The 72,089-nt window shown below is 34.4% G+C and overlaps 1 protein-coding gene and 2 pseudogenes across 1 annotated transcript; 2 read left to right on the top strand and 1 right to left on the bottom strand.

Moving 5' to 3' along the window:
• The first annotated feature begins 16,295 nt into the window (after window positions 1-16,295).
• Window positions 16,296-19,063, top strand: LOC145097546 (receptor-like protein kinase FERONIA pseudogene; annotated as a pseudogene).
• A 17,271-nt stretch (window positions 19,064-36,334) lies between these two features.
• Window positions 36,335-38,344, bottom strand: LOC145099653 (uncharacterized). The gene is made up of 4 exons (XM_079037187.1): window positions 38,121-38,344; window positions 37,294-38,020; window positions 37,125-37,176; window positions 36,335-36,975 (listed from the first exon to the last, which is right to left on the bottom strand). Exons 1-4 carry the CDS (start codon window positions 38,342-38,344, stop codon window positions 36,335-36,337), a joined length of 1,644 nt encoding a protein of 547 aa, XP_078893313.1.
• A 1,873-nt stretch (window positions 38,345-40,217) lies between these two features.
• Window positions 40,218-43,065, top strand: LOC145097545 (receptor-like protein kinase FERONIA pseudogene; annotated as a pseudogene).
• Window positions 43,066-72,089: the final 29,024 nt, after the last annotated feature.

Genomic DNA, 72,089 nt, shown 5'->3' with positions numbered 1-72,089 from the left:
ACAACTTTCCTCTATGAGGACGGATTTGCCTGAGATTGTTTCCTTGTGTCTGAATGCTGCTTGCTTTGTACTTCGTGGGGACTCTGAGTGGTGGGAGTTAGACATTAGATGAAAACGTCATGTCACGTGTGATCAGGGTTTAATAATCTTAGAGTGCTGGATTGGCCTTACTGCGCGACTTTTGTCTAAGTCTAACCGTGTAGAGCCGAGTCTGTTACTTGAAGGATTATCCGAGCCTCACCACATGTGATGGTATTCAGGTAATGACTAATTGGCATTACAAAGAGGCCTTCAATAGCTGAGGACCGGGTAGGGTGGAGTTAGAGATTTCCTGGGGCAAGCCTAGGATGAGTATGGCAGTGATCAGTGGTAGTGAAAGGGACCTGGTGGAGTCAAGGCAGTCCTTGGAAAGGGTACGGATAGATGTGGAAGGTAGTATGGGCTCGTACTACTGAAATCAGAGGATCCGTATCCGAACTAAGGAAGGCCAAGATAAGACCACGGAACTTGTAGTAAGTGTGATCCCTCCAAAGGTGTCAGTATCGCTAACAATTATTATTTTTTGTATTTGAGAATGGTGGTACTACGCTCGAGACCAGCAGTTGGCAGTTCAGGTTGGGATCAGGTTCCGAGCTAGTAGATGAGGGGCTACGCGAGTTCATCGCGTCAGAGACCACCAGAGGCATCCTTGAGTCGACCCACATTATCTTCGGGTCGATCAAGGAAGGGATAATGGAGTTGATGGAGGATCGCCTCAGGGCATTCAGGAGCGACATGGCATCTGGCCAGTCAGGATCTCGCACACTGTCCTTCAAGGACTTCCGGGGTAGTGGTGCGCCAGGTTTTCACGGGGCAAAGGACCCCATAGCTGCCAGGTGATGGATTGCAGACATTGAGTTTGCACAGATGATTAGTTTCTGCCCTGAGGGGTCGAAGGTGAGGTTTGCAGCAGGGTGTTTACGAGATCGAGCTAGGGATTGGTGGGAGTCCGTGGATGACTCGTTGGGAGCCTTGGTTGTCGAGGCTATGACTTGGTCGGACTTCGCGACCAGGTTCAGGGCGGAGTTTGCGCCAGCTGTCGAGCTTCAGCTGTTGGCCAGGGAGTTCTTGGATATGAGATAGATGACGGAGACTGTGGCGGAGATCACCGCCATGTTCCGGGAGAGGGTGTTGCTGGTGCCCCAGTACACGGGTGATGAGGATATGAGGAGGACTCGCTATCATGACATGCTATGAGCTGATATTCGGGAGCATGTCAGTTTTTCAGCTTGCCCTACCCTGGACTCTATGATTGCCAGGGCAAGGGAGAGGGAGATAGATTTGCAGCACATCCGGAAGAGGAAGACAGAGGAGGGTCAGGCAGGAGGGGCTTTGGGGAAGAAGCCCAAGGGACCAGATGGTAGACCGAAAGGCCAGATAGGACCGAGCCGCTGCAAGAAATGCGGTAGGCCTCATGAGGGGGCATGTAGGTTGGGATCGTCGGGCTGCTATAAATGCGTCAAGGCGGGGCATTTCAGCAGGGATTGTACCGCCCCTACACCTGTGATTCAGACATCGGAGTTGTTGTGTTTCCACTGCAACCAGAGGGGCAACAAGAAGGCCAATTGCCCCCAGTTGACAGCATCAGCGCCGACTAAGGCGCCAGCTCCAGCTACCCTTCGGGTTATAGATGGCCGACAGGTCAAGGCAGAGGCTCCAGTGGTGAGGAGCCGGGCATTTCAGATGACTACTGAGGAGGCTCACGCCACACCCAATGTGGCGATGGGTTTGATTCTTTCCCTCTATCTTATTTTTATGATGTTATGATATTGATCTGTGCTATGTGTATATGCGTTAGGATCGTTCCATGTGAACGACATTCTTGTTTAGGTGTTGTTTGACTCGGGTGCCACTCGATCATTTGTTTCCCTTGCTCTTAGCAAGAGGTTTACTGAGTCTTCGGGCATGTTGGATTGCCCTTTAGAGGTAGAGATCGCTGATGATCGATCGGTGCGAGCATCAGCAGTATTCAGGGATTGTGTCCTAAGGTTATTTGAGGAGCGCTATTTGGTGGATTTGGTTCCCATCCCTTTGCGGGGGAACAAGGTGATTATAGGCATGGATTGGTTGAGCCTTAATGGGGCGGTGATAGATTGCGTGCAGCAGTTAGTGCGGATCAGGACCCCAAGTGGGGGAGAGTTGGTGATCCACGGTGAGAGGCCACAACCTGGACCCACAGTATGTTCAGCAGCGAGAGCTAGGCGCTACCTTCAGCAGGGAAATCACTCCTTTTCCCTCCCCTCTCTTCCTTATGATCGGCCGCAAGTATGATCACACACCCACCAAACTTTCCTCAAAAATCTCTCACTCACCACCCTCTCAAGTCCCTCTCATTATCTCAAGATTTTCGTGTGTGTGTGTGTGTGCCATTGGTAAGGGTTTCTTCAAGAAACACTCCAAAAACATGGTAAGTAATCTTGTAACTTCAAGTATTTTTGCATCACTTCAAACTAAAGCTCATGTTTACACATCGTTTTTGTGTGTAGTCTCTTTGAACATCATCATTTTCGAGTAAGCACCAAGCTCAAGGCTAGGCTCGACATTTCTTCCTTCTTCTTCTTCCTACCACATGAAATCCTCAAGGTGAGCTTCATACTCCTATCTTTTTGTGTTTTACATACTTTTCGGGGGGGGGGGGGGGGGATACAAGTCAAATCTCATTTAACCATTGGATATTTGCAAGTACCTATGTATTATGTGTTTAACCTTTGGAAAATTGCATGCATCTTAGTTATGTGTTGAAAACGGAACAAAATCTTGAGTAATAAGGTTTTTATCATGTTTTCTTCAAGTTTTAGGGAGGAAATACAAGTTACAACCCCAAAACATAAGGTAAACTTAACCATCATCTTTCAATAGAAACGTTACCGTCTATTCACAGACTGTTTTGACCATCTTAAACTCTATATTTTTCAAAACGGTTCAATATGAAAATAGACTAGGTTTATACCTTTCTAAATATTACTTGCACGTGTTCATACAATTTTCTACATTTTTTAGCGATTTTTACAAAACTGCCTATCATTTCGGAAATGATTTCGGACGAGTCTGTGAAGATGAACATTTTCACACTAGTTTGAGACCACTAAAACTTTTAATAAAATTTATGAACAAAATAGACTCATTTTCCAAACTCTCAGAGTTTACAGATCCTAACTTTGACTTACGATTATTTTTCTATAATTTTTCTAAAACCAGGGACAGAAAAGTCAAAACTAGAAAATTTTCCTCATCATACTAAATGTTTTATATTTGTGTTTAGATTTAATTTTATGTATTATTGTAAAAATCATGACTTATTAGGATCAAACGAAATAAAATATTACAAAACTTACAAACCGGTTATGATTCCTAAAAAATTATAAAACTTGATTGTTTTGCTAAGAATAATTTTTACTGGTAAAATAGTCGTAACTCTGATGTCACTATTTTGATGGTTTAAAACCTAAAATATTATGCTATTTTCACTACATATATTACAATTAGACATGTCCATGAATGATTATTTATCAAAAGTGTTATAAATAATTTAACTAAAATGGTATACAAACAGAAGTTCGTGATAGAAAAAGTCGTGTGTGATAACCTGTCTATCATGAAGCTGTTAAAGCATGAGCAATAAGTTGTATGTCATAAAGCTGTAAAACGCGTGTCATAAAACTTCAGTCATGAATTTACACTAGTAACATCCTTTTCATTATTCAATAATTGAAGTCAAAGTTCGCGTAAATCTGTTAAGCCTCTTGTGAGACTTTCCTTCCCCGTACGTACCTAGCGTACACTGTAAGTCTTGTAGTTATAACCAGAGTCTTCTAGAGGGAGAGCGAGATAATTATGTATAGATCTATACCGGGTTGACACCCCCACACCTAAGCTCTTCGCTACAGCTAGAAAGTGCCAGTCTAGGGTGACAAGTATCTTACCTAAACCGACGCCTGAAGAACGTTATGACAGGCATATGATTCATATAAAGCATGGTTATAGTGACACGCATACGGAATGACAATATTATTTTTCTTTAAGGGAAGCTTACACTTCATTAGTTTTATTAAACTATAAAACTGCAACTTATCTTTCAAGTATTCAGTCTCTTACACTTCCGGTCTTAGGGTTTAAGACTACAATTTTTTTTACATCAGAAAATATTGGATTTTCTAGGAATGTACACTTTACTTATACAAACAAAAGGAAACAAAGGATATGCATGCATATATTCATGATTTTAGAACGAGACGTACAAACTATTTTCGTAGAAAATATCGGATTTTCTGAAAGTGCTACGAGAACTGTTCTAAATAAATACGTAACCATTTTATACAAAATTGCTTATGAACTCACCAACTTTTTAGTTGACGCTTTTCAAAAAGACTTGTATTCTCAGGGAACCAATAACAGATAATCAACTCTACTATGAGATCAAGTGGGGAAATCTTATGAAGTATTACATTTGTCAATTTTGTGTAACTGATGAAGAAGTACAATATGTAAACTATGTAAGTGTGTATTTTCAATGTACGTCGCTTGGAATGCTATATTTCATTTATATTCAATTGTTATTATACTGTACAATGACGTCATCCGTCTCTAGAAGTTTCCGCCGTCTTGGTTCAGGGGTGTGACACATTTTGTTATTGTTCCACAAACATTTATTTTTTTAGTGTGCTACCCTGAAATTATATGTCTATTACCACCTGGAATTTTGTTATGGTTTTGCAACTATGGCTATAGTTATTAGAGTTTACGATTATAAATACTCATAGCTAAAGATTTCAAATGTGTCACTTTGAAAACAGTCACGCGTAGCATAAGAGTTTTCCAATTAAAACATATGAATATAAGTTACACCAATCAAACCATGTTAATTATATATGCCGTTCCTATTATTTTTCCTTGATTGCTTGTGCAACATATAAACTTAATATTCATGAAAAATATAATACAAGCAAATTTCTATTTTTCTAAATAAAAAGGCATAAAAAACGAAAAAATAAAGAACTAAAAACAAATATAAATTGTTTTGTTTTTCCCTCTTTATAATTCTTTGATTTTTTCATCATATAGTTTCCCTCTCAAATCTCCCACAATTGCTTTAGATATCGATTCATTTCCCCTCAAAACCAAAAAATCATATACAACATTTCCTTTTGATTTCACTGCTTCCCCCATAATATGAGTCGTCGCAGTCTTCAACCCCCCTCCCCAGCATTGTCGGAGCCTGATCATCCCCGTAGTCTCTTAAAACTGTAAGGAACATATTTTTTTTTTCAGTTGAACCACTTTGTCGATTCCATCGTTATTTTCCAATCCCATCGTTATATTATGTCACCATCATCATTTATCGAACCTATCACTGTCGATTTCAGGTACTGAGATATCCTGGTGGGCATTAGCTGTTTCCTTGATATTTAGATTGGAATCTAGGGTTCATAAGGTAAATAATTGTTTTTAATTATTCATAATCTAGGGTTCATGTGCTTTACTTCTGTTATTGTTCGAAATCTAGTTTCCATACGCCTTTTAATGGGTTTCTACATACCAATATCTCATTTTATTCCCCAAAGGTTATACAAAATGCTTTTTATAGCATCGGTTCTGAGGTCTATTTTTCTGTAGTCCAGATCCCTTAATGAAAAGAAACGTGGCTTTAAAAAATGATTTTGGAATCAGATTAAATCACTTAATTATTATATTCTAGACACCATATTCCAACATGTTATCATCTATTTGTTTTTGGTGAAGAGTAAAGAAATGTTCGATGTAGTGTCTCTTTCAAAATAAAATGTATTTATGGATTAGATCTCGTATTCTTTTGTTTGTAAATCTTTTGCATGCAAGATAACACATTCTACTTATAAGTTTCTCTATTTTATACTTGATTAAACTAAATTTTAAATTAGAGTCAATTCTGTTATCCAATTTTACTCAAGTATATGAACTATTTTACTTTCTTTCATATATGATCAAATTAACTAACATTTTTGGTTTAAACCTTGTCTGAAATAACATTTAAACCTCTAAGACATAGGTCTTCATGTGGCTGGCTTGATCCAAACTAGAGATTAGAATGGCCGCTAGAAGCCTACTTCGACTTAGAAATATTGGTAATTTTAGTGTCACCATGTCATTTTATGTAATTAAAACTAACATGTGAGCTAAGGGACTTCATAATTTGTACTCTAATATGTATACCGGTTTGTGCAGAGTGCAGACATGTATAAGATCGAATTAGAATCCGGTTTGATGATAAGTTAAGGGTCCGGGGGCAGCACCCCTAGAGGGGTCTAAGGGGCAGAGCCCTTGCTTGGATTTGTAAGTGCCCTATTGGATTATCTTAGGCTGAATTTCTTACAACCCAGACATAGGATAGAAATATCACTTCAGAAAGTGTCTATACAATCCAAGTGGTACCCAGATCACCAAAATAAACCCTATTTCCTCCAACAAGAAATATTTGTGTTTGGTAATTTGGAACTTTTGATTTTAGTTGATTATCAGATTATATGAACGAACAATTAGCATTGGAACATGGAAACAATTTTGCGGTGTTTGAAACTTTTATTTGTTTAAGATAAATGACATTTGTAACATACATGTTTTGAAATCGTGTTTTGTAATGAATAATATTACGAAAGATTATGTGAATTTGAGTAATTGAGTTCTAACGTATGGTTCTTACTAGAAATGAAGTAAAACTATGTTTAGAAACACTCAAAAAATATTGGAAGTCTTATGAAATTCCAATTAAAAGCTAAATAGTGAAATTTAGCGAAAATATAAAATTTGAAATAAGTAAAATTTTATTATTGAAATTTGTAGATAGTCTCATTAGAAACATGTAGGCCAAAACCTTGTCGAAATCCAAGTTATAACGAAGAAATTATGACCAATTGAAGATCCGCGACAAAACCGGCACGACGCCGAATGACGTAAAAAGTGAGTTTTTGATAAACTACTTTTTATACTTAGTGATCTAAATGAAAGTCGTAGTATTTGTTAAATAGAGAAGTTCAATAAAAAGAACGTCAAAATCTGACTTCGTATGAGGAAGTTATGATTTTTCTAAGTTTCGGAATAGCAGTAGACAGTTAAAAATTCGAAATAAAGATCGAGCGATATTTAGCGGAAACAACTTAAACGAGAATTGAAGATATCGTCAATAGTAGTACAACGGTAAAAAGTCTGACGAAAATGAATATCGGATGAAGAAGTTATGAATTTTTAACGGATTTACCAGTCCCGATCTGTTAAAAATAATAATATTAAAAATAAAGTCAAAATTAGCCAACTTAGTATAAAAAAAAGTTGTAGAGCATAATTTTACCTACGCGTGCTTATAAAGAACGTAAAAAACGGAGCCCGTATGCGAAAGTTATGGGTTTTAGAAGATTTTGCCTCAAAAACCGAGAAATAATGGATAATACCGGGAATTTTCGCGTGAACAGTATCGGCCATGTCACCTGCTCTCGCGAACCGCCCCGTGTCCCAATCTGCTGACGAGTCTGAAGTGGTCCAATAAGAGTTTGACGCGTGTTGCCTTTTGATTGGACCGAAGCCGAAGCCTATCCCCGTGCGACATGCCTCGCCCTGTGTTGCGTCCGAGTCTCGCATTCGCGCCAGCTCCTCTCGCTTCGTGGCCTTCGCACCAGCAGCCGTGTGTCCCCTTCTCAGCCGACCCTCACATCTTCGCACCCTATAAATAGGAGGGCTGCAAACCCTCCCGAGTAAAATGTGAAATTTGCCAATTTTGACCCCTAAACTCATATTTTCACTATTTCCACTTCCCCCGAAGCCCCGAAATCATTTTTAACACCCGGAACATGCCCCAAAGTGCCCGAGAAGCCCGAAAAATTTATCTTTTCGGTTTTGAAGCCCAAACCTCGTAGGGCCCGGTTTTCAATAAAGCTCCCGGTTTTCAACATAGAAAGTCATAGTTAAAGCCGAAGTGCTGGCCAATTTACTATTTTAACCCCCGGTAAATTCAAGGTGAGTTAAATATATATGAACAATTGTATGTTATGTGTTATATATGCTATGTGTTTTTCCGTGTTATCATCTCATGTTATTATTTCCGCTATTTTGATAGCAAAGTTGTACATTTGGCCATGTGATCAGTGAAAGGACTTAAATTCATAGTGGTATTGGTATGTAGCCTCTAGCTATGTAGAGCATGTCACGCAAGAGAATGAATTCTTTTCTATGACATTGGCAGAAGATTAGATAGGGCGTGAAAACCTGAAATCTACCAAAATGTTAAATCTTGATATTCTTTATGTTCTGAAGTTTTATGACCCTGAAGTGTATGACATAAGCGTCACTTGGGTATTGGTATGCACTGTTGACCATGAAGTGTATGACATAGGCATCACTTTGGCATCGGCAGTATGCCTTCAGTGTCATTTGGGCCGAAGCGTTTTTGATGTTTATCAAGTATTGAAATTGTTATTGATTGTATATCTTTGAATCGAGTCATTGATTGATATGAAAAGCTTGTCACATGATTCACATATACCTTTGTTGTTCCTTGTTTCTCTTTGGTTCTGCCATATTGAAGTATATATATGGCATAACGTTATATTGTATATATTAGTGAACTCACGAAGCATCACCGCTTACCCTATCAAAGTTTAACAAATTTGCAGGAGATAAGTAACCAGTATAGTGATATACTGTTGGAAGGTTTAGAATTGTTGTAATATTACTTTTGTATTTAGGGATCATGTATGTATCAAAGTATAGTATCTTGGGTAGTTATGTAATATATAACACTTTTTAATAGTCGCTTTGTATCAAATTTTTGTAATTAAACTATCAATGTAAAATATTATTTTGTGAATATGCATGTAGCATGTTTCGGAGTAACAATATTGTGAAGTATGAAAGTTTGGGTCTTTCAGAAATACGAAAATTAGGGTATTTCAATCATGGTATCAGAGTAGTGGTTTAAGTGAACTAAATACCACGAATTGGTATTTAGATTTAAACCGTTGGATGTGCAATATATGAACAGATTCATTAGGAGTATATGGATACAAACCATAGGAAATACTTAAGTGGGGTATTGGGTAGTGATAAACCGTAGTATTCTAATATATTAAGTTACTTAAAAAATTTTAGAGAATTAGTTTAAGTGAACTAGGAATTTTGAGAATTTCTAAACTTAAACAAGAATTGTTAAGTGAAAAAGATACGATATGTAGCTGGTATATTTTAGGTTGAATACCTAATGGAAACAAGCACTAGAATATTAATAGGAGATATGCCTTATATTCTAATATGTGCAAAATGAATATATCATGCCTTAGAGTGCTTATCTATAATTGATATTATTTGAGAAAGTTTAAGGTCTGACATCGATAAGTTTATAAATAAACGATCGCGGAATATCGTAAAATAATAAATATGAAGTGTTATCGTAAATAGTGTATTAATACCAATAGAGTGGTATTATACATTTAAAGTATGTTTGATGATATAATAACATCTTTGGAAGAAAGATGTGCGTTTGACACACGTTTGGGCGAGATAAATGTGTTGGTGCAAATCCACGAAGTTGTTCCTCCATTGTTCAGATTGAAGCAGTGATTGTTTAGAGAGTCGGAAGAACCGAAGATGGCGATCAATACTTCGCTAGTATCGCAATTGATGTTGTACAAGATTTAGAAGAATTAAAGGAAGGACTAATGAAATTTTCAGACTCAATAGGCCAAGACATTGTAAAAAACATTGTGATGTAGTATGCAGTTTGAGTAGTAACCCTATATAGGATGTTCAGACTTAGTATTTATTAATGCTGAGTGATGACTGAATTCTATCACATCCTTATGGAAGTTCCACTGTGTGTTAATCCAACTTTAACATACATGATTAGGATGGTGAATTAAGTCATTTAGTGGTAAAAGGCTAAGTAACTTACTTGTATAAGTAAGGTAGAATGCTTAGTTGAAGAAGCAATACACTTATAGTATTGTATGAGAAGAGATGTTGTAGATAGGAATGACAGAGAACCAAGTTGAAGCTAGTACACCTTGCTGAGATGCAGCTATAAATCGAACTTCCTAGGATAGACTCCTATGAAGTAGACTTAAAAGATACACCTATGAGAAGAAGACTTACTCATACACAAGAATGACGATGTCATCAAAGGATAATGAAATGAACAAATGTGCATGGTGAATTACATGAGTTAGGAGATGATGCAGGTAGTTGGAAACCGTTTGTCTTCACACTGCAAGAGTAAATTTTGGTATTGCATGTCTAGTAGAGTAGACACTACCCGAGAAAGAAATTATATGAAGATTTGGAAGTAAAATTCATATTGATCTAGAAAAGTATTAGGGTATACTAGATCGAGCATATACGTGAAAACGATTCCAGAAGGCGAGCATAATAAATCCAAGATATGTTTTCGTAAAAACGTGAAAATCCCTAATTAAGTCTAAGAGAAATTATCGTATGTACTTGCTTGAATACATTCATGTGTGATAAATTGCTTTGTGAAAACTTTCTAATAGTAACTTGGGAACCGCAAGACAATACTTGGGACAAGTATGAGTAGGTGTGTGAATAGTAGTAGAGGCCTATACTACTGGAAGCACAGGACTCACACTTAGATTAGGGAAAGTCACAAGGTTACCAAGAAGCTAGAAATCAATTTTGTTTTTGTTTGAGTATGTCATTACCTTCGTTTCGGTGATTACTAAGAAGATGATTTTTGTTCAAACCTTAGTGCTTATAAACAACCGAGTTTGATTAGTATAAATCCGCGAAGTAAGATGATTGGTTCAGAAAACCATGTCTTATGTAGTGACGAAACTTCTGTCAGAAAATTGAAGAAGGAGATGGTCAAGGTGGTCGGTAGAAATATAATGATCTTTATTAAAGGAGTGAGCAACCATTTGCTGGAGATGTTACCTGTTATGAAGACGATGAAGAATTTAATTATTCATGGAAGGATTACAGTATGAAATTCGTGATTACGTAATCAATCAAAATATTCTGTCATTTGACAAAACTGATGTGTATACCCGAAAGCACGAAAATGATTTAGAGATACGTGGTCCTATTCTTTCTATTCCGAAGCATCCACGTGTTGATCAAAATCTATTTGTTTTCTCTATTCCATCAGCTCGATTTATTCAATCTGATTCTAATACAAGAGTTTGGTTTGTTATGTGTCTTGTGCATTATAAAATCAAAGGTCATTAGAATATGACCATTCGAGTTGTTGTTGTAGCAAAAGTAAAGACAATATCTCGGGTTTGGTTTATAAACCAAGAAGGAGCAGGAGTCTGCAATGAGAATTGAGTTTTAACTCAAAGATTAGGATCGAAGGCCCAATAGAGAATGATGAGCGGGTGCAAGTTTGAGCACCGCTAGTAACAAAGAAGTTTGAAGAGTTTGACAATCGTTTGGAAAACCAAAAGTTAAATATCATACATTTTTTATTACCACAAAGGAAGTAAGTTAAGACTCGAATGTTGTGACTAGTAATTTTCTCGTAAACTCGAGATCTGCTCACATCTTATTTGATTTCAATGCCTCAGATTCTTTCGTGCCTTATAATTTCGCACATTCTTTCAAATTGCTTGCTACGCAATTGTCCAATCATTTCATATAGATAACATAGGAAGTGTATCATTACTTGCTGATAATGTCTGTAGAGATAGTGTCATAGGAATTGAAGGTTATAATCTTCTTGCTAACCTAATTCCTATCTCTTTTCCCAACTTTGATATTATTCTCGGCATGGATTGGTTATCAAAGAACCACGCATAACTCTTGTGCTATGAAAAGATTCTCCAATAGAGAAATATGTGCAAGTATACTTGGACGGAATTGTGGCGAGATATGGTGCGCCACTAAAGATTATTTCCGATTGTGATACTCGTTTCACTTCTCACTTTTGGGCGAGAATGAAACGTGAATTAGGATATCGAGTTGCTCTTAGTACAACTTATCATCCTCAGAAAAATGGTCAGAAGAAGAGAGCAATCCAAACAGTACAAAATATACTGAAGGTATATGAAGTACTGTATGAGCGTAAATATCATACTCAAATATGTTGGCGTTACGTAGGAAATAAAATATTTGGAGGCTCTGAAATGATTCAAGACATCACTGACAATATACAAACTGTCTGAGAAAGAATGAAAGCGGCCCAGGACCGACAGAGGTCCTATGCAGAAAAGAGGAGACGACCCGTAGAATTCAGGGTGGATGATTTAGTAATACTTAAGGTATTTCGTGGAAAGTCATTATGCGATTTGGGAAGAAAGGAAAACTAAGCCCTAGATTTGTTGGTCCTTTCAAAATCATTCAGAGAATTGGTAAGCAAGCATACCGCTTGGAATTACAGGAAGATCTGGCAGGTATTCATGATGTGTTTCATGTGATCTATCTATGCAAATGCTTGAGCATATATGATGAGACAGTTCCATTATCCGAGGTGAAATTGGATAATAAGTTAAGATATGTAGATGAGCCTGAAGAGATCGTGAATGAAAGAACAACTAATTTACGTAATAAAGAAGTAGAGTTGGTGCTTGTCAAGTTGAAACACCATCGAGGCCCAAACTATACTTGGAAAAATAAGAATGTGATAAGAGCGAAATATCCCCATTTATTTTAATCGATGTAATTTCGGGGACGAAATCCTCAAAAGGAGGAGGTATTTGTAACATACATGTTTTGAAATCGTGTTTTGTAATGAATAATATTACGAAATATTATGTGCTTTTGAGTAATTAAGTTCTAACAGATGGTTTTTACTAAAAATGAAGTAAAACAATGTTTAGAATCACTTAGAAAATGTTGGAAGTCTTATGAGATTCCAATTAAAAGCCAAATAGTGAAATTTAGCAAAAATATAAAATTTGAAATTAGTAAAATTTTATTATTGAAAGTTGTAGATAATCTCGTTAGAAACATGTAGGCGAAAACCTCGTCGAAATCCGAGTTATAACGAAGAAGTTATGAACAAATCGAAGATCTGCGACAAAACCGGCACGGCGCCGAATGACGTAAAAAGTGTATTTTTGATAAACTACTTTTTAGCCTTAGTGATCTAAATGAAAGTCGTAGTATTCGTTAAACCGAGAAGTTCGATAAAAAGAATGCCAAAATTTGATTTCATATGAGGAAGTTATGATTTTTCTAAGTTTCGGAATAACAGTAGACAGCTAAAAACTCAAAATAAAGATCGAGCGATATTTAGCCGAAACAACTTAAACGAGAATTGAAGATCTCGTCAATAGTAGTACAACGGTAAAAAGTCTGACGAAAATAGATGTCGGGTGAAGAAGTTATGAATTTTTAACGGATTTACCAGTCCCGTTTGTTAAAAATAATAATATTAAAAATAAATTCAAAATTAGCCAGTTAAGTCTAAAAAAAATTGTAAAGGATAATTTTACCTATGCGTGCATATAAAGAACGTCAAAAACGGAGCCCATATGCGAAAGTTATGGATTTTAGAAGATTTTGGCTCAAAAACCGAGAAATAATGGATAATACCGGGAATTTTCACATGAACAGTACCGACCACGTCACCCGCTCTCGCGAACCGCCCCGTGTCCCAATCTGCTGACGAGTCCGAAGTGGTCGAATAAGAGTCTGACGCGTGTTGCCTTCTGATTGGACCGAAGCCGAAGCCTATCCTCGTTCGACGCGCCTTACCTCGTGTTGCGTCCGAGTCTCGCATGCGCGCCAGCTCCTCTCGCTTCGTGGCCTTCACTCCAGCAACCGCATGTCCCCTTCTTGGCCGACCCTCACATCGTCGCACCCTATAAATAGGAGGGCTGCAAACCCTCCCGAGTAAAATGTGAAATTTGCCAATTTTGACCCCCTAAACTCATGTTTTCACTATTTCCGCTTCTCCCGAAGCCCCGAAATCATTTTTAACACCCAGAACACGCCCCGAACTGCCCAAGAAGCCCGAAAAATTTATCTTTTCAGTTTTGAAGCCCAACCCTCGTAGGGCCTGGTTTTTGAATAAAGCTCTCGGTTTTCAACATAGAAAGTCATATTTAAAGTCGAAGTGCTGCCCGGTTTACTATTTTAACCCTCGGTAAATTCAAGGTGAGTTTAGTATATAGAAACAATTGTATGTTATGTGTTATATATGCTATGTGTTTTTCCGTGTTATCATCTTGTGTTATTATTTCTGCTATTTTGATAGCAAAGCTGTACATTTGGCCATGTGATCAGTGAAAGGACTTAGATTCATAGTGGTATTGGTATGTAGCCTCTGGCTATGTAGAGCATGTCTCGCAAGAGAATGACTTCTATTCTATGGCATTGGCAGAAGGTTAGACAGGGCGTGAAAACGTGAAATCTACCAAAATGTTAGATCTTGAGTATTCTTTATGTTCTGAAGTTTTATGACCCTTAAGTGTATGACATAGGCGTCACTTGGGTATTGGTATGTACCGTTTACCATGAAGTGTATGACATAGGCATCACTTTGGCATCGACAGTATGTCTTCAGTGCCATTTGGGCCGAAACGTTTTTGATGTTTATCAAGTATATAAATTGTTATTGACTGTATATTTTTGAATCGAGTCATTGATTGATATGAAAAGCTTGCCACATGATTCACATATACCTTTGTTGCTCCTTGTTTCTCTCTGCTTCTGCCATATTGAAGTATATATGGCATGATGTTATATTGTATATATTATTGAACTCACTAAGCGTCACCGCTTACCCTCTCAATGTTTAACAAATTTGCAGGAGATAGGTAACCAATATATTCATATACTGTTGGAAGGTTTAGAATAGTTGTAATATTTCTTTTGTATTTAGGGATCATGTATGTATCAAAGTATAGTATCCTGGGTAGTTATGTAATATATAACACTTTGTAATAGTCGGTTTGTATCCAATTTTTGTAATCAAACTATCAATGTAAAATATTATTTTATGAATATGAATGTAGCATGTTTTGGAGTAACAATATTGTGAAGTATGAAAGTTTGGGTCTTTCAGAAATACGAAAGTTAGAGTCTTTCAACATTTTACTGTATATGTATGTTTAGACTGTTAGTTGCTTTGTTGTAAATAAAAATTGATGAAATTTCTAGATATCTTAAAATATTAATTGATTAAAACTGATGGTTTATATACCTATATTAATTGAACAAAAGAAGAGTAAGAAATATACCTTGCAAGTAATTAATATTAGAGTGCGTCAAAGAAGACAATAACGAGAGTTATAATGGATAAAGTTCATAGAGTTAATTGAGTATGGGCATGAATCTATGCTTGATTCGAAACTAGCTCCAATTTGGAGGTAACCCAATTGTTAAAAAATCTTGGTGTTATAGCCCTTGCATGTGAGGAAATTAAAGGGCATGCCATAGAGTGCTCTTTTAGAAAATGGTATCTTGAACACTCTTTCTTAGTCATACAACACGGTTGTACTAGGGAAACTGGGCCAAATAACAGCACATGAAAAGGAACCGGTTATGTGAACAACAACCGCATTATTTAACATGAACATATGACTCAGTTCCTTACATGACATATCATAATTTCCAATCTAAAACCCATTTTTTTCATTATATAACCCGGTTTAATCAAAACCCGGGTGTTATCTGACGTGCTGTTTTGTATTAGTGATAATAGAAAAAACGAAAAATTCGAAAATTTTACATTGTGTTAAAAAAACAAGGGTTGTTGGTGCTACAATGGACACTTTCATGGAACATCCCCTGCTCCGACTGGACTCCATGATGAGGAATTTCAGAGAGGGTGCTCTATTTTAGCAAATTAGATGATATTTTAAGAAGCACACATGAACATACGTATAGGCGTAGCTTAAAACAAAAGTGTTTTCTTTAACTTTTGCATTTACCAAAACCTTTAATATTATGGACAACTTTTTTGATATTGTATCTTCCATTATCTCCCACGTCCTTTCATATATGAAAACAACATTATGGATACAACGCTCGTTGCAACAGGTACAAACGTTTTTAGTGTGTTTGTTTATGCTCCGTTAGAAGATTAATTTTCAGTAATAAAGTCGATAAATAATTCATAGCATATATTTACTTGTTTGTAGCAGCATATACAATTAATAAAATTATAAATTAACAAAAGATCCGATAAGCGCATTACACATTCCATGGTGCAAAATGCTTCCTACTGGCTAGTGGAAAATGGCGATGACCAAGACTTTTCAATATCAAGAAAACAATCTTTTTATCTGTATAATCCTAATTACTTTTATAATTTATAAAAGAACATTAATAAGAAACGATCTCACGAAACAAGAAAGTAAACCTATCAACCACCATGTTCACATTCCCTTTACTACTCTTTCCTTTCCTCCTCCTCTTCTCCACCACCACCACCACCACCACCGCCCAACCATACAAACCCACCGACTACTTCCTCCTCAACTGCGGTGGTGCAACCGCCACTACCGACCGGAAATGGGACACCGATGAACGTTCCAAGTTCATGCCCTCCACCACCACCTCCTTCAAATCCACCCCGAACAACCGCGATCCTTCTGTCCCGGAAATCCCATACTCCACTGCACGAATCTTCAAAACATCATTCACGTACACTTTTCCGGTGGCCAAGGGCCCTAAATTCCTCCGCCTCTATTTCTACCCCGCTACATACTCCCACTACAAGGCAGACCAATCTTTCTTTTCTGTATCATCAAACGGTTACTCTCTCTTATCCAACTTCAACGCTTTCCTAACATCGTCCTACTTGCCAACGAGACGTACCCATTCCAATAAGTTTCCCCACTTTGTAAAAGAATTCATTATCTATGTAAACCACACCCAAACCATAAACATCACTTTCACGCCCTCACCCGAATCATATGCCTTCATTAACGGTATCGAAATTGTTTCACAACCCGAATACTTATATTATAAATCCAAAAAAATAAAATACATCGGTCTATTTTCTGGACCCATGATCACAGAGAACACGTGTCTCGAGAATATTTACCGGTTAAACGTGGGTGGGGAGAAGATCTCTCCCATCCATGATACCGGGATGTATCGATCGTGGGATCAAGACGATCCATATTTGTTCCCATCTCGAACAGTAACCCAGGTTAACAAGACTCCGATAGTCTACACAGCTGACACACCGAAATATACCGCACCTGAGTCAGTTTATGCTACGCAAAGAAGCATGGGTGCTACTTCTGAAAATCGCAATCTGACGTGGCAGCTTCCGGTTGATTCTGGGTTTTATTACAACCTTAGGCTCCACTTTTGTAATATTATACCAGATTACACGCGCAAATATGCGGTGATATTTAAAATTTTTATTTCGAATCAAACGGCTGAACAGTATGCTGGTCTGTTTTACTGGACTAAAGGTACTGGGTTTCCTGTGTTTAAAGATTATGGCGTATTTGTGTATGATTTTGATGGTAGTGGAAGAAAGCGAGATTTGTGGCTCGCGATGGGTCCGAACCTTGATGACACCGAAGAATACAATGATGCCTTTTTGAACGGTTTGGAAGTTTTCAAGCTTAGCATGAACGGTAGTCTCACTGACCGCGACTCGGAGCTCCGCCCTATGGTACCGCCGCCGTCATCTCCGGTGAAAAACAAAACTCCGCCGTATGCCGCCATAATAGGCGGTATTGGTGGAGCGTTAATACTCATGTTGTCAACTTTAGGTTTTATCGTTTTCCAGCGAGTGAAACACTCCGGTAACAAGTCATCCAGTGAACAAATATCAAAAGACAACCGCCTTCCGTTAGGTAGGTGCCGGCGGTTTACAATCAAGGAAGTGAAAGATGCCACCAGAGAATTTGATAAAAATTGTATAATCGGGAGAGGAGGGTTTGGGATGGTGTACAAAGGGTACATCGACAATGCTACAACAACTGTCGCTATCAAACGACTAAACGCGTTATCGAAGCAAGGTTTCCACGAATTCCAAATGGAAATTGGGTTGCTGTCAAAATTACGTCATGTCCAACTTGTGTCCTTAATTGGGTACTGTGACGACGAGGGCGAAATGGTTCTTGTGTATGATTACATGTCTCATGGGACATTACAAGATCATTTATACAAAGGAAACAACCCTAATTTACCTTGGAAACGACGTCTAGAAATTTGCATTGGTGCAGCAAAAGGGTTGGATTATCTACACACAGGTGCAAATCGTGCAATTATTCATCGCGATGTGAAATCGACTAATATTTTGCTCGATGAGAATTGGGTGGCGAAAGTGGCGGATTTTGGTTTGTCGAAGTTAGGGCCAAAAGAGAAAGGGGTAGATCATGTTAGTACAGCTGTGAAAGGGACATTTGGGTATATGGATCCTGAATATTACAAAATGCAACAACTTACAGAGAAATCTGATGTGTACTCCTTTGGGGTTGTATTGTTAGAGGTGTTGTGTTCGAGGCCAGTGATCATAAACCGAGGTGTTTCCGATGAAGAGGTGAATTTGGCTGAATGGGGTAGGTTAAACTATAGAAAGGGGACGTTGAAAGAGATAGTTGATAAGAGAATAAGTGATGAGATTGCTCCTAATTGTTTGATGAAGTTTGGTGAGGTTGCGAATAGTTGTTTAAGAATGAAAGGGAGTAAACGTCCGAAGATGGATGAAGTTGTTTGGGGGTTAGAGTTTGCATTGCAGTTACAGGAAGCGGCTGAGAAGAGAGGTGGTATGGTGGGTGAGTTGATAGGTGGCATGTCGGGAAATCAAGAATATATGTTTCCTGTGAAAGGAGAGGACGTGAGTGTAAATGAGGAGTATGAGTTTGAGGGGTCGACTGGAGTGGGAATACAACATGGATTGGTGTCGACCAATAGCAGCAGTCGTGAAGGATTAGTGTCGGAAACGGTTTTACCCCGATGAAGGTCAGGGGTAGTATGGTAATTTATGTTTGGATTACTATTTATCAATTAATTTGATGCTAGAGTGGATTTTGATTTTATTAATCGTGTGACTAAATTATGTGTTATTTGGATTCATGTACAAATGTCCACTAGTTATCATTGAATAAAGTCAAACAGTGCAACCGTTATGTCATTTGGGTGACTCCCTTTACTTTTACCAATTGAATGAAGTCAAATGGTGCAATAGTTATGTCATTTGGATGACTCCTTTCACTTTTACCAATTGAATGAAGTCAAGCAGTGGACACTTATGTCATTTGGATGACTCCTTTCACTTTTACCATCTCATACATGGATAATGGGTGTTTTCGGTAAAAGTTAATTAATGGCATCGTAATTATTCAACTATTTAATTATACAAAATACATAAGAATTTGGAGTACTTACAAAAAGACAAGCCATTTACTTTCTCAATCTCCATGGCTCTAACATCTTGTTTCCTGTTCGTATCACCAAAAAGGGATGCATATCCATAACAACATCATACTTTCATTTCATTAGTTCGTTTATGGTATGCTTCATTTATTTTAAATGAATTCAGCTTTATACACTTTTGTGATTCAATATCCATAATGTTATGAATAGTGAGTTGACAATGCTCTTGTTGGAGCACCATTTAAGAGAACCACCTATCCTCCCAAATCGTATGATTGAATTCATGTACATCCTTGTGCATCAAACGTCTCAAACTTACAATAACAGTGGTTAATTGGTTAATTTGTTAAAAAAAAAAAAAAAAAGAACAGGATGAAGGTATGTGTTTTAATTTGGGGTCGAGCCAAATGGAACTGATTTATTTCATTTACAAGAATCTTTGTATAATCAAGTGATCCGAACGGTAACTCACAATGGTTTACTTTAGATATGCAAAATAGGTTACAGATGATGACATCAATGGGGTTGTTCTGGAAAAACTAACATAATAGATATCACCACAAATGGCAGTAAAAGTTAGAGGTGAGCTCGATTCTAGAACCAAACCAAACTAGAAAACCAAGAATCGAATTTATGGATATGGAGGAACAGAGAACCAAACTGAATTAGATAATTGATTCGATACGGTTCTAACAGATATTTTGCTCCCACAAAAAAAACCAAGAACTTTTATGGACAAGGAGGAACAATCATTACCTTAGTCCATGCCTGGACCACCTTCAAGCTCCCTCCTTTGAAATCTGTTCCATTGATTGCTTTAATAGCATCTTCATTGCTTGCCTCTCATCAAAAAATATATAGAAATTGTTGGAAGAATTAGGGTTTATGTGGGAGATCCGGATACCCCTTGGATCATGTGAACACTTTTCGAACTGATATTTCAACCCTTATGGTTGGGTTGCAAGAAATTAAACCTAGGGTAGTCCAAAAGGACACTTACGAATCTAGGCACGAAAATCGTAAGACAATTTGCTAGAAGGGTTTTATGTTCATCTAAAGAAAAGAGAGCTAAAAGTTGCCTCCTCTTCTCAAAGAGAAGAGCCATTTATATAATAAACAAGATTTAGGGCTTGCCTCTTAGGATAGGCAGTCATGGGTTGCTCTGGAAGCAAGTCAGGGAAATCTGGAATTTAATGAGGATTTAGGGTTTCGAAAACTGACGAATTTCGTTCGTTTTACCATAATCACCCTCAAGAATTCATTATTCTCATTATGTTCCCATATGTAAAATTCAAAGATTTTTTGGCAGGGGCTCTGCCCTTTGGACCCTGCTAAGGCCATTACCCTTAGACCCTACCAAAGGGGCGTTGCCCCTTTAGAATCCCTGAACCCTGGATTTGTCGTCGAATCGGCTTCTAATTCGATCTTATACATGCATGTTGTAACATCCCAATCTTCACGCATGAAGTTTAAGCTTATATATTTATATTTTTAGGATAAATCGACGAGTTGGAAGGCTCTAACTCGTCGTGTAGAGTTTTAATCGCCATGACTTATATAGGACCTACACGACAAGTTTGAAGGCTCCAACTCGATGAGTTGAGAGTTGAACATGAAAAACCTAATTTTTAGGGTTTGCATCCTATTTAAAGGACTTAACTCTAATTATTAGCCTCCCTCATTGTCCGTTGAGTCCAAAGAAACCCTAAATTAGGCCACTTCTTCCATTTTGTGTGTGAGAGTTTAAAGAGTGTTCTCTGGTGCTTTTCTTGAGAAGTGTGAAGTTGGTAGTGCATAGTTGACCGGAGAAGCTTTATATCCGAGATTCTTAGTTTTGTTGCAGTTATTTGAAGGTATAAAGTCGATATTTTGATCATCCCTTTTACTAGATCTCTCATTTTGAAAGTTTATGGCCATTATTGGGTTAGTTTGGGACCCTTCTTGGATTTGAGCATGATATGAGGCTAGGGTTTCAGATTTGGACATCTCGGGGCCTTCATGGACTTAAATTGCCAACTGTATCAAGTAATAGCCCTCCTTTATTCCCTAAGTCCCATAATAAGCTTTACTTGAGTGTTTTAGCCCCTTAATGCCTTGCATGGATGTAAAGGTAGCAACTTTATGTGGTATCTTAGCCCTAAGGTAGCAACTTTACATTTTTTTTATAAGATGTAGAATTATTTTAACAATTATTTTGTTATAAATTTTTGAGAATTCAAAACATTAGACTTTAAGAAAATAAAAAATAAATAAATAAATTGTATTCTTTTTGTGATATAGAGTATTAAAAAGATCGTTTATAAGATCTAGAATTATTTTAACAATTATATTGTTTATAAAATGTGGAGTTGTTTTTTTGACAAATATTTTGTTAATTTTTTTTTTTTTTGTAAAATATAAAAACTAGTTTTGCTAAACATGACTATTTTTTTGTCAGGCAATGGCTAATAGATAGTATTCTAATTGTTTAAAAATATAGTCAAATTAGAATAATGTCTTTGTACGATGTGACAACACCTAATATAATAGTCAAAAGTTATTTGACAGTAGTCAAAGCCTATAAAAAGTAGTTATTTTGTTAATTATATATTGAGACTTAAATGTATGTGTTTGAGATTTACAAATCATATATTAGTGGTTAATCTATAACCCTCATACACAAACAATAATGTCCACCTCTCAAGAAAAATGGTGTTTGATGCCACAAGAGAAGCGATTGCAAATGTTAATAAAAGAAGAAGAGATCAAAAACGAGATTAAAGGTTTTGAAGAATATAGGAAACGGTTGGATTACTTACAAGCTGATATTTGGTTTAAAATGAGGTCGGTTGAAGACAACGAAAGCGACATAAAAACTGCAAGGATTTGGGTACGAGTTGCAATAGACTTTGCCAACAAATAAGATATTAAAATGAAAAAGATTTTTAAAAACATACAAAAAATTACGACTGGGTGATTCAAGAAAAATCAAAATTTCCAAATGATTTTCCAGATGTTTGAACTTAATAATTATTGATTTATCAAGTAGTAAGTTTATGCATTATTTATGAGTTTATCTATGTAATAAGTTTTATACTTTCTTGTTTATTATGATTAATCTATATAATATATACTATTTTCTTGCTAGTTTGTTTACGTTTAATAATTAAGGGACATTTTGTTAACCAATCGTCATGAAACAATACACATTGAATGTCACTAATAACATACAACTCGGACTAACTAAAAATTGTCTGTGTAGAAGATCCATAATATATCATGGTCATCTTATAGCGAAACTGAGTAGCAGTAACAACAGGTGCAATCCATATACCAATCGGTCGATCTGAAACAAGCTGCTCCATGAACATCAGCATAAACACACCGCACTCTCCAAACATCCCTTCTTGTTGGGGCACGTTCGTAACATCCGTAACAATGATGGATGCTTTCAGAATAGGCAAACCCATGTGGTTCCAATAGCCAATTTCCAGCATAATGCGGTCCATAAGCTCTTCAAACCACACAAAATCAATAATCTTCACGGTGCCAAATGATCGGAGTTGTCGTACAAAGTAAACAATAGCGTGTCCATCCATAACTCGCCAAGTACCCAATGATGTGGGTTGATGCATATTGGAAACTAAACCTGTTTTAACACACAATCGTTGCAATGGTTCAAACGGATTTCGTTACTTACACGGTCAACTTCTAGCCAAGATTTACATCCATTCAATGATTCAAACGGATTTCCCGTTGCACTTCCTCTCCACTGGAACATCCCAAATGCACCAAAAAATGATGATGGCGTGATTTTCCATCGAACATCATTCGGTCTCCGCTCATTCAAAAGCCTTCTCCATATGCCAACATGCTGCATTTAAATTTAATTTAAACATAAGTAGCTTATAAATTATTTAAATTTTAAATATAAAGAAATGTCTTCATACCACTTCATCTAAAAATCCCAATTCACTTGCATAAAAAAGCAAATCCCAAAACTTTGCTTCTATTTTTTCATTGTATAACCGATGTTTCAAAAAAAAAAAAAAAAACAGCCGGTTTGTTACCCATGTATAGAACAGGGGCGTTACAACCCGAATTGACATACGGCTCCAATAAAAGTGCCGGGGGATCGCTGACAAATACAGTAGGTGGTGGTTCATTGTGTATTACCCCACCAGTACGATATTGGGGGACATTTTGAACCTATATTATATACGTAGTCAATAATTATCCATATAGTAATAAAATTATAGTAAATATGATTTTTAACATACTTACCGAAACGTATGGAGAGCTAAAATATTAAGAAGGTTTCAATTGCCTAACTGGACAACTTTGTTTCACAACATGAGGCTCGAGTATATGATTTTCCGCATCCACAATCTCGCTAGCAACAACCTACTTTTTCTTCTTCTTCTACAAAAAAATCTTATTTTTTAATATACTTTAATAAAATAAAAAGTTTAATATACAAAAAAAAATATAACCTCCTTCATGATTTCTATTTGTTTTCTAGAATCAAACAATGGTGGATTATCAAGATCTTCGTCCTCGTTTGCTCAATTTCATTTCTGTGGACTACCACCCACATTATCATTCCCCTACATTAAAAGAAAAAACAATTAATAAAAAAGCTTCGATAAAAAATTAAATAATACATCGTGTGTGTGTGTGTGTGTATATATATATATATATATATATATATATATATATATATATATATATAAATTGATAGTAATACCTCAAAAGTTTCGTTAAAAAAGTTTTCCAAATCATCACCTTCTCGAGTTCCACCTGTATTTTTCAATCCTCGGATTTCTTCCTCCAAAGATTCAAGTCTTGTCATTATTTCTCGTGCGGTTTTTTTTGTTAATTCCCACCATATAAGTTCACTCGGTAGACTTGGAAGATTGGCTGTTTCCACAGGATGTATGAGACGAAGATGCCCCCTACATAAATTATTTCATATATCAATACTAGTTGAAAATTTTTATTATACTACATTCTACTTTTACAAATTTACTTACATCATTTCTAAAGTTGTAGCATACAGAAGAAGGGACTTCAGACGATTCACAATTCAGACTAGTAATATATGACAAAGAATGTAGAGTAGACGACTCGGAATCTAAGGCAATCATCTTTTTTTTCCGGTTGATGCGCCTCGTCCTGATCAAGATCGAAAACATCGCAAACTTTCGCCCAAGTTAACCTCCTAATATGAATCCAACGCAATATACGAGGATATAAATAATTGCGTCGTATCACAACATTTCTCCAGATTACTCTGAACATCTCCCATATCCATATCTTGTAATAAATGTATGTTACTTTATAAGTGTTAGCACTAATTAAAATTTTAAAAAATAAAAATAAAAACCAATAAATTATTAAATATATTTTTTAATTACTTAAATATACCTTCAAAGGAATAACAAAACCCGTTGTGTACACAATCACTTTTGTTGGATGGTTGGACATATGATCCTCAAATTTCTTAAACATACCCGACAATCTAGGGTATGTTTTAGTCCATAGATAATTCCCCCACAAGAACCTATATTACAAAAAAAGTATTAGTTAAACGTATAAAAATTAGTATTTTATTATAAATATTAAATTGACAAATACCTTTTCCATTGATCCATGTTCTCCACTACCCACAAAAATTCCTTAGTGACTTTATCATTAAGCTCATTTCCCAAAAAATCTTGATTGAGGATATATAACAAAATGGCACGGACACCGTCGTGAGCCGATATGTCATTGAAGCATTGATTCAAGATAAGGAGCTCTAAATCTTTTACAACTAAAGAAGTGTATGTGCGATATAGGAAGACTCTGGACCGAAATGTATTTACACCATATCCGTGTTTATACATGGTTGAAAATTCAATCCTTGATGTAGGACACCGGCCCATGTAAAGTCCAGTCACAAGACAAAACTCCTCCGGCCCATATGACAGTGTACGTCCAGAAAACCTAAAATATAGACGTTCAGCGGCGTCTGTTTCAGCAGTAGGACGCAACATATATAGTAACAACCCATGAATAGGAAGTCCGTCTCCGGACTAAGCTGCTAGGTCCAACAAGTAACCGAAGTTAGTTGTTAAAAAAAGATCGTGCACGGGTCCGTTCAAGCGACCCAAAACTTCATGCAATTTATGGCATGAAGCTTTGACAGATAAGTGACCCATCATCGTTTTATTTGGAAGCTACAAAATTAAATAAAAATTAAGGTTAAATAAATTTTTATAAAAGAAAAAAAACTGATAAACAATTAGAGAAAGCACATAGTATAAGATTTAATCATTTCATATATTCTATTTACTTTGTATAAAATACCAAAGGAAATTAATTGACTACATTTTTTTTGTATTTTCTATACTACTAGTATACCAAATTTAGCATTGTACTTTGAAAAATGGTGTGACAATAACATATTTTATAACAAACCCGAAAGTACCAAAACATAATGTTATTTTATCAATATAGTATACTTCAAAGTATCTACACATTATAAACATAAAAAAATTTCAAATCGATAATACATTGCTATTGTAGGCTATAATTGAGACATAGAAAATAACATCATTTTTAACAACATGCAAACATTGAATCATAACATACATACAAAGGGATACAATCCTTAAAAAATATGTTGAAAATATTTTTTTTGAAGAAAAATGAATACATATATATATATATATATATATATATATATATATATATATATATATATATATATATATATATATATAACCATAGGTTTTAGGAAACCTACGTTTTTTTTTTCCAAAAAAAAATCATAAGATACATATAAGGGGATACAAATGTTTATTAATTATAATTTTTTTTATTAAAATAAAATAATATTTTTAGGGAAACCTACAATTTTTTTTTTTAAAAAAAATTATACAACTACAAAATAAATAAAGTTCCGATGCTATTGAATCGATTTAAAAAAAATGAAAAAAAAATATTCCGTATGGTTCATACGAAACCATAGGTGTACAAGTCGACACTGCACAATCTGTGCATTGGGCACTTGTATACCGTAGGTTTCGTATGAAACCTATGGTTTTATATTTTTTCAAAACAAATTTAACCACATATACAAAATCTACTCCTAATGACAAACACGGTAAAATTTTGATGAAAAATTGAGAAACCTTATTGTTCTTCGGGTGTTACATTAAGAGAAAAAATAGTCAAACCAAAGAAAACAATAGAAAAAATGACCTAATTTGAAAAAAAATTCATTATATACTATAGGCTAATGGGACACGAAAAAGTAAACAGACCCGTGAAACAGTAGCCCATTAGCACGAAACAGTATTTTTCGGCATAAAATAGTACTCAACGATGTTGACCGTAGTCAACAAAAAGTTGACTAGGTTTTAAGGGCTATTTTTGGCTAAGTATTATTTTTATGCTATTTTTTGATAAGTAATTAACAAAAATGGCTAGATTTGTATTTTCCCCTAATTATATATGTCTTTTTGATTATTTTTTTCTTGATTGTATATGCAACATATAAACTTAATATTCATTAAAAATATAAGACAAGCAAAATTGAGTTTGTTTAAATAAAAGGGCATAAAAAGTTGAAAAAATAAAGAATTAAAAACAAATATAAATTGTTTTATTTTTCCATCTTTATTTTTTCTTTGATTTATTCATCATATAGTTTCCCTCTCAAATCTCCCGAAATTTCTTTAGATATCTATTTATGCCCCCTCAAAACCAAAACAATCATATACAATATTTCCTTTTGATTTCACTGCTTCCCCCATAATGCGAGTCATCGCAGTCTTCAGGCCCCAACATTCTCGGAGCATGATCATCTCTGTAGTTTCTTAACACCGCAAGGAATATATTTCCGTCAATTAAACCACTCTCTCAATTCCATCGTTATTTTCCAATCCCATCGTTATATTCTGTCACCATCACCATTTATCGACCCTATCATCGTCAATTTCAAGTACTGAGATATCCTTGTGAGCGATTAGCTGTTTTCTTGATTTTTAGATTGGAATCTAGGGTTCATAAGGTAAAAAATTGTTTTTGATTATTCATAATCTAGGGTTCATGTGCTTTACTTCTGTTATTGTTCGAAATCTAGTTTCTATACACCTTTTAATGGGTTTCTACATACCGATATCTCCTTTTATTTCGCAAAAGGTTATACAAAATGCCTTCTATAGCATCGGTTATGAGGTCTATTTTTCTGCAGTCCAGATCCCTTAATGAAAAGAAACGTGGCTTTAAAAAATGATTTTGGAATAAGATTAAAGCTCTTAATTATTATATTCTAGATACCATATTCCAACATGTTATCATCTATTTTTTTTTTGGGGGGGAAGAGTAAAGAAATGTTCATTGTAGTGTCTCTTTCAAAATAAAATGTATTTATGGATAAGATCTCAAATTCTTTTCTTTGTAAACCTTTTGCACGCAAGATAACACATTCTACTTATAAATTTCTCTATTATATACTTGATTAAACAAGTTGATAAATTAGAGTCAATTCTGTTATCAAATTTTACTCAAGTATATGAATTATTTTACTTTCTTTCATCTATGATCAAATTAACTAACATTTTTGGTATAAACCTTGTCTGAAATCACATTTAAACCTCTAACATACGGGTTGCATGTCGCTCTCTTGATCCAAAGTAGTGATTGGAATGGTTGTTGGAAGCCTGCATGGACTTAGAAATATTTGTGTTTGGTCATCTGGAACCCTTTAAATGTTTTCTCTAACTTTTTCTTTTACAAAAACCTTTAATATTATGGACAACTTTTTTGATATTGTATCTTCAATTATCTCGCACCTTTCATATATGAAAACAACATTATGGATACAACGCTCATTGCAACAGGTACTATCGCTTTTAGTGTGTTTGTTTATGCTCCGTTAGAAGATTAATTTTCAGTTATAAAGTTGATAAATAATTCATAGTATATATGTGCTTGTTTGTTGAAGCATATTCAATTAATAACATTACAAATTAACAAAAGTTCACATAAGCACGTTACACATTTCGTGGTGCAAAATAGGTAAACCTTCCATGGTGCAAAATGCTTCCTACTGGGCTAGTGGCAAATGGCGATAACGAAGACTTTTCATTATCAAGGAAACAATCTTTTTATCTGTATAACCCTAACTACTTTTATAATTTATAAAAGAGCATAAATATTAAAGGATCTCACTAAACAAGAACGTAAACCTATCAACCACCATGTTCCCCTTCCCTTTACCACTCTTTTCTTTCCTCCTCCTCTTCTCCACAACGACCACCGCCCAACCATACAAGCCCACCGACTACTTCCTCCTCAACTGCGGTGGTGCAACTGCCACTACTGACCGGAAATGGGACACTGATGAACGTTCCGAATTCATGCCCTCCACCACCCCCTCCTTCACATCCGCCCCGAACAACCACGACCCTTCCGTCCCGGAAATCCCGTACTCCACTGCACGAATCTTCAATACATCATTCACCTACACTTTTCCAGTGACCAACGGCCCCAAATTCCTCCGCCTCTATTTCTACCCCGCCACCTACTCCCACCACAACGCCGACCAATCTTTCTTTTCGGTATCATGCAACGGTTACTCTCTCTTATCCAACTTCAACGCTTTCCAAACCTCGTCCTACTTGCGACCCAGAATCACCCATTCCAATAAGGTTCCCCACTTTTTAAAAGAATTCATTATCTATGTAAACCACACCCAAACCATAAACATCACATTCACCCCATCACCCGAATCATATGCCTTCATTAATGGTATCGAAATTGTTTCACAACCTGAAAACTTATATTATAAATCAAAAAAGGTGAAATACGTAGCTCAATATATTCTGGACCAGTCATCTCAGAGGACACGTGTCTCGAGAATATTTACCGGTTAAACGTCGGTGGGGAGGAGATCTCCCCCATCCATGATACCAGGATGTATTAAAAAGATCGTTTATAAGATGTAGAATTATTTTAACAATTATATTGTTTATAAAATGTAGAGTTGTTTTTTGACAATTATTTTGTTAAAAAATATCTTTTGTAAAATATAAAAACTAGTTTTGCTAAACTTGTCTACTTTTTTGTCAGACAATGGTTAGTAGACAGTAGTCAAATCCTATAAGAATGTAGTCAAATTAGAATAATGCCTTGGTACAATATGAAAACACCTAATATAGTAGTCAAAAATTTTTTAACAGTAGTCAAAGCCAATAAAAAATAGTTATTTTGTCAATTATATATAGAGACTTAAATGTATGCGTCTAGATTTTCAAATCATAAATTAGTAGTTAATCTATAACCTCATGCACATACAATCATGTCCACCTCTCAAGAAAAATGGTGGTTGATGCCACAAGAGAAGCGATTGCAAATGTTAATAAAAGAAGAAGAGATCAAGAACGAGATTAAAGGCGTTGAAGAAGATAGGAAACGATTGGAAAACTTACTAGCCGATATTTGGTCTAAAATGAGGTCGGTTCAAGACAATGAATGTGACATAAAAACTGCAAGGATTTGGGTACGAGATGCAATAGACTATGCCAACAAAGAAGATGTTAATCTAAATGATTTTCCAGATGTTTGAATTTAATAATTATTGATTAATCAAGTAGTAAGTTTATGCATTATTTATCAGTTTATCTATGTAATAATTTTATATTTGCTTGTTTATTATGATTAATCTATATAATATGTACTATTCTATTGCTAGTTTGTTTATGTTTAATAATTAGGGGACATTTTGTTTACCAATCGTCATGAAACAGTACACATTGAATGTCACTAAAAACATAAAACTCGGAATAACTAAAAATTGTCTGTGTAGAAGATCCATAATATATCATAGTCATCCTATAGCGAAACTGGGTAGCAGCAACAATAGGTGCCATTGATATACCAATCGGTCGACTTGAAACAAGCAGCTCCATGAACATCAACATAAATACACCGCACTCTCCAAACATCCCTTCTTGTTAGGGCACGTCCGTAACATCCATAACAGTGATGGATGCTTTCTGAACAGGCAAACCAATGTGGTTCCAATAGCCAATTTCCAGCAGAATGCGGCCTGAAAGCTCTTTAAACCGCACAAAATCAATAATCTTCACGGTGCCAAATGACCGGAGGCTGTCGTACAAAATCAACGACAGCGTGGCCATCCATAACTCGCCAAGTACACAATGATGTGAGTTGATGCATATTGGAAAATCAACCTGTTTTAACACACAACTGTTGCAATTAATAACATCGTTTAATTAGTGTAATATGACAGTTAATGTGACTATAATATATATATATATATATATATATATATATATATATATATATATATATTATTTCTTTACTTACACGGTCAACTTCTAGCCAAGATTTACATTCATCCAATGGGTCTAACGGATTTCCTGTTGCACTTCCTGCCCACTGGAACATCTCAAATGCACCAAAAAATGATGATGGCGTGATTGTCCATCGAGCATCGTTCGGTCTCCGCTCATTCAAACGCCTTCCCCATATGTCAACATGCTGCATTTAAATTTAATTTAAACATAAGTAGCTTATAAATTATTTAAATTTTAAATATAAAGGAATGTCTTCATACCGCTTCATCTAAAAATCCCAATTCACTTGCATAAAAAAGCAAATCCCAAAACTTTGCTTCCATTTTTTAATTATATAACCGATGTTTCAAAAAAAAAGTCGGTTTGTTTCCCATGTATAGAACAGGGGCGTTACAACCCGGATTGAGATACGGCTCCAATAAAAGTGTCGGGGATCGCTGACAAATACGGGGGGTGGTGGTTCATTGTGTATTACCCCACATGTACGATATCGGGGGGCATTTTGAACCTACATTATATACGTAGTCAATAACTATCCATATAGTAATAAAATTATAGTAAATATGATTTTTAACATACTTACCGAAACGTATGGAGAGCTAAGATATCGAGAAGGTTTCAATTGCCTAACCGGACGACTTTGTTTCACTACACGAGGCCCGGGTATATGATTTTCCGCATCTACAATCTCGCTAGCAACAACCTTCTTTTTCTTCTTCTTCTTCTACAAAAAAAATATACTTTTTTTTAATATACTTTAATAAAATAAAAAGTTTAATATACAAAAAAAAAATTATAACCTCCTTCACGATTTCTATTTGCTTTCTAGAATCAAACAATGGTGGATTATCAACATCTTCATCCTCGTTTACTCGATTTGATTTCTATGGACTACCACCCACATTCTCATTCCCCTACATTTAAAGAAAAAAAATTAATAAAAAGGTTCGATAAAAATTTAAATAATGCATCATATATATTTAAATTGATAGTAATACCTCAAAAGCTTCGTTAAAAAAGTCTTCAAAATCATCACCGTCTCGAGTTCCACCTTTATTTTTCAATCCTCAGATTTCTTCCTCCAAAGATTCAAGTGTTGCCATTGTTTCTCGCGCAGTTTTTTTTTTGTTAATTCCCACCATATGAGTTCCCACCGTAGACTTGGAAGATTGGTTGTTTCCACAGGATGTATGAGACGAAGAGACCCCGTACATAAATTATTTCATATATCAATACTAGTTGAAAATTTTTATTATACTATATTCTGCTTTTACAAATTTACTTACATCATTTCTAAAGTTGTAGCGTACAGAAGAAGGGACTTCAGACAATTCACAATTCAGACTAGTAAATATATGACAAATAATGTGGAGTAGAGGACTTCCATCTAAGGCAATCATCTTTTTTTACGGTTGATGCGCCTGGTCCTGATCAACATCGAAAACATCTCAAGCTTTCACCCAAGTTAACCTCCTAATATGAAACCAGCGCAACATACGAGGATATAAATAATTGCGTCGTATCGCAGCATTTCCCCGAATTACTGGGAACATCTCCCATATCCATATCTTGTAATAAATATACGTTAATTTATAAGTGTTAGCACTAACTAAAATTTAAAAGAAAAAACTGATAAATTATTAAATATATTTTTTAATTACTTAAATATACCTTCAAAGGAATAACAAAACCCGATAGTGTGTACACAATCGCTTTTGTTGGATGGTTGGACATATGATCCTCAAATTTCTTAAACATACCCAACAAGCTAGGGTATGTTTTAGTCCTTAGATAAGAAGTCCGTCTCCGGACTGAGCTGGTAGGTCCAAAAAGTAACCGAAACTAGTGGTTAAAAAAAAGATCGTGCATGCATCTGTTCAGGCGACTCAAAACTTCATACAATTTATAGCATGAAGCTTTGATAGATAAGTGACTCATTATCGTTTTGTTTGGAAGCTACAAAATTAAATAAACATTAAGGTTAAATAATTTTTTATAAAAGAAAAAAAACTGAGAAACAATTAGAGAAAACACACAATATATGACTTAATCATTTCATATATTCTATTTATTTTGTATAAAATACCAAAGCAAAATAGTTGACTACATTTTTTTTTTGTATTTTCTATACTACTACTATACCAAATTTAGCATTGTACTTTGAAAATGGTGTGACAATAACATATTTTATAACAAACCCAAAAGTACCAAAATACAATGTTATTTTATCAATACAGTATACTTCAAAGTATCTATACATTATAAACATAAAAACATTTTCAAATCGATAGTACATTGTTATTGTAGGCTATAATTGAGACATAGAAAATAAAATCATTTTTAACAACATGCAAACATTGAATCATAACATACATACAAAGGGATACAATCCTTAAAAATACGTTTAAAAATATATTTTTTTTAAGAAAAATGAAAAGAATATACATAAAACCATAGGTTTTAGGAAACCTACGATTTTTTTCCCAACAAAAAATCATAAGATACATACAAGGGGATAAAAATGTTTATTAGTTATAATTTTTTTTATTAAATAAAAAACCGTATTTTTAGGGAAACCTACAGTTTCCTTTTTAAAAAAATAAATAAATAAATTATACGACTACAAAATAAATAATGTTCTGATGCTATTGAATCGATTTAAAAAAAAAAACGAAAAAAATATATTTCGTACGGTTCATACGTAACCATAGGTGTACAAGTCGGCAGTGCACAATCTGTGCATTGGGCACTTATACACTGTAGGTTTCGTATAAAACTTACAGTTATATATATATATATATATATATATATATATATATATATATATATATATATATATATATATATATATATATATATATATATATATATATATATATATTTGATATTTTTCAAAAAAAATTTAACCACATATACAAAACCTACTCCTAATTACAAACATGGTAAAATTTTGATGAAAAGTAGACAAACCTGGTTGTTCTTCGGGTGCTCCATTAAGAGAAAAAAGTAGTCAAACCAAAGAAAACAATAGAAAAAATGACTTAATTTGAAAAAAAAAATCACTATATACTTTGGGTTAATGGGACACGAATAAGTAAACGGGCATGTGGAATAGTAGCCCATTAGCACGAAACAATACTTTTCGGCATAAAATAGTAGTCAACGACGTTGACCGTAGTCAACCATAAGTTGACTACGGCTTTAAGGGATATTTTTGACTAAGTATTATTTTTTGACTATTTTTTGATAAGTAATTAACAAAAATGACTCGATTTGTATTTTCCCTTAACTATATATATATATATATATATATATATATATATATATATATATATATATATATATATATATATATATATGTCATTTTGATTATTTTTCCTTGACTATTTGTGCAACATATAAACTTAATATTCATTAAAAATATAAGACAAGCAAAATTTTTTTTGTTTAAATCAAAAGGGCATAAATAGTTGAAAAAATAAAGAATTAAAAATAAATATAAATTGTTTTATTTTTCCATCTTTATATTTTCTTTCATTTATTCATCATATAGTTTCCCTCTCAAATCTCCCGCAATTCTTTAGATATAGATCTGACAATGAGGCGGGTTTGGAGTGAATCGACCTTGATCCAAACCCTTTTAACAAATTCCAAAAACCCGCTCCATAACCCGTAGGGTTTTGAATAATCAAACTCATACCCTTATCCACCGAATCAGTGGATATCTAAACTGGCCCCGTAACCCGTAGGTTTTTTGAATAATCAAATACATTTTACTTAAATCATAAAATCACATTTTTTTTAAATAAAACAAATGTTGATTTAGAAAACACATTATGTACATGAAGACTTTCGATTGGAATTAAAACCATTATTGTAGTTACTTTCAATTGGGTTTGGACCCTCGATTGCGTTGATGGAGAATAACAATTACAAACTTTCTTCCAGTTTATAAATGAATTTATTGATTTATAAATGAAATTGGTGATTACATGATGAAATATAAATAAAATGTCATCATGATTCTTGGAATAAGACTGGAAGTCTAGAAGTTGAGTCTCCGAGTCCTATGTATAAATAGTTTAGTCTTTGGCCTTTTCTCTTTGGACTTTCGATTGGAATTTACAATAAAAGTTAGGCAGTATAAAATATAAATGTATAATTCTAAAATTTATATGGGGTGGGTTATAAATGGAGCGGATCAGTGATGATCCATACCCGACCCTTTTAATAAAAGGGTTAGCGGGTACGGATCGTTAACGGGTAAAATGATCAAAAACTATGCTCCAAACCCGTATAATTGTTAAGGGTTTGGATCAGATCAGGGTCAAAACCCACTCCATTAACAAACCTATTTAAATATCTATTTATGCCCCCTTATAACCAAAAAAATCATATACAACATTTCCTTTTGATTTCACTGCTTCCCCCATAATGCGAGTCATCGCAGTCTTTAGCCCCCCTCCCCAGCCCAACATTGTCGGAGCCTGATCGTCTCTGCAGTTTCTTAACACCGCACGGAACATATTTTCTTCAATTAAACCACTCTCTCAATTCCATGGTTATTTTCCAATCCCATCATTATATTCTGTCACCATCGCCATTTATCGACCCTATCATCTTCAATTTCAAGTATTAAGATATCCTTGTGGGCGATTAGTTGTTTTCTTGAATGTTACATTGGAATCTAGGGTTCATAAGGTAACTAATTGTTTTTGATTATTCATAATCTAGGGTTCATGTGCCTTGCTTCTGTTATTGTTCGAAATCTAGTTTCCATACGCCTTTTAATGGGTTTCTACATACTGATATCTCCTTTTATTCCCCAAAAGGTTATACATAATACATAATGCCTTTTATAGCATCGGTTCTAAGGTCTATTTTCTGTAGTCCAGATCCCTTAATGAAAAGTAACGTGGCTTAAAAAATGATTTTGGAATCAGATTATAGCTCTTAATTATTATATTCTAGATACAATATTCCAACATGTTATCATCTTTTTTTTTTTGGTGAAGAGTAAAGAAATGTTCATCAGGGGCGGACGCAAGAATTAGTAATAGGAGTTGCACAATTTTTTTTCCCGTCACACATAATGTAAAACATTAAAAAAAAATAAAAAAATTCCGGTCAAACATAATATAAAACATCTATTCATCTAATACAATTTTTTTTCTGGTTAAACATAATATAACAACGATATACTAGAATTTAAATTTGTCCTCTTCGTGCAGACATCTTTTGAAACCGTTCCATTACTTTTTCATTCTTAACTTTCGCAAGTGCTTCGGTCTCGACATTACACAGCAATGCGTCGTTTAAAAATTCATCGCCAATTTTGTTACGCAAGTCGGCCTTCAAGAGCTTCATCTTTGAAAAACATCTTTCTACACTTGCGGTCGCTACAGGTAATATCAAAGCCAACTTCAATAGCTTATAAACCAAAGGATAAGATCGATGCTTCCCCGTATTAACCATCAAACGATAAAGGTCGGAAATTCCTTTCAAACTAGCGAAACGCTCATCTTTGATGCAAGAGTGATAAAATATCTCAAGTTGTCCTTCAAGGTCTATCATATCTGAATCATCAAAGTCATACTTGTATAACTTACCCAACTTCAATAACTTTGATTTGTCAAATTGTGCAAATGAATCACAAGGGCTCAAAGCACCCATGTATTCTAGTAATTGGGTGCTTGTTTCACTAAATCGATCCCTGTAAGTAACATATCTACCACCGTGTTGAAGATTTCAACCTCAAAATGAAACCTATTAGTCTTTGTAGTCCTACGGTTTCTCGCACCAATATACAACTCTTCCATATCCAAAGTATCAATTTCGTGTGTTTCACAAAAAGAGGATACTTTTGGCAAAATGCTAGCAAACCCTATGTTTCTAAAAGATTGCAATGCCTCCATTGTCCCTCTAACCATCGAAGCCGCTTCTAAAATGTCTAGATCTTTTCTTTGAAGTTGCTTTGACAATGTACCCGTGAGGTGTAAAATGTCATACATCATATGTAAGTAAAACACGAACTCATATGATTTAAAATATGCTAAGATTCCAGATGCTTGTTGACGGTTTGCCAATGACCCTCCCTCTTCTTTCACAAAATCTAAAACTACAAGAACATCCGCAAATAACTTCATCAAACTTGTGAGTGTGTTGAAATGTGAACCCCATCTTGTTTCTCCCGCTCGAACAAGTGTAGTCTCTTGATTTAACCCTCTTCCAGTTTCAAGTTCACCACTACACAAGCCTTTTTGCATCCTTTCTCTTGCTTGCTCTCGTAGTAAGTCTTTTCTTTTACACGATGCACAAACTACATTAACCACCAACGAAATTTGCTCAAAAAAGTCACTAACACCAACATGTTTCTTTGCTACAGCCACAACTACTAATTGAAGTTGGTGTGCAAAGCAATGTACATAAAAGCCGTGTCATTCTCTTGTAATATCAAAGCTTTCAAACCATTAAATTCCCATCGCATATTGCTAGCCTCATCATAACCTTGTTCTCTTATCTATTAAAATTTAAAACAATTAGTATATATATATATATATATATATATATATATATATATATATATATATATATATTAATTAAATTGAAATAACAAAAAAACTAAAGAATAAATTACCTGACTAAAACTCAACTTATTACTTGTAAGTACTTCATTTATGGCGTTTTTGAGTGTCAAAGAAGACGTATCCTTCACGTGCACTAGACCTATGAATCTTTCTTTCACAAAGCCAAGAGTATCGACATAACGCAAAACAATAGCCATTTGTTCCTTTTTTGAAACATCACTAAATTCATCAACTAGTAAAGCAAAAACATCTTGACCAATCTCTTCACGAATACTCAAAAGTACTTCTTGTGCCAAACATTGCACAAGTTCTTTTTGAATTTTAGGGGAAATTAGTTGATTGTTTTTTGGGACATTTTCTAAAGTATTGTTGAAAATATCTTCACTAGTCTCTCGAATGGCTTTTAACACTTCAATGTATAGCCCTCTATTTTCCGAGTTAACCGACTCGTCATGACCACGAAACGGTAAACCGGTTTTCAATAAAAGTCTAACAACAATAATAGAAACACGTAATCGAGCTTTATATTTATGATCCTCTGCTTCGGTTTGCCTCCTAAAGACTACATTGATAGCTTGTTTTTCCCTCATTAAAAACTCACACTTTTCTTTTGCTTTGTTGTGAAAACTATCAATACCACCCACATGAGTCCGAAATGCATCTTTTTTTATTCCAAGTATCAAAACCTTGAGAAACAAATGCATCTCTCCCTCCTTTTTGTCCCATGAGGTCCCCACACAAATAACAATATAAACAATATGCACTATCCTTTTCACACTATATTCCAACCAATCAAAGTCATCAAACCATGAAGGAACGAATCTTCTAAATCTATCACCTATTTTTTTTAGGAAACTTATGTGCCCTTACTTGACACGGTCCTTGAAGCAAATATGCTCTTCTTACATCATCTCTTATATTTGGTTTGTAACTTGTAATCAATGGCCTATCCGCCGGGTCCTCTGGAAGATCCTTCAAGTCAACATTATCATTAGGTTGGTTAGAGCATTGTGTTTGTGGAGTTGCATTAGAAACCGAAGGGATTGATTGATTGGTGATTGGTGTTTGTGGAGTTGCATTAGGATTAGAAACGGAAGGCATTGATTGATTGGTGATTGGTATTTGGGAACATTCTTCACCACTTTCATTAGGATTAGGTCTTTGTCTTTTGGTAAAAAAAACCACTTAGTTTAACCTATAAAAACATAACAATGACTTCAATAAAACAACTTGCTTTCACCTAATCAAACAATAAATTCAATAAAAACATAACAATTACACCTAATAAACAATGACTTCAATAAAACAAGTTGGTTTCACCTAATCAAACAATAAATTAAATAAAACATATCCATTTCACCTAATCAAACAATCAATTCAATAAAACAAGTTGCTTTCACCTAATCAAACAATATATTCAATAAAACATATCAATTTCACATAATCAAACAATCAATACAATAAAAAACATAGCAATATAACCTAAGCAAACAATATAACTTCAACAAAACAAATCAATTTCACCCAAGTCAATCAATAACTTCCAAAACACATATCAATTTCAAATATCTTAATGAATTGGTAATTGGTAAAACTTACTTGCTTCATTGTGAAATCGATCAAGACATCAAGTATTGTGAATTTTGATCCATCAAACCATTGAAATCGATCAAGCCTCAGCCCTCAAGGTCGATTGATCGATTGAATTTTGGGGCCAAAAGTCGATAGTCGTGCTCGTGCCTACTGCTTCGTGCGTCGCCTCTAAAGTCTTCGATCGTGGTTTTTTTTTTTTTTTTTTTTTTTTCCTTTCAACCGATGGATTAATTACAATTTCACAATTAGGATTATTGAGCTATCTTTTTTACAAGCAATTAGCCCAATTGCTAATTTATCAAATTAAGTTTCATTTGGGTTTTAGGGCTTTAGACAATTGGACTAACTACAATTGAATAAAACATTTGGCTGGTTATTATTTTTTTTTTTTCATTCGGTAATTCGCGAAAGAGTGACAATATTTTTTTATGTATTTGCACAATTTTTTTAGTAGGTGCATGATTTTTTTTACGTAGTGGCACAATAGGTAAAAATTAAAAAAAAAAAAAAAAAATTCTACTTCGTACGCGGAAGCTAGGTGTTGCCGGTGCCACACCAGGCACCTAGCTAGGACCGCCCATGCAATGTTCATTGTAGTGTCTCTTTCAAAATAAAATGTATTTATGGATAATAACTCATATTCTTTTGTTTGTAAATCGTTTTCACACAAGATAAGACATTCTACTTATAAAATTCTCTATTATATACTTGATTAAACAAATTTATAAATTACAGTCAATTCTGTTATCAAATTTTACTCAATTACTTTCATCTATGATCAAATTAACTAACATTTTTGGTTTAAACCTTGTCTGAAATCACATTTAAACCTCTAACATACAGGTCTGCGTGTGGCTGTCTTGATCCAAACTTTGTTGGAAGCCTGCTTGGACTTAGAAATATTTGTGTTTGGTCATCTGGAACCCTTTAAATGTTTTCTCTAACTTTTTCTTTTACAAAAACCTTTAATATTATGGACAACTTTTTTGATATTGTATCTTCAATTATCTCGCACCTTTCATATATGAAAACAACATTATGGATACAACGCTCATTGCAACAGGTACTATCGCTTTTAGTGTGTTTGTTTATGCTCCGTTAGAAGATTAATTTTCAGTTATAAAGTCGATAAATAATTCATAGTATATATGTGCTTGTTTGTTGAAGCATATTCAATTAATAACATTACAAATTAACAAAAGTTCACATAAGCACGTTACACATTTCGTGGTGCAAAATAGGTAAAACTTCCATGGTGCAAAATGCTTCCTACTGGCTAGTGGCAAATGCCGATAACCACGACTTTTCATTATCAAGGAAACAATCTTTTTATCTGTATAACACTAACTACTTTTATAATTTATAAAAGAGCATAAATAAGAAAGGCTCTCATTAAACATGAAAGTAAACCTATCAACCACCATGTTCATCTTCCCTTTACCACTCTTTTCTTTCCTCCTCTTCTCCATCACCACCACCACCACCACCGCCCAACCATACAAACCCACCGACTACTTCCTCCTTAACTGCGGTGGTGCAACCGCCACTACCGACCGGAAATGGGACACCGATGAACGTTCCGAATTCATGCCCTCCACCACCACCTCCTTCACATCCGCCCCAAACAACCACGATCCTTCCGTCCCGGAAATCCCGTACTCCACTGCACGAATCTTCATTACATCATTCACCTACACTTTTCCGGTGGCCAACGGCCCTAAATTCCTCCGACTCTATTTCTACCCCGCAACATACTCCCACTACAAGGCAGACCAATCTTTCTTTTCTGTATCATCAAACGGTTACTCTCTCTTATCCAACTTCAGCGCTTTCCAAACCTCGTCCTACTTGCGAACGACACGCACCCATTCCAATAAGTTTCCACACTTTGTAAAAGAATTCGTTATCTATGTAAACCACACCCAAACCATAAACATCACTTTCACCCCCTCACCCGAATCATATGCCTTCATTAACGGTATAGAAATTGTTTCACAACCCAAATACTTATATTACAAATCAAAAAATGTGAAATACGTCGGTCAATATTCTGATCCAGTCGTCTCAGAGGACACGTGTCTTGAGAATATCTACCGGTTAAACGTCGGTGGGGAGCTGATCTCCCCCATCGATGATACCGGGATGTATCGATCGTGGGATCAAGACGATCCATATTTGTTCCCAGTTCGAACAGTGACCCCGGTTAACAAGACTCCGATAGTCTACACAGCTGACACACCGAATTATACCGCACCTGAGTTAGTTTATGCTACGCAAAGAAGCATGGGTGCTACTTCTGAAAATCGCAATCTGACGTGGCAGCTTCCGGTTGATTCTGGGTTTTATTACAACCTTAGGCTCCACTTTTGTAATATTATACCAGCTTACACGCGCAAATATGCGGTGATATTTAAAATTTTTATTTCGAATCAAACGGCTGAACAGTATGCTGATCTGTTTTACTGGACTAAAGGTACTGGGTTTCCTGTGTTTAAAGATTATGGCGTATTTGTGTATGATTTTGATGGTAGTGGAAGAAAGCGAGATTTGTGGCTCGCGATGGGTCCGAACCTTGCTGACACCGAAGAATACAATGATGCCTTTTTGAACGGTTTGGAAGTTTTCAAGCTTAGCATGAACGGTAGTCTCACTGACCGCGACTCGGAGCTCCGCCCTATGGTACGGCCGCCGTCATCTCCGGTGAAAAACAAAACTCCGCTGTATGCCGCCATAATAGGCGGTATTGGCGGAGCGGTAGTACTCATGCTGTCAACTTTAGGTTTTATCGTTTTCCAGCGAGTGAAACACTCCGGTAACAAGTCATCCGGTGAACAAAAATCAAAAGACAACCGCCTTCCGTCAGGTAGGTGTCGGCGGTTTACAATCAAGGAAGTGAAAGATGCCACCAGAGAATTTGATAAAAATTGTATAATCGGGAGAGGAGGGTTTGGGATGGTGTACAAAGGGTACATCGACAATGCTACAACAACTGTCGCTATCAAACGACTAAACGCGTTATCCAAGCAAGGTTTTCACGAATTCCAAATGGAAATTGGGTTGCTGTCAAAATTACGTCATGTCCAACTTGTGTCCTTAATTGGGTACTGTGACGACGAGGGCGAAATGGTACTTGTGTATGATTACATGTCTCACGGGACATTACAAGATCATTTATACAAAGGAAACAACCCTAATTTACCTTGGAAACGACGTCTAGAAATTTGCATTGGTGCAGCAAAAGGGTTGGATTATCTACACACAGGTGCAAATCGTGCGATTATTCATCGCGATGTGAAATCGACTAATATTTTGCTGGATGAGAATTGGGTGGCGAAAGTGGCGGATTTTGGTTTGTCAAAGTTAGGGCCAAAAGATAAAGGTGTAGATCATGTTAGTACAGCTGTCAAAGGGACATTTGGGTATATGGATCCTGAATATTACAAAATGCAACAACTTACAGAGAAATCTGATGTGTACTCCTTTGGGGTTGTATTGTTAGAGGTTTTGTGTTCCAGGCCAGTGATTATAAACCAAGGTGTTTCCGATGAAGAGGTGAGTTTAGCTGAATGGGGTAGGTTAAACTATGGAAAGGGGACATTGAAAGAGATAGTTGATAAGAGAATAAGTGATGAGATTGCTCCTAATTGTTTGATGAAGTTTGGTGAGGTTGCGAATAGTTGTTTAAGAATGAAAGGGAGTAAACGTCCGATGATGGATGAAGTTGTTTGGGGGTTAGAGTTTGCATTGCGGTTACAGGAGGCGGCTGAGAAGAGAGGTGGTATGGTGGGTGAGATGACAGGTAGCATGTCGGAAAATCAAGAATATGTGTTTCCAGTGAAAGGCGAGGACGTGAGTGTAAATGAGGAGTATGAGTTAGAAGGGTCGACTGGAGTGGGAATACAACATGGATTGGTGTCGACTGATAGCAGCAGCCGTGAAGGATTAGTGTCAGAAACGGTATTACCCAAATAAAGGTCAGGGTAGTATGGTAATTTATGTTTGGATTACTATGACATGTTGGCAAAAATATAATTGTTAGCTGGAAGTGGTTACTAGAAAACATGGAATAGGATACCGCTATTTTTGCTAATATAATACGGATAATCATCTGTATCCTATTGGGGGTGTATCCTATTACAAAAGAAATAGAATACGGTTAAAACAACCGTATGCTATCCAAGGGTGTACATTGTACGTATAGTATAATGTATTATATATGGTGTATCCTATTTATCTTGTCGTATCTTATATGTGTATTATATATGGTGTATCGTATTTACCTTCTTGTCGTATCCTATATGGTGTATATATATATATATATATATATATATATATATATATATATATATATATATATATATATCTTGTATTTTATGTATATCCTATCATATTTATAATTGGTGTATCTACTAGAAGTACCCTATCATATTTATGAGCCAATATTTTATCATCCACTAGAATGTGATAAAATAAACCTAAATTGCAATACAAGAGAATATATATATATATATATATATATATATATATATATATATATATATATATATATATATATATATATATATATATATATATATATATATTATGTAGACGAAATAGTTATATGTTATGTTCAATATCAGACAAATCAACTAAACAACTATTGTTATGTTCAACTAATATCTTAAATTACATTTGCTTATTTATTTCCATCTCCAAATCTTTTTTTTGAAACGATCCAAATCTAACACATTTTGTATGTATCTCTTGTCGTCTTCTTCGTCACTCCAAATCTGTTGAAAGCATTGACAATATACACAATTAACTTGTAGCTTAAAAGAATCATTTAACATAAATAACTTGTTATTGTAATGATAATTTAAGATTAAGATTTTTTTTATTCATTTCCATCCAATCAAAAAAATACATTTTTGTAATTTATTTCCAAATTCAAATCATTTGGAAGATAGAAAAGACCATTATAATAATAAAAACAACTAACCATGTAACATAGCTTCATTTCAAATAGTTCTCTACAAAAGATATCATCCAAAACTCAACAAAATCGTCCAACTCCGCATCCGAAAATGGTGTTTTATCGTTCCAAAGGTTCTACATACAAAGTAATACAAAATACTTAATTTAATAAACATTAAGGTTTAATTTTAAAATTAAAAAAAAAAAAAAAAAAAACTTACTTTAGGAAATCCCCGTTGTCTGTATAACATCATTTCATGCATCCACTTTGAGATGTAATAGCCACACTCCCAATTCAACGTTTGTTTGTTGCACTAAATATAAAATACATATGAGAATATATATATATATATATATATATATATATATATATATATATATATATAATTGATAGTAAATTTAGTTACCTTTGCGAAAGTCCATGTCATTGCACGTGATCTGGATTTGGATTGTTTATTAAGCGTTGCAACAGCTCTAAAAAAGTAAGCATTATTGATTTCTTAGAATCCAAAGAAAAAATAGCAGTCATAAAATACAAAAATAAGAAACTTCTTACTTTTCAATATGTGTTACGATATCATAGTCTTCAAACGTCTTCATACCTTGACATGAATCCAAAATGTAGCACGCATGTTGACTAGGGCAGATTACAAATAATATGTAGTGTAACCTAGTAAAGTTTAAACATATTAGCAAAAATTATTGACAAAAATATAAGGCGTAAACATTTTCTAGAATATCATACCTTTGCAAATATGGTGCTAGAAAAATATCTTTTTCTTGATGAAAGTTCATCGTATCAATCAACTCATTTACAACACTATTTGTTCCGAATTCCTCATCGGTTCCACATTGCAAGCTAGTGATTTTTTGTGGGTTTATGAAGGCACATTTATTATCGTGTTGAAACATTGAATGCAGCATCCTACAAAAAATGTATATATTATAAAGGTAAACTACTATGAAATATTAGTTATTTAAATGTTAACATACTCACATCTGAAAGCAAAAAATAGAATCAATATCGAGTTGCTTATTCGTCATAAGCTCTTTAATCACGTCTGAATAGATTAGAACCTCAGTCCTCCCAACTCCAAAGATCCCTGGCTCACTTCTAACATGAATTGGATATTCAATTTTGCGGCTCATAAAATTTTTATACATTAACTTGATCTTCGGCCTGCCATTTAGTTCTTTTGGCATTACAAATTGTCGTATTTTCTTTACAAGGGGCAAACTGTTGGTCTCATCGTACTTTCTTTTTTGGTGTACCTACATTAAAAATCCATTTGATCCGCTAAAAGTTTTAAGGACTAATAATAAGGTTAAGCTACTACTTCATCACAAGGATTATGATAAGTATCAACCTGTGTTGATGATGGTGTTGACGTTGGTACCATTGTCGATGTGTGGGAAGGTCTTTGATCTTTTTGCACAGTTGGAGTGGGCTAGGAAGTTTAGAAATGGTTACATATTGATTTCATTACATATCACTATAATATTAAAAAAATAAAGGAAATTTATATTTTACCTTAACTAGAGAAATTGAACTTCGTGGCCATTGAGTAAAACCATACAGTGCATTCCCCAAAGTACATGTTTCTTCAGTCGGCACAGGAAAAGGGAACAACTTATAACCATCATAAATCTGTCGTACAGATACCTTCACATGATGTTCTTTTAGCGGTATCCCATGTAACATCCCATTCTCCGATGGGTAGACTTTCCCTTCGGCAACTGTATGATGCTCTGTATCCGATGGTAGTAGCAACTCACAGTCAATGGGAGCCTACACACACACACACACACACACACATATATATATATATATATATATATATATATATATATATATATATATATATATATATATATAACATGCATTAAATTAGTTTGTTTATATGTGTTTAAATGAATTATGTACGAAGAAACAATGCATACCTTTATATTATCTAATTCATCCATCATTGTAGATTGAACACTAGGTTTCTTCAAGTTCGGGTTTCTTACTTTTATTGCCTCGTTCCTACGAGTATCATCATGTTGCATCATGCCATGATTCACACTAGTAGCCACCATAGAGTCGACCATGTCCCTGACAGTATCTACCACCTTAGCCATCATATCAGGCACCATATCAGTCATCAACTTATCATATAACTTCTCATATAACTTATTAAACAATCTCTCCTCTAGCCTCGTCACCAAATCTTCCAAATCTGGTAACTCTTGTTGTTTCCTATTTCCCTGGTTAATCCTTGATTCTTTTAGAGTGACATTATAACCTACCGCCCTCGTGCGACCAGGGTGCCCTTTTCCTAAAACATCTTCCATCAAATCAACTCCGGGTTTATCTTTTGATATCTGTAAATGCAAAGAAAAGGATTATATTAACACCTACTTATTAAATAAATGATATATGGAGATGAAGAAAATAAAGTACACTTACAAACTCATCTGCTAATTGCTCACTCTCAGGCACTACAACATAATCCCCTGAAGGAGTGCGTTTTGTCCCAGCGTAGATAAAATCTCTTGCCTACTCACTTGATATATGGTGTCCTTTTATTTTTTCACCTAGCTCGATATCTTTATCCCACCAAGCTTTGTTCCCACGATACCCTAATGAGCCTAAGTGAGCTGGATTTTTGTTCTTCTTCACAGTCTCCTTCCCCTTTTTCCTTTTTTCCTTCACACATATAAATGCAATTAGAATTTTTATTGTATAAAAATATCAAAAATAGATACTAAAGCCCAACCTGGAATTCTGCAGTGGATTTTAGCTTAACAAAATCTTCCCATGCTTCTTTGGTTAGGTACGGGTAAAAACTTGAAGCATCAAGATCATTGTCCATGAAATCATTAACAAGAGCCGACTTGTAGGCCCTCCATGACTTGTTGCATACTTTTAATGTTTGTTTTTTGGGTGCATCATTTGGTATATTCCAATAATTCTGTTTTATAAATTAAAGTATAGTACCTATTAGTAACAATTATTAATTAAAAAACATTTAGCAAGTTATAAATACATACCTTAATGTCCAACCACAAGTCATGTAGCTCTGCCTTAGATACTTTATCCCAACTTTCTTTAAGAATAGAAATCCTACTCCTAGCCGCGACTCCACAATAAGTTTCAAATTTAGGTTGATACTCTCCTATAGCTTGATTATACTTATCGAAATCAACATGCAATGTTGCTAATTTTTCTTCAGTCTTTTCCCTTATCAATGTGGCGCTTCTCTTACTCCTTTCTATATTTTCCATTGTTGGGCGGGCAAGTTACTAAAGAACTCAAATTCAATTCAACTATCAGGTTAGTTTAGTAAAATGGTTTTCAGAATAACATCATTTTGCTTAAATAATTAAATATTAATATTTTTTAACATGTTACCCATAATTGCATAAAGTGTAAAAAAAACATATCATTATTCATTAAACAATCACATGTTTACTTTTTTATATTATTCGTTGTCTATTATTAATAATGGATCAATATAATAAAAACAAAACAGAAAAAAAACAATAGTAACAGTTAGTTTAAATTCATCCCAACAGCTTAACTATTACTATAAATTCTATATGATTGTACTATTATACCCTACCCTAATTAGTTAGAATAAAACCTACTTAAATATTGCAAAACCTCCTGCATGTTAACTAGTTGTTGCTGTCATTCTTATTCAGGTTACATGACTTTCATCTTTTATTCTCCAATGCAACAATTAAAATATTAAATCCCTTCTTCATTAGATTAATTTGGTTTTGCATTCAATTAATTTTTGCATTCGTTGTTATTCTGCATTCACTTAATGTGGTTTGTAAGTTGTAACAGAGATTTCCTTATTTTCTTTCTTTTGACGAATGAAGTTGATATATCATCAAAACATCGTTAACCGTCACCAACTCTGCATATAATTGGGTATTTAGTTGTTTACTGATAGTATGAAGAAAAGTGAAGATGTTAGTATGCTCACATAGTAAAATCATAACAAATTGTTCAAAAGGGTCGACTAAAAAACAAAGTACGCACCTGGTGATCGACGACGATCAACAACTGTGAAGGTGGTAGCGGAGGTTTGACTAGTCATTGCCGGTTATGGAGAGTTTATGGCTAATTGACGATTGAGTTTGACTGATCGTCACTGGCGGTAAAGGGAGAGTAGATAGTGGTCGCTGGTGATGAAGAATTGCTAGTGAATAGTGATTGTCGTCTGTGTAGACGATGCTGCAACGTATGTGGAGAGGGTATATTGATGGTAATTTTTGGAAGATGATACGTACCGGTCCAATTTAGGGTACAGGAGGGTAATTCTTGGATGGCGGGGATTTTAAATATTTTGGGTAAATTACTTGCCCGGTTCCAATAACCAAGATCGGCCCAATTGTTTTTTTTTTCTTAATTGTTTCTATAATGTAATTAACATGGGAGTCGTGGACACTGGACAAGCTTGACGTCTTGATCAAGCAATAAGGGCTAATTTGGAATTGCATAAAACAACACTAAATGCAAGGTCCATACCAAATAATATATGAATTTTAAAACTCAACAGATCATGAAACAATATCTAAACAGAAAATGATAAAATCTGTTTGAATAATAATTATCATTGATTGTTGATTTTCTTTAGCTATTTAACGCATAGATAAATCCAACTGGAGACAACACATTTGGGAAAAGTCAACTATGTGTTTAATCCTATTAACATACGTAGAAATCTAAAACATAAAAGCTGCTTGGCAAAACAATAAAATAAGACATATATTTTGAGTCTTTTATTTGAATAAAGAATAGTGTCTGGTTGTTAAGTTATTTGTTAGGCTATAATACTTATTGACAAAATCACAAAAGTGGTCCCCGTGGTTGGTAAATTTATGTGGCTTTGATACATAAAGTTTTTTTCTGCACCAATAGTCCAAAATTTGATGTTTTTATTGTTTATGGTCCCTATCAACTTAAAAGGACTATTTTACCCCTTAGATTTGTTTTTATATTCTTTTATGTTAATATTTCAATTAATTAAAAATATGACCTACCCATCCCCCCTCTCTCTATTTCTATTTTCTTTTGTTCTCAAGAAAACACACACACACACACTCAAGAATATACAACCCTTAGCTGTCATCGTCACCACCGTCTGTCACCATCACCACTAATTGCTATCGTCGTACACCTTTATCTACCGCCAACCATTACCATTCGTCGCCCACCCATCCACCTTATCTTTCCCCCCCTCGTTCTCCCTCTCTCCACCTGCCAGAAAACTCCTATTTCCCCCCACTCATCTCCCTTGTTGGAAAGACGTGCTCAGATCGAATCAAGGGGTGCTCAAACCCAAATTGAATCACCCACCAGATTTCGTTTCCAGGTGGGTGGCGTGCTAAATGAACCGGGTCAATAGAGACGACAACATAAATTAAACCCAAATCGAATCACCTGCAAGACATGTAGCCTTCGGTGGTGGGTGTGATACTTCTTTTTTGTTTTTCTTTTAATTAAAATAGTAAGAAAATAATTCAAAGAAATTAAAAAAAAATAAATAATGAAGGACGTATTCCTCATTTTAGGTAGGATGAGGACCAAACCCACACAAAAATGCCAACCATAGGGACGAAATATCAAACAATAAAAGAAATATATTTAAAAAAGAAAATGATTAAATTGTTTACAATATTGAACTGAAATACATTATAATAAACAAAAAACAAAGTTAATAAACACAAGTATCTTCTCTAGTAGATGTCTTCATAACTAAGATGTCATTTTTTGTTTCTGCAAACAAACAAAAAATAGTAAGTATATAATTTCGTAATCTATTTCGTTTCAAATGAAAACCAAGTTGTTTTTTTATGGTTTTTTAAATTAAATAAATGACATTATACCTTTTTCTCTTCTTAGATTCAACATAAACTCCTTCGTTGTGGTCTGACCTTAAATAAGCACTATCATTGATAATGACATCTGAAGATGTGATGCCGATAGAAAATGGAGGTAACTCATCAAATTGGTTGTATTCTTCCTCGTCCTCAACATTTTCAACACCAAGTATACGTCATTTACCTTGGAGGACGATGTGCCATCCAGAATTCTTGGGGTCCTCAACATAGAATATCTGGTTAGCTTGATTGGCTAGAATAAATGGCTCAGATACATAGCCATCTGTGGAATGGTTGACAAGTGTGAAACCGTCTTCATCAACTTTAACACCTCCTTTATTCTTGACCCACTTACACTTGAAGAGCGGTACTATAGTTGATGAATCATATTTTAATTCCCAAATTTCTTGAATGACACCATAATATGAATCTTTGGCTATAATCGCCTGCGCCTGGTGATTTACATTAGAGTATCCAATCGAGGTTTCTATTAACGTCACACCACTATTTTGTTGTGTACTCTTTCGATCCTGTTTTTCAGTGTAAAATGTATATCCATTAATATCGTAGCTCTGGTAAGTGGAGACAGCATTTCGCGGACCATATGCTAACAATTTAACCAAAGGATCAAGACTTTCTCTATCTAACTTTTCTTTCACCTTTTCCTTCAACCATGCTGGAAATGTTCTGATTTGCTCCTTAACATACCATTTTTCAGACCTTTGTTTGTTTCTAGATCGTAACATTGACATGTGCTAATTTATGTATGGAGCGACAATTGTCATGTGTTGTAACACTGTAAAATGTGCTAGGTGGAATTTATCACGATTAGGTATGATCACTTTCAATCCAACAACACCAATCCCTTGAAGTCTACCTTCATGTCTTGATTGTGGCATCCCAATAGCAGGGACACCTTTCAGATAGTTTGTACAAAATTCAATCACCTATTCTGAAGCATATCCTTTAACAATACTGCCTTCTGGTTGATGTCGATTTCTTACATGCCCTTTTAAGAAACCCATGTATCTCTCAAATGGGTACATGTATCATAGATATACTGGACCATAAACCTTTATTTCTCTTACAATATGAGATACAAGGTGAACCATGACATCAAAAAATGAAGGTGGAAAGTACATTTCAAGTTGGCATAAAGTGATGATAATATCTTTGTAACACTTCGGGATCAATAACTTTTGAATGAATCATGTTGAAAAACAAGCATAACTTTGTAATTGCGTGTCGGACATCATCTGGAAGCATTCCACGGATTGCGATAGGAATCATATGTGTGATTAGAACATGAAAATCATGTGACTTCATACCCATTAATTTAAGGTCTTTCATTGACACCAACTTACTAATGTTTGAAGAATAGCCAGACGGCACTTTCACACCATGCAAACATTTACAAAATTTTGTTTTCTCATCTTTAGACAAAGTATGACAAGCTGGTGGTAGATACGTGCGCTTTCCTTCTTTTTCAATGGGTGCAAGTTGTGGTCGTATTCCCATTGTAACCATGTCCCTTCGAACGTTGACCTCATCCTTTGATTTCTTATAAATGTCCAACAATAATGCTATCAAGGCATCACAAACATTCTTCTCAATATGCATAACATCAAGACAATGTCGTACCTCTAACTTTTCCTAATATGGTAATTCCCAAAAGATAGACCTTTTTTTTCAATTAGTTGGCTGCTTATTGTTATTGCATTTTCCAAACTGAATATCTAAATTCTGAACTCGGGAAAATGTAGTTTTTCCGTCCATTGGTTCAGGCATATCTCGATTTTCAGTTTTACCATCAAACAAGTCTCCCTTCTTACGATAAACATGGGTCTTTGGAAGAAATCGTCGATGGCCCATGTATACATGTTTCTTACATTCTCCTAACCATAAAAATACTGTGTCTTTTCACAAACTGGACATGCTTTCTTTCCTTTTGTACTATATCCAGACAAATTTGCGTAAGCTGGAAAATCACTTATAGTGCAAAATATCATGGCATGTAGTTGGAAATACTCCTTCTTGAACGCATCATACACCCTAACACCAGAATTCCATAATAATTTCATTTTATCAATCAATGGAGCTAAAAACATATCAATGTCATTACCAGGTTGTTTTGGACCTTGAATTAGTAACGACATCATGATGTATTTTCTCTTCATGCATAACCATGGTGGAAGATTATAAATGCATAGAAGTACTGGCCATGTGCTATGACTGCTACTCATGTTTCCGAATGGATTGATTCCATCTGAACTAAGTCCAAACCGAATATTTCTAATCTCACCACCAAAATTCAGAATCAAGATTCTCCCATTGAGGAGAATCAGCCACATGTCTTAATTTTCCGTCCACCGTACGTTTATCGGCATGCCAACGTAACAATTTTGCATCTTCGGCGTTTGCAAATAATCGTTTCAATCTTGGTATGACAGGCAAATACCATAACACTTTTGCAGGGGGGTGTTCTTTTTCACATCACTGTTTACTTTTGTTTGTTTCTTTTTCATATATCTTGATGCTCCACATGTGATACATTCATGTAGATTAGCATGCTCTTTTCTATATAACATACAATCATTTAGACATGCATGTATTCTTTCGACTTCTAAATCCATCGGACACAATAGTTTTTTTGCTTGGTATAATGAAATAGGCAACATTATTTTCGGGGAGTATGTCATGTAGAAGCTCTAGCAAGTCCGTGAAAATTTTATCACTCCAACCATTGCTTGCTTTTAAATTAAACAATTTTAGCACGGCAGAAATTTTGGTAAATTTAGTGCAACCAACATACAATGGTTTTTCAGCGTCGTCAAACATTTGTTGAAATTTTTCATAATCTTTATCGGGAATATTATCTTCGATATCATGTAGCATGTCATCTATTTTATCAAAATTTTCGTTTTGTGAATCATCAATATCATCGCCTTTATTTTCAGTATCAACCATGTTACGATAAACAAATAATCCACCATGTCGTGTCCAACGTGTATAACCATTCATAAACCCATAACATATCAGATGTTCTTGTATTATGTTTAATTCACTAAACTTTTTGAAATTTTGACACTTTTTACATGGACACCAAATGTGAGTCTCTCATTCTTTCACCCGATGATCATCAGCAACTTTAAGAAAAAAAATTCAAGCAATCTAAATATTCATCACTAGCACGATGCAACTCATACATCTAAGTTTCACGGTCCATCTATAAATTATAAAATCAATATTTAGTAAATAATTATACATGAGATGGATATAGATGGTGCAAGTAGACATTCATAAACCGTTTTTTGAATAATTTGTCTAGGGAATAAATATCAACATATTGCCTATTTAAGAAAAAATTGGCAACATTTCATATTAGCATATCGACAATTTATGAAAAAAGCGACAAAAGTGATTGTGCATATCTAACCTTAGGTATAGAATCATCCAAAATAACTTAGTTATGCATTAAATTAAGTAACTTACTCTAAATTAAGTTTATTCGATTTATAGGCTAAACATTTTTTTATGTCAAACTCTCCTAGAGGCCCGTTTTTTATCAGATTTAACCTATTGTTGGTTAAATAAAATTATGAGTTTTATGCAAAAAAAGTGTCATTATTTTTGAAATTCTTTTTTTGATAAAGTCCTAAAAGTTTTTTTTAACAGAAAAGTCTTAAATTTTTGAAAAAATCACATAATTTGACATTTTTTGTTCAAATGTAAAAAAAGATTTTTTCGTTAATTTGGACAAAATGTTAAATAATCGAGATTTTTTTGTTAAAAAAAAAAACTTTTAGTACTTTATTAAAACTTTTGCAAAAATAGTGACACTTTTCTGTATAAAACCCATAAAATTATTGCACCTAAGTTTAATTGTAAATACAAAAATAAGATATTTATTACATTAGTTCCACTGCCGATGATTTAATAAGCAATATATACAATATGAAATCTTAAATTATACTTTATATTAAAATAAACATAACGTATATAATAAAACAAAATTTTGTTTCCCATTATCATGATTTCTTTGTTTAATATGATTTTTCAAACCTTTGCAAGTTTTATTTCGTTTATAATTTTTTTCAAATGCAAACATTTTGAAATCAAAGATCATATCCCCATTAACCCTTAACTATTTTAAGAATATAAAATATTTTCCAATATATCATTAAAAGCCAACACCAATTCCATTGTTTAATCTTTTCAATTTGATTCGTACATGCATATGTGATTATTCCAAAACTTGAGGTATTATCTTTAGAGGAAAACCTAAAATCTAGGCCAATATATAGCTTTAATCTAACTTTAATCAAAACTACGATCAAATTAAGAAACAAAAATATAATATCGATCAATTACAAACTAAAAAAAACTAATTTGATTGATAAATGATTATATAAAGATTATTAAAGGAAAATAAAAAAACATACCTCACCTAACCAAGTCGTCGATTTGATTCTCAATTAAGCAAATAAGTTGCGATTTGATTTTAAAAAAAAAAGATTAATGTTACGACTTCAAATTTACATATAATATGGTTGAAGTGTCAATATATATAATAGGGTTGAAGTATGATTTAGATAAATACGATTTATTCCGTATAAAAGCAAGTTTGATTTAATCTTATCCAAATAAAATACACAAAATAGAATACGGCGGATTTTGTTAGTGTATTCTATATCTCAGATAGAATACACTAAATAGAATACATCTATTAGTATTCGCGTATTTTATTTCTTTGTAATTTATATTTGACATAGGATACACCTAAAAGAATACGGTTTTTTGATATCATGTATCCTATTTCCTATTAGGATACGAAACTAGTTATATCCATATTATATATGGTGTCTTCTATTTGTTATTTTCTGGTAGCTGGTAGCGAGAAGCTGTAACTTTTATTTTTTATACGAGTGTTTGTCAAAAATAGTTGGAAGCTTTTGAAATATATAAAATTACATAAAATGACAATCGACTAAAAATTAATAAATATATAAATATATTTTTAAGGTTAGTTATGGAAATTAATTTCAAAAGTTCAGTAACGTTTTATTAAACGCTACATGAAATAGCTTTTAGATTTGAAGCGTTTTGTTTAAACTAAAAGCTAAACGTTCTTACTGCCAAGCGAAGTTTTTTGTTTAAACTAGAGCGTTTTGTCAAAAGCTAAAAGTTAGAAGCTCCCAAACACTTCCAAAAGCTATTTTTCAATTAAGTTGACGCTAGAGTGGATTTTGATTTGATTAATTGTGTGATTAAATTACGTGTTAGTTGGATTCTTGTACAAATGTCCACTAGTCATCATTGAATGAAGTCAAACAGTATGACAGTTCTGTCATTTGAATGACTCCTTTTATTTCGGAAAAAGTTAAATAGTGGCATCGTAATTAATCTACTATTTAATTATAAAAAATACACAAGAATTTGGGGTACTTACAAAAAGACTAGCCATTCACTTTCTCAATCTCCATGGCTCTAACAGCTTGCTGCCTGTTCGTATCACCAAAAAAGGGACGCATATCCATAACAACATCTTACTTTCATTAGTTTGTTTATGGTATGTTTCATTTATTTTAAATGAATTCACCTTTACACTCTTTTGTGATTCAATATCCATAACGTTATGAATAGTGAGTCGACAATGTTCTTGTGGGGAGAACCATGTACACTACAAGAAATTAGTGTATTACCGGCGATACCCGTCGCCGCTAATAGTAGCGTATGTCGTCGTTAATACTATTAGCGGCGACGTGTCGTCGCTAAAAGGTCGCCGCTAATGCTTCGTCGCTGATAATCCATATGTCGCCGCTACTATGAGTTGTCGCCGCTAATAACCGACTGTCGCAACAAAAGGAGTCGCCAGTATTTTTTTTGATTTTTTTTTTAAATATTTCATATTATAATTGAAAAAAACAGCATAAAAACTATAAAATCTGCTATGATATTAATTATTATAATCCTACATCCTTCCATTCCAAAATATTAATCCAACATCCATTTAAAATAATCATCTAATTTAACATAATACAAAATATCAAAAATACTAGTCTAAAATGCTTATACAAACAAAACATACAAAAATCATACAACTAGCTACTCGTCATCGTCGCTCTCCTCGTTTCCTTCAGTTTCATTTCTTTGTGGCAACGAACAAAATCAATCTTTAAGTGCGGCACTACATGTCGGATCTTTTAACATCGTTTGAAGCATTTCCAACTATAAAGAAAACAACATAGTCTTATAATTAGTTAAGCCAACATTATAATATTCTATATACAAAATACTATTATAGCATTGTACTTTCAGAAACTAACAATTATCAAATGCACATATTGCATATAACACATTATAGCATTGTACAATAACTAACAATTACCAAAATACAAAATACCATTATAGCATTGCACTTTCATAAACTAACAATTACTAAACTACAAAATACCAATATATCAAAGTATAACCAAACTAACAATTACCAACATATAAAATATTATCAATATTAGCCTTACGAAATGCTTCGATTCGAGTGATGTCCTATTTAACATTAAAAATTAGATTAATTATAAGTTAAATAAATATTTAAATATATCATAACTTACTTCTTTGAAACATGTATTGCTATACGAGCACGACCCCCCTCTATTTACAACTTGTTTTTGTGCACGAACTCCTTTGTTTAACACCGAACGCTTTAAAAATTCGGAAGTTTGAAAATGTTCGACTGCTTGCGCCCAATTTTCATGTGACATACCATCGGGGGGTTGGCTAATGCCCTTGGGATATCTGTAAGCCCCCCGACATTCTGAAAATAAGTATGTGCTTTATTTTTCTGACTTCTATAAACTCTTTGTAAAGTCGCATCAATGCTCTGCAACAACCGAGCACGCTTGAGATCCAAGTTAACCTTATCCAAATCAAACTTATTCTAAAATTCAAAAAAAAAGTTAGTTAATTAAATATCAATCACAACTAAACTTAAAATATTAACCAAGTTACCTTTAGATACACCACTGTGGCATTTCTTAAAGCGGGGGAAACATTTTCTCAACCAGATACGCTCAAAGGGATATTCATCCACATATACTTCCCAATCTCACGGGTAAACCAATTACCACGCGGGTAAACCAATTACCACGGTTCCCGACAGGAGAATATGTGATCTCCCTGTTGAAATCCAATTCTACAGGCTTTCCCTTACTTGCCCGTATCGACTTTGATAGCTGGATGTTTTTTTGCTAGGCCTCTTCTTTTTTTAGGTAGCTTAGCTGAAAAATATAATTAAAAATATTAGTCACGACAGCTTATAATAAATAGATAAAATAGGTAATGAATATATCATCATAAAACTTACCACCATGTTCGTGTTGTCCACGACCAAAGCCTACAGGAGGTGGTGGATCCCTGGCCCCATTACCTCCATGTCCTAAGCCCATAACATCTGCCATCACATAAAAGAGTATCGCCCAACTAAACCCCATATATAACCTACAAAACTACAATATGAATAATTTCTATACATACAATTACATATATAATAAAATAAAATAAATACACATATAATAAAATAATTTCTATACATACAATTTCTATACATACAATTACAATATGAAGAATTTCTATACATACAATTACAATATGAAGAATTTCTATACATACAATTTCATCTATATCATTATAGCATCCTACTTTGTTTTTTTCATACATAAATACACACATTATACATAAAAATACACTTAAATACACAATATACATACAAATACACATTATAACATCATTTTTTTCATTCTTTCCATTATTGCATCCTACTTTGTAATTTATTTGATGAATGGAAAAAAATTGTATAATGAATGAGAATAGAAAAAACTGAAAATAAAAAGTATTTTGTGTGTTAGGAAAAAAAAGTATTCATTTAGCGATCATCATTCACAAGTATTTTTATTACATTCCATTATAGCATCCTACTTTGTTTTTTTCATACATAAATACACACATTATACATAAAAATACACTTAAACACACAATATACATACAAATACACATTATAAAAATACACTTAAACACACAATATACAAACAAATACACATTATAACATCAAATTTTTTTCGAGCACCATTATTTTTTCCATTATTTTCCTAAAAACTACATACATGATGCATACAATATGAAGAATTATATCAGAATACTTCATGAAGTGGAATAGAACCAGGAGTGGAATGAAATCAGAATGATATTGGTGATGTGGGCGTGTTTGTTGGGTTTTGAGCATTCTAACACTCCTAAGTGTACATGTAACCCTAAATACCTTGGATCTATGTTTTCTCTATTATACATGCAAATAAGAACTTCCAAGGTATTATCCTAATCTAGCATACAAAACAATGAGTGTAACAAGATAAAATACATACCTCTTTGATGTAGAAAGTCTTCATGAAGCTTGAGTACCTAGTGCCCCAAGTGTGACACCTCAAATGGTTCACACAACACCAAATACACTTGGAATAACTTGAGAGAATTCTACACTTCATGAAAATCGGCTAGCCCTTCTCTAGAATGATACTAGTCACCGATTTTGTCAAGAATACGATCTTTATATAGTGTTACAATTAGGGTAAACCCTAATTGTCATGACTTTCCATTTCCTTGGATCCCTGGGTTCAAATACACCATGGAGCATCCATGGACCATCCTATGGGTTTTAGCCCAACTTGATTATCCATGGAGCATTAGCCCACTATACAAGTATGGATGATTTACACAATCAACCCATATATTTAATTAGTCTTCTTTTGATCACTTAATTAATCCTAGATTAATTCTTGATCAATACTAATTAAATAATCTTATTATTCTTATTATTAATATACTAGAACTTATAATAGATTAATAACCATAAGTGTCTTATTTCTCTCATTATAGTCTATCCAAGTGCATGATGCCATGCAACCCAAATGGACCATGCCGAGTCGGGTCAAGTATTACTAATTATAGTTATGGACTTAGACATTAATCCAACAGTCTCCCACTTGGATAAGTCTAAAACTAATATTGCGTATGACTTCAGGAACCGACTGGCAATCGTAGCTCTCAAAAGTTTCTGTCGAACTCTGACATTGTAGATGAACTCTGACCTTTGTTAGTGACTTGTCCATTAGATAAGGGATCATATATTCCTCCATTCTAGATATCATATGGACTGAGACATGGATTATACTCATTCTCTCTGTCCATTTGTTGTTTCCCGATTTCCGATTTATGACGACTGACTAATTGAACAAATCAAATCAGTCCTGGCCCGGCTGAGCACTTCCATTTGTCATCATCAAATCATCGAGGGGCCCACAGATATCGCTTTTATCCCGAAGGTAAAAGGAATGGATAAACTTCGACTCATATGGCTTGTTCTACTACTTGTTGAATCATACACAAAGACACGTTTTATAGCACCGAGTTACCAAATGCGTTTTCGTGCAATCAATGTACAACCAACTCATAGTAACAACTCATATCTCTAGGTTTGAAGAATATAAGATATTATCGTCTCATGATCACTCGTGATAAAATCCATGAAGTGATTCTAATGAGCGCGGTTTGAATCCAATACTTAGAACTTATGAGCACTCATGAGTGTTGTAGCCCTTTGTCCAACACCTTAGACCTCTACAAGCCAACCCATGACAGTCTTAATTCATATCTACTTCCAACATATGACCGACTGTGGATGGTTTGAATAACTTAGTCATTCCGGAAGAATAACCTAGTTTATTCTGGAAGTTAAAACATGCAAAATGAAACACAATAATAATTGAATTCAATATGGTATCAAAACCTATGAACATAAATAAAACACCTTTTATTTATCACCATATGATTACACATAAAGACTAAACCAGTCTTTTGCTATAACATTTCCATTTCAATTTGCCAAGTTCTCATAATTCAGATTATGAAAAAGGATGCCGTAATCATAATCAAATTTTAGAATGCAAATACTGGACTCATATACAAAATTTCCTTATGTTAAGCCATTCCAACATGAAATTCATATATATCCTTGACTAAATGATTAAAACCTCACGATCTAAGCTTATAGATTTGAGATGAAGTATAATTTCCTCTCCCTTAATTATAGCAAAACAACTCTTTCCCAATTGAAACTTTTGTTTTCTATAATTAACATTGCTAACTTGCAATACTTATCATAATTATCATGCTCCCACTAACATGATGATTATTAGCATAACACTTATGCTCCCACTAGCTTTGACATGTACTCAGAAATCAGCTGACTTTCTTACCAAAGTTCAGATTTCTGATACTAGATTGTTTTGATAAAACTTTATCAAAATCATACACCTTCCCTTAGATAGCACACTTGTGTGTCTAAACAATTATGAAGAGGGATGCCATAATCATAATGGTTAGACCTTTTTGCCACTTCTCACAAGTCCAGGTTAGTGTGCCGGTAAACCACACACGCTCCACTAACGACTTTGAGGATGCAAATATCACAATTGCTATCTAGCTAAAATCTACTTAGTGAAAGTGTTTCCTCACCATCATTTTCATGAATCGGAGAGAAACCTTAGGACACTTAGATTTAATGGTGTATGTGTTCTTATCCATGTGAATTGTCAAAACCATAGTCACAAGGCAAGGATAATGACAAATCCAAACTCATATGGACTGAACTCAATCTTAATTTCTTGCCACCTGGCAGCTCAAGTGCCTGCCATTGCTTCCAAGTTGTTGTGCAACTAATTGAGAACTCTAAGAACTCATATGCAAAACCAACTTTAATTGGAATGGGCAGAGAATATGTCAACACGATAGGTTATAAACCTCAAGTCGTGTGCTAGTGAAGAACTTCAGGTTTTATTCTTGATTAGTTCTTGAGACTTTCAAGACCTTTAACACTCCCACTGTCCTCTTGACATATAAGACTCCCTTGTCAAACATCCAAGAGATAGTGCGGATTCTAATCAAGACAAACACTTCACACAATTGGCCTTAGTTGGTCTTTGTTTTATCCAAAACATCACAACTTACCAATTTCAAATGTACAAGAGTAGAAAACTTTTACTCTTACATTTCACAAGTGTTTTAAACCTTATTTAAGACATTTCACTCAAGTTACAATCTTGGAGTATGACTCTAAGACTTGTATTGGAACGAAGTATGACTCATCTTCTTGATTTAACCATTTCAACAATTCAAGTTCCTCTTCTTAGTCATAAGAATACACTAAGATTTCCTTAGAGAACTAACTTTGATATGGTTTCTTAATCATTAAGATGATCACAAAAATGATACTAAAGTACTCTCCCATCTTTTCAGATTTGAGAAACTTTTATCCTTCTACCTAATTTGATTCTTCTTATTCGCTCTGCCTTACATTGGAACCTTTTTCCAATGTCTCAGAGTTACACTTAAGCTTGTAAGTATAATCATATTTACTGAGCTTTTGTAAACTATGACGAATAGTTTTATCAATCTTTTATGGTGGACTTAATCAGTGCACAAGAATGTGTACTCGATCCCTTAGTCCATTACTTGACTCACATATCCGTGTGAAAAGTAATTCGTCTTAATTTTCGAGTACTTAAAAGTTCTCATTCATCATGCTATACAACTTGCATGATTCCAAGTCCCGGTCCAATTGAAACTTGGGTGATGAGAATCTTTCCTTATTTGGTAAATTTAGACATTACCACAAATGAAAGAATCAATTTCATACTTCCACTCTTGCTATTAATGGAATCATATAAGCAACAATTTTTCCTCAAATGCCATTGTAAGGATATTTTAAAATAAATAAAATCAAATTTTTTCTTTTATTTTAAAACTTTGCGGAAAAAATTATCCTTACAATCCATATGAAAACTTGTTGTTATCTATTCCTAAGCAATATCTCATAACTCCTAAGAAGTAGCTCAAGAATCCGATCTTCAAACTACGCGATAGAAATCCATCTACGCGATCAGATTCAACATATTCTTTCTTTAAGTTTCTTTACTTTTTCTTTGATTCTTAAAACATCAACATGTGACCCAGTCACATCATGTATCAAGAACCTCAGATTAGAAACTTAGCAGAGTTAGATAGTGGACTTTACCTGAAGTAGAGTCAAACTTATTGACTTCAACATCCTTAGGTAAATTTGGTAGATTCATAACCAATGTCCCTTCCTTTGGCAATATAAACATATGGACGCTTTGGTAATGGAACATGGGACTATCACAGACCTAGCTTTTCTCTTTACCATTTGGTCAACCCAGTTGACTATGGCTGATCCCTTTCCACTGGGAAGAGAGAGCTTTACTAGATATCCAATGTCATCATTGTCAATGTCCATAAAGTTTTAGGAAGTTTTAGGAAGTTGATCTTATCAAATAGATAAGATCATTAAGGGTCTTGTCATAGTCTGTTTCATAGGTGTCCCAAAGGAACTCACTATGTGACTTAGAAAGTGATTGAACCACCAACTTTCTCAAGACTTTGACACCCAACTCTCCCGGCTTGTCAATATGTGACTACATCTCCAAGATGTGACCACATCTAGACCTTGCCTTGCCAATTGGGCTTGAGTGACCTTAAACTTTTTAGGAACTTGTGGGTTGGGGAGAATAATTGGAGGAGGTGAATGAAGTATGATTTCCAAGGGACATCATCTTCATTTAGGAAAGCTTGTTTCAAGAGATTTGGGAAGATCATAAATATCTAAACCATACATTTTTTGGGAGATATTCAAGATAGTTGATCTTAAGTCCTTAATATGACACCCAATATGAAATATTAAGGCTAGGACCCAACAAACTATTTTATAACTTAGAAGAGGTATGCCGTAATCCAAGCTATAAAATATTTGAAGGTAGGTGAATGACGATTCACCAATTTCCACCAAGATAAACGAAATGTATTATTAGGTTTTAATTGGTTTTGAAACTCCTAGATCTTTTGAGATTCATTGAACTGTTCAATGGCATGTTTCAATCTCGAGTGTGCCCTTCAGGTTTTGTGACTAGGATGCCGAGGATCATAAAACAAGGTGTGAAGTAACCATGCAAATTACTTGGTACCCTTAAGTGTTTACCCCTCAATCGATGTGTCGGTTAACCACACACGCTCCGTCGATACTATGATAAACATCAAGTTACCCTTTGCCTACCTTGTTAAATACGAGTTAGTGTGCCGGTTAACCACACACGCTCCACTAACCGGCTTAAACAAAGTGCAAAGTGTAATTTCATGGATTAGCACCTTATTCACATTTTCCTAAGTAACTAAGATTGGGTATTATTAAGAGTTTAGTTACTTAGTATTTATTATTAATACTTTTAATGAAGGGAGAATTATAGTCCTGTCAAACCCGTTCGGCTAACGACCCTCGACCAGTCAAGCAAGCGGTGGGTGAGAGTGAACACCCATTAAGTTGTCATTTTATAGGCAACAACCTTATACCCACCTTATAGACCAGCTTCGTGAATGAGGCGTACTAGCGGTAAGACTGACTTTACTCTTATACATATATATATATATATATATATATATATATGTATATTAACTTATAATATTATAAAGTATAAGGGTTGAATTTTAACTTTTAAAATTCTAAGGGCTAACTTGGAATTAAAGTATTCATAAGAGAAAACTTTTCAAATTCCAAAACTTGAGGGCAAGTTTTGAAACTATTCAAAACTAATTAATTCCATAACTTATGTGTTTAAAGTAGTTTTAATCCAAAAACTCTTCAAGTTCCATAATTTGAGGACAAGTTATGGAAGACTTTAAACTAATAAAAGAATTAACTTTTCTTTATTTTATAACTTATGGAATTAATTAAGGTTACACTTTTTTAATTTATTATTTAATGAAGAGACTCTTGGTCCTTCATAACTTGAGGACAAATTATGGAGTCATAACACCTTTTAATTAGAACTAGACTCTTCATTTTTGTAACCTTTGCCAACTTTTATGAGTTTTATGAAACTTAAATGTGACTTTTCATATAACTTGAGGACAAGTTACAAAAACACATTTTAGAATCAACTCTTAGATTAATTTGGATTGAAAACAACTATTTCGCTCAACTTTTCTATTAATCTAAGCAACTCATAAGAACAAGATAATTCAAATCAAACTTTTTCATGTAATTAGTCTAAACCTTAAACTAATACAAAACATGAATCAATTGTTGACAATTATCTTTGAAATTGGATTAGCATGAACATTACCACATCAAAAACAAGTTTATAAGTTCAAAAACATCTTAGGGTAATGTTCCTAGTCCAATTCCAGCCAAAAAAGTCGAATTTATGTTGTCTGGGGGTCGAACTCGTCGAGTGCATGAACCAACTTGGCGAGTTGGATCGATTTGATCACTTTTTAGGCATGGACTTGCCGAGTCTCCTGATGGACTCGCCGAGTCAGATGATCAGACAGCAACAATTTCAATTTTTTAAGCAGTTTTGCAAGTATAACAAGAAAACAAGCCTAGGCTCTGATACCACTGTTGGGTTTTGAGCATTCTAACACTCCTAAGTGTACATGCAACCCTAAATACCTTGGATCTATGTTTTCTCTATTATACATGCAAATAAGAACTTCCAAGGTATTATCCTAATCTAGCATACAAAACAATGAGTGTAACAAGATAAAATACATACCTCTTTGATGTAGAAAGTCTTCATGAAACTTGAGTGCCTAGTGCCCCAAGTGTGACACCTCAAATGGTTCACACAACACCAAATACACTTGGAATAACTTGAGAGAATTCTACACTTCATGAAAATCGGCTAGCCCTTCTCTAGAATGATACTAGTCACCGATTTTGTCAAGAATAAGATCTTTATATAGTGTTACAATTAGGGTAAACCCTAATTGTCATGACTTTCCATTTCCTTGGATCCATGGGTTCAAATACACCGTGGAGCATCCATGGACCATCCTATGGGTTTTAGCCCAACTTGATTATCCATGGAGCATTAGCTCACTATACAAGTATGGATGATTTACACAATCAACCCATATATTTAATTAGTCTTCTTTTGATCACTTAATTAATCCTAGATTAATTTTTGATCAATACTAATTAAATAATCTTATTATTCTTATTATTAATATACTAGAACTTATAATATATTAATAACCATAAGTGTCTTATTTCTCTCATTATAGTCTATCCAAGTGCATGATGTCATGCAACCCAAATGGACCATGCCGGGTCGGGTCAAGTCTTACCAATTATAGTTATGGACTTAGACATTAATCCAACAGTGTTGTGGTGGCAAAAAAATCCGGTGGTTTGGTGGTGGTGATGACAACCCGAAATTAGAGGTCAACAAAGCTTAATACATACAATCAAACACCAAAATCAATAGTTAATCACTTATATAGTGGGTGAACAGAAAAGAAATCGGGATAAAAAATCGCAAATTACCTGTCGCCGGTGATGAGGCTTCCGTCGCCGGTGATGGTGCTCTTGTCGTAGCCGGTGATAGACCCTAATGTCGCCGGTGATTTTTCTTCGATATGAGTCGTCTACAGCAAGTGAAAGAAACAGATTACAGAAAGCAGTGGAGGAAGAGGGGTATATCTATGATGACATGGATGTATTAGCGGCAACATTAGGGTTTTAACAGCGACACCCTTACGAGGAAAAAAATAGCGCCTTTTTTTGGAGCATCAGCGGCGATGCCGTCGCCGCCATTGATGTCTCCGCAAATATGTTTAGCAAACATCGTTTTCGGCCGTTCGATTTAGTCCAGATCAACGAACACGGTTAAGCAATTCTTTTTGACACGGATCGTGGGTTTCTACTATTAGCGGGGACGCACACTATCAGCGGCGACAAGTAACGCGTAAATTACATGTCGCCGCTAATAGTGTGTGTCACCGCTAATGGCGTTGCTGCTATTGCCCTTATTTCTTGTAGTGCTAGGAGAATCACCTATCTTCCTAAATCGCATGATTGAATTTGTGTACATCCTTAAGCCTCAAACGTCTCCAACTTACAATAAGCAATGGTTAATTGGTTAATTTGTTAAAAGAACAATGGGATGAAGGTATGTGTTTTAATTTGCGGTCGAACCAAATGGAAATGATTTATTTCATTTACAAGAATCTTGATTTAATCAAGTGATTTGCATTTAGACCACGTTTCATCCGGTCTGTAACTCACAATGGTTTAAATTTACATATGCAAAATAGGTTACAGATAATGACGTCAATGGGGTTGTTTAGGAAAAAGTGACAAAAGATATCGCCACAAATGGCAGTACAATGTAAGGTGAGCTCGGTTCTGGAACCGAACCGAACCAAAAAACTAAGAACCGAATTTATGCTTCAAGCTCCTTCCATCCAAATCCGTTCCATTGATTGCTTTAATAGCATATTCATTGCTTTCTTCTCATCGAAACATACACAAAAATATGGTTAAGCACATGTTCATTCACTTAGGGCATGAAAAATACAATCTTGGCCAGAGAACTGGTAGAGCTTGTTTCTATCTTGAATGAACCTCAACCAAATAAAAAATAATAATTAAAATTATAAAATAAATGGATCAAAAAGAGTACTTTATCAAGGAAGATAGGCAAGACTAAAAGGTTACAAGAAAAGCATCGACTAAAGACGTTTAAAGGTAAAGACGTGTAAAGGTTTGGTTGAAATACATAAAATAAAAAATAGGAGCTTCTTTTATCAGAGTGGTGACGATGGCATCCCCACCACCAAGATAGAATTATACCATGACATTTTGAAGCATGCAACGATGCATCCGTTTATCTCTGTAGAAAATGATTGGGGCTTAATATTGGCATTCAAGCCTCAATTTCTTGTAGTTAAATTGCTTTGGTGCTCATATTAGGTTTCATCAATGGAGTCGCTCGACGCTAAATACACCCATAAAGGTATTGGTATGAGAGAAATCAATACCACTCCATAAGAATTTTCTCCCTTCCATTTTCTTTTGATTTTAATCAGGCATAAGTTGTGAACTGCAAATCCCCAATCATCACTTTGTGAGCCGCATAAACTCAAAATTGGCGGTTAATCGCATTAGGTCGTCCCCCGATTCCTTCTTCTTCTCCCCCACGTACACGACGGTTGTCTTCTCCGGCTTTGTTGCCCACGACTCAATCACGTGTGGTGCTTTCTTTGATAAAGAGTGTTATTCCATTTAAACCAGTAACTGCACCACCAGGATCTCTGTTTCACTGTAAATGGTTCAATGTTTCAATCAATTGTTTTGAATTGAAATCACAGATAGTTCTTTCCACCTTCCACTAGAATTCTTTGTTTCTCCTCATTACTACTTATAATTGATTATGTTATGGTGTTTGTGTTTCAATTTTGATGAACAAAGCCCTAAATTCTACTACTGTTTGAGGAATTGAGGGAACGACTCTCTTTTATCTTTCTCTCCATCAATGAGAAAGACGCATACATACACTTATTGGGTTCATGTTATAGATTTGTTCACGGGTGTGTTTTCTACACCATTCTCCTTTATGTTCCAAACTTTCTTTAGAAACAATAACATTCCTGCAATTATGGCTCTTTCATGGATCAAATGATTGCTATATTTACACAGGTAAAATCTTAAATTCATGTGATATCTTGCTATTTATGGTGGTGCAGATGAATTAGAAATCTTGGAAATTAATGTCGAGCTAATCACAATCAATGCTAGACTTTGAGAAGTATCCTTTGTTTTTACCTTGTTAACTGTAATCCTTGCTACATGCCTCCATATTCCTTGAACTCTTTCAAGATGAACTCCATTTTTCATGTTTAAGTGTGTGTCACCATTTTTCAGTCCATACCTCTGAAAAAGGCCATGGGGTTCATAAAAGTCGAGGTAATGAAAAAATAATTACATGGTATATATGCATTTTCATTTTTATTTATAATTTCTTTGTTTTATATTAATCTTACTCGGTATATTTTGAGAATGCGTTGTTTCTTATATGAAACCATCTTAAGAATCAACTTGGGTATGTACTCAACTTGGCTGAGTAAATCAACAAACTTTTATTGACAAAGATAAAACATAATAAAATTTCTTTAAAGCCCAAATAAGTTACAATAAGAACAACATTTGTTGATTTTTTATAATAACAATATAACCTTTAAAAAAATTGTGATAAAAAAAACTTAAATAGAAATGGGTTTTATTGCAATTTTTAGGCTGGAATGAAAAATAATATCAACCCCTAACTAAGACATGAATGCTAACAAAATGAAAGAATCACATTCCTTTGGAAATTGTTTTTTTATTCCCTTTACTTGAAGTTATGAACAAATATAACTTTATTGTTTCTTGGGAGTTACAAATGTTTTTATAATTGTAATTGCTAATAAAGTGATAAATATTGACCATAGTGGTGGAGTTCATGAATTATAAAACCTTGTAATGCTGTGTTGGATGTATGAGGTGAACTTTCCTGAACACTTGCTATGTTATCTTTGTTTTCCTGAGTTCATGCATCTATCTCATAAGTCCATCTAGAATTTGTGGCTAAAACTCTAACGTTGTTGGAAATAAATTATCTAAAAACTATGTTTTGGCATGTATGTCATTATGAGTTAATTAACAAAAGCTTTATCCAACCATTTTGTATGAAACCACTGTAACCAGGATGCAACTTTTGTTTTTCATTTCATGAACTGGAGAATTCAACTGGATGATCAGATTTAAAACTCATCAAGGTGGGAGTTTTTCTAGCTTTGTTGCCACTATTGATATAGAAAACAGAGCTTGAAAAAATCTTGATACATGAAACCTTTACTAGGTTTGTTTTTAACTTTAGTGTATGTCCTACACTGTTATTATTACACTCTAGGTGGCGTCATTTTATCTTTACTGCAAACTGCATATTTGAACGTGAGAGTTGTGTTTATTTGTCGATAAGCTCCAATTTATTATCACTTGACGTACATTCCAAAATCTTGCTTTGAGTTATTAAAAACATTGTGGTCATTAACACTACAAAAATACTAACCTTTAGCGGCGACAAAAGCCGTCGCAATTGATCATCTCTGCCGTCGCTAATGCTATTAGCGACGACATACCGTCGCTAATGAGTCGCCGCAGTTGCCTCGTAGCTAATAACCCATGTCGTCTCTAATAATGTCGTCGCTAATACCTGTCGTCCCTAATACACCAATGTCGTCTCAAATAGTGTCGTCCCTATTAATACTCCGGCCACCGGTAGGATTTTTCCGGCAATACTCGCCGGAGGTCACGTCGTCACAATTGATAGTGGTCGTCTCTAAAGGCGTCGCTGCTAATGTTTTTTTTTTTTTTTTTTTATTGAGAAAAACTTATTTTTTATAATATTAATTTATATATATTATAAAATGTTGTTTTGATAAAAATACATATATAAGTACATACCACATTATATAAAAACATCAAAAATACCATATTCCATAAACTATTTCCAAACAAACATCAAAGATACCATATCTAATAAATCTCAAACAAACGTTTAATATATATCATACATAAACTATTTTCCAAATCAAAAATAACATCCTCCATATCATAAAACAAGAAATACTAGTTGTCTTCGTCTTCCCCACCGTCCTCCCCATCGTTGTTTTCCTCGTTGACTTGGTTTTTAAACGAGCGAATAATGTCTCCAATGGCCGTCACAAATGCCGGGTTTTGAAGAAAAGCATTCACATCAACATCCTACAATTAAGTCACAAACAAATAAGTTATGAACAATTCAACAAACTATCAAACCATCAAAGCACCAAATCAATTAAGTCTATAACAATTTAAGAAACTACCGAGCTACCAAAAATTACTACAAATACATTAAGTTCTTAACAATATAACAAAGCAACCAATTTTTTTAAGAATTTAACAAGTACCTGTGTTGGTTGCGATGCTTGTGACTGTGACTGCCATTGGGATGAAGCACTTGTACCCACTGCTGAAGAAGCTTTAGGCCCAATGCCTCTCACATGCCCCCTTCGAGTACCCAACACCTTCTCAAATATTGCGATCCAATCAATGGTGTCTGGATCACCACCAGAGTCGGGTATGTGATGGGTCTGTAGAGCAATCTCAGCAACTAAGGCATTCTGTATTTCACAAAGATTGTTAACATACGTTAAAACTAACAAAAAAAATTCAACAATCTACTTCATTTTTAAGTAATAATAACTTACATATTGCTCTTCAACCAATGGATCAACAAATTCCCCTCTTTTATTTACATGCGTACGATGAAATACTTCAAGTCTATTCAAATTCTGTTTAACATTACAAAATATGTTATAGTTGAATAAACATTAAAAAATATGTTATAACTGAATAAACATTATTATAACTTACTTTCTTGAAACAAGCACTACCGTAGCTGCACGTCCCTCCATGATTCTTCACTACTTGCTTCTTCCGGCATTCTTTGTTTCCAGTGGATCGTTTTTGATGTTTTTCTGTTAAGAAATGGTCAATAGAAGCATTCCAACGCTGCTGATCCATACCCCTAGGGGCTTGAGCCCTTGCTGCCTCTACATTCCCTGCGAAATCATCAAAACGGTTTTTTGCAATATTTTTGCGGCCTCTATACCACACATATCCGATTATTCAGTGATGCCCAATAAGTTGAAGCCATGGGATGATTTGTAATCGCGTCAAAATCAAACCATCTCTACAAAAAAAAATAGAGAAATTAAAAATAAATCAAAATTAAAAATATTAAATATATAACTTTATAAATAATTTACCGAAAGATACTGCAACATTCCAACCCTTTCGGCTTCAGAAACCTCTGTCCATGTGTCTTTATCAAAACCGATGTCCCGCCACATATAGCTCCCAACCTCCTGAATAAAACATTCATATACCTCCCCAATCGACATGTTAGTATTTACATCAAATACTATCTTAAGAGGCCGTTCACCATTAGCTTTATAGAGTTTGTGCATTTTTTTATTTACCTCCATGCCTCTTCGTTTCGGAGGCACCACTGCATAAAAAAAATATTAGTCACAATAATTTTTTATATACATACAATGTGAAATACAATGAATTAGAATATATTTTAATTACCATCGTTTTGGTGATCACCAAAACCCCCACCGAACGGATGTGGTGGCACGTCACCACCGTCGCCTCCATGACCTATCACAACAGCCATGAGATGGAACAATGCAATCCAAAAAAATGACATCCTGAAAAATTATAACACAATATGAATATATATATATATATATATATATATATATATATATATATATATATATATATATATATATATATATATATATATATATATAATATGACTACAACAAATACAAACCTTATTTTACTAATTAAATGTAGAAAGATTTTTTTAATCATTCTCGCCCCCAGACACTTGAATGTCTGCCGATACATCACTATCATAATCAGAATCTTCCTCATCATAATCAGTCTCGCAATCAGACACATTATTGATGATACTCGTTGGCGGGTGAACTTCAATATCATCTTCAATCGATTGAGAATTTTGAAAGTACTGGCTAAAGTCAATTGAGAGAGTGAAATTAGAAGAAGCATTACTAAGAACGACATCGGTTGAATCATTGTCGACATTTTCAATGGGATCATGATCAACATCATTCATCGGTAGATCCCAAATTCTTCTATGATTAACATTTTCAACAACCCACCGTTGGGTGTCATTTTCGTCACTTGGAGAAGGTTCTTGGATGTAAAATATTTGCTTGGCCTGCATAGCAAATATGAGTTGATCTTCGCTGCTCAATTCGCGTTGTGGGTCGATACTGCTGAAATTATTATCAGATTTAACTCCTGCACTATCAAACCACTTGCAATGAAAAAGTACGGTGGAATATTTATGAGGATAATGCAACTTGATGATCTCTTCTAGTTGACCATAATATTTCTGCTTATGCTCTCCCTCAGTTAGAACCCCCGAGTTTTGTGTTGATCGTTGAGCGTCACGCATAAGTACCATATACCTAACACCTTTCACTATGCAAGCGGTGTAAGTAAAGGCATGTGCATGCACACTGATTGAAAGAGCCGATAACTCCTTATTAAACTCTGGAGATTTTTGTTTTTGCATATCATAGACCTTATGAAGGAACCATTTATGAAATTCGATTTTTTCATCACTTTCAGGATGTAATGATTTGAATTCACTACATTGATGAAAATATATATATATATATATATATATATATATATATATATATATATATATTTAGTAAAAATGCGAAATTAAAAAAACACAATGAATTAAAAGATAAGAAAACTCCATAACTGCTTCAACTCATCCACCAACGGCCTAAGGAACACATCCAAGTCCTTCCTGGGTGCTTTGGGGCCGGGAATCAACAAGGTCAACATGAAAGATGACTCTTTCATGCATAGCCATGGTGGAAG

Source organism: Lactuca serriola, chromosome 4, assembly GCF_051521515.1.
Source record: "Lactuca serriola cultivar US96UC23 chromosome 4, Lser_US96UC23_V15, whole genome shotgun sequence".
Lineage (NCBI taxonomy): Eukaryota > Viridiplantae > Streptophyta > Magnoliopsida > Asterales > Asteraceae > Lactuca > Lactuca serriola.
This window is presented reverse-complemented; position numbering and strand designations above follow the sequence as displayed.

What these genes read in the sequence shown, in the direction of transcription:
- LOC145099653 (XM_079037187.1), bottom strand. Translation starts at nt 38,344, where the DNA reads ATGCCTTCCGTTTCTAATCCTAATGCAACTCCACAAACACCAATCACC. An exon ending in GCATATTTGCTTCAAGGACC is followed by an intron (nt 38,021 to 38,120) that starts GTGTCAAGTAAG and finishes GTTGGAATATAG; the next exon opens with TGTGAAAAGGATAGTGCATA. An exon ending in ATAAGTTGAGTTTTAGTCAG is followed by an intron (nt 37,177 to 37,293) that starts GTAATTTATTCT and finishes AAATTTTAATAG; the next exon opens with ATAAGAGAACAAGGTTATGA.